The 72,089-nt window shown below is 33.9% G+C and overlaps 4 protein-coding genes across 8 annotated transcripts; 2 read left to right on the top strand and 2 right to left on the bottom strand.

Moving 5' to 3' along the window:
* Nucleotides 1-4,551: 4,551 nt before the first annotated feature.
* LOC111372546 lies at nucleotides 4,552-5,786 on the bottom strand. Its single transcript, XM_022994895.1, has 2 exons — nucleotides 4,724-5,786; nucleotides 4,552-4,658 (listed from the first exon to the last, which is right to left on the bottom strand). The coding sequence occupies exons 1-2, from the start codon at nucleotides 5,784-5,786 to the stop codon at nucleotides 4,552-4,554; spliced, it is 1,170 nt and encodes a 389-aa protein (XP_022850663.1).
* Nucleotides 5,787-26,174: 20,388 nt separating this feature from the next.
* LOC111372560 lies at nucleotides 26,175-30,455 on the top strand. Of its 5 annotated transcripts, none has more exons than XM_022994922.1 (9): nucleotides 26,175-26,304; nucleotides 26,920-27,020; nucleotides 27,140-27,212; nucleotides 27,760-27,876; nucleotides 28,316-28,624; nucleotides 29,089-29,516; nucleotides 29,987-30,086; nucleotides 30,202-30,255; nucleotides 30,339-30,455. In XM_022994922.1, exons 2-9 carry the CDS (start codon nucleotides 26,929-26,931, stop codon nucleotides 30,438-30,440), a joined length of 1,275 nt encoding a protein of 424 aa, XP_022850690.1. In that variant the 5' UTR covers nucleotides 26,175-26,304; nucleotides 26,920-26,928; the 3' UTR covers nucleotides 30,441-30,455. The 5 variants fall into 5 exon arrangements, 4 of the variants coding, with proteins under 4 accessions (XP_022850690.1, XP_022850692.1, XP_022850691.1 ...); XM_022994924.1 differs by having other exon boundaries at nucleotides 26,177-26,304; nucleotides 29,128-29,516; XR_002698794.1 differs by lacking the exon at nucleotides 26,175-26,304 and having other exon boundaries at nucleotides 26,311-27,020; nucleotides 29,979-30,086; nucleotides 30,339-30,425.
* Nucleotides 30,456-36,932: 6,477 nt separating this feature from the next.
* Nucleotides 36,933-43,137, top strand: LOC111372559 (AP-1 complex subunit sigma-1-like). Its single transcript, XM_022994920.1, has 7 exons — nucleotides 36,933-37,167; nucleotides 38,122-38,208; nucleotides 38,403-38,494; nucleotides 38,634-38,742; nucleotides 38,842-38,877; nucleotides 42,696-42,782; nucleotides 42,863-43,137. Exons 1-7 carry the CDS (start codon nucleotides 37,165-37,167, stop codon nucleotides 42,932-42,934), a joined length of 486 nt encoding a protein of 161 aa, XP_022850688.1. The 5' UTR covers nucleotides 36,933-37,164; the 3' UTR covers nucleotides 42,935-43,137.
* A 3,316-nt stretch (nucleotides 43,138-46,453) lies between these two features.
* Nucleotides 46,454-50,642, bottom strand: LOC111372558 (protein LYK5-like). Its single transcript, XM_022994919.1, has 2 exons — nucleotides 48,644-50,642; nucleotides 46,454-46,791 (listed from the first exon to the last, which is right to left on the bottom strand). Exons 1-2 carry the CDS (start codon nucleotides 50,468-50,470, stop codon nucleotides 46,642-46,644), a joined length of 1,977 nt encoding a protein of 658 aa, XP_022850687.1. The 5' UTR covers nucleotides 50,471-50,642; the 3' UTR covers nucleotides 46,454-46,641.
* Nucleotides 50,643-72,089: the final 21,447 nt, after the last annotated feature.

The raw sequence follows: 72,089 nt of genomic DNA, 5'->3' as shown, positions 1-72,089 counted from the left end.
CAGGGCCTAAAGGCCATGCCGTGTGATGAACTATCCAATCGTACAAATTTGTTTTATGCGACCACATAAAAGGTTCTACTAGTCATTGGTGACCGTTTTGTTTAAATTTCTGTTAGCTTTTCGAGGGTTTTTAGCACCACTTCGTATGACAATGTTTGATGGCTATATATATATGGTTGTTAGTCAAGAAAATATATTGAAAATGCATAAAATCATATAGCCACATTTGAGATCATGTTTCTTCATTCTAAAGTGTTGAAAATCCATTTTCTTTTAATATTCAAACCCCACTAGCATCCTCAAGTTTTAGAGGAATTGTGCTAAGTGCTTAAGTATTTTATTCCTTTCAAGGCTTGAATAATCCTACAAACCATTTGTTGATAATCCCTTTAAGCACTCAATTCAATCCAAGAAGAGGCAAATATAGTTTAAGGATAACAAATTACGTGTTTGGGCTTTCATTTTCATATTCTATTCCTGGTTTTAATCGTTGTTTATTCTCCATTCCTTTTTATGCAAACGTTATTTTCTAATAAGAGTTTTCAAGAGAAAGAGAATGAGGTAGTGGCAAAATTCGGGGATGACTAAGAGGAGGAAATAGGCGTAATTTTGACAAATCCGCTATTGAATGCTATAATTGCCATAAGCTGGATACTTTCAATATGAATTTCCAAAGGAGTTTGATGCGATAGCAAACTATGGAATATAGTGAAGAAATGGTGGTGATAGCATGCTTGAATGATAGGAAGACAACAAAAAAGAATTATGATTTTTTGAATATGGATGTAGCAATCATATATGTGGTAAGATGGAGCTGTTTTCAAATTTTGAAGGAGATTTCAGGGAGAAGGTAAAATAGGAAGATAATCAAAGCAAAGATATGATAGTTATTTGAAACTTATCAATGTAATGTTGTAATCTAAAGCATAATAGTCATGATGACCATCATGTATTTTTTGATTGGTTACTTTGATAGAATATGGTAAATTGTGAATTAAGGTTAAAAAAAAACTAGTACATAATAGAGACCAATTAAAAGGATGGTTAGGGGTGATTGATTTGATGTAGGGAGTGTAAGTGTTATGCCCTAAATCCAATCAATTTAGGTTGTAAACACTTTTAATATGTTTAATGCATTTATTTTTAGCTAGATCTATTATTTATTTAAATTAATATTCTAATAAATAATATTAAATAATAGGTCTGAAGGTTCAAGTTTAAGTAATTTGTTAATCACAAAAAGTTGTAATTGTGAGATGCAAAGTACATATGATTGGATCTTGAATAATCTATGGTTGTAAGTAATAACGAAATACAGATATCGTTATTATAGATAGACCATCACATGTGACATTTCTTATGGTCGTAAGTAATAACGAGATACAGATATCGTTATTACGGATAGACCATCAGGTGTGACAATTTTTTACTTGTATAGTAAGTAGCTGATCTCACAAGCTAAAGTATGGTGACACTTAAATGAACGCGTGGATGTCTTGTTATAAAACAAAACATTGGAGACCCGTTAAGATATTTCACATGGATAACTATCTGAGTGTCAGTGGTTAATCTCTAACATTCGATAGTGGAATTGGTCCTTTGACTTGAGATCGTCATAGTACCTTGTACGAGGACAGTCATACTTTGACGGTGTTGGATGTTGCTTTGTCAAAGACCACTAATACGGCATTGTTCAGGTATGTCAAGAACTATAGGAAGGTTTTGAATAATCAAAAGAGGATTCATCACTCTTAAATAGTAAGAGATTGTGATCTGCATTTCGTTCAATTAAGTCGATAACGAAATTCTTGATCAAGGTATACTCATAAGTTGAAAATGAGTTTTCGACTCATATTGATTTAATAGTAGAATGAAAGATATGATCGATAATCGAGATTAACACACTTCCATATCTCGTAATTGATCGAATCATATTGATGAAGGGATTATAGTTTCATGGTAAACGAACAAGTTTGGTTTTGTCATACCACGTGACATTTCCCGTCACATATATTGCCCTGACACATTGTTAGATGTCAATCTGGGATGTCGCGTGTGAATCGATGATAAATTAAAAGGGCATTTTAATTTATCAATTTTAATTAGATCAAAATAATATTTCACGTCGTTGGACATCGTAATCGGAAACTTGATGGGTTGCACATAAAAGAGAATTGAAATATTGTAATTTGTCAATTAATTAATTTAACAATTGTTGGATAAATTAATTAATTTGGTTGATTATTTATAGGCCCTAATTAATTATTTGGATTAATTAATTCACGGACCGAATTTAATTAAATACTGAACCGGGTCAGGCCAAACCCGTTTGGGTTTATATAAATACATGGCTAGGGTTTTCTATTCGTAGAGATTTCTCATAATTCTTGCTAATACAAGAGGAGAAAATTCTGGTAGTTGCAATCTGTTCTCTGTGTGGAATTCATTAGAGACTGGACAATTGGATAACTGTGGGAGGCAAATCCAAGTTGTTGGAATAAAGATAAAGCAAATGAGTTTGCAGATCTAAGAAAAGGTACAACTTTTATCGCAATTCTTATCTAAACACAAAGATAAATCCTAGTGGGAATTGAAATTGCTTTTATTTTCGCTGTGTATGATAAGTAAATTCCCAATAGGGAGCAATTGAGATATGTGTTGATTCAATGCGTATTAGATACTTGCGCGAAGTGTTTTCGACTAACATTTGAAACCTAGGTATTAATCATAAATTAATGATTTGATCCCTAACTATTCTTCTTAATAAAAAAACATTGCACTATTTTGAAAAGATAGAAATAAAAATGTAGGAAGAAGTGGCTTGCATCAGTAATTATAACAAATCTAAAATTGGTGTTGAGCAGTGCTACCTACCTAAGAGTAGATAGAAGAAACAAGCGGTCTGGTGTTGATAACGTCAACTCCTAAGCAAAACAGCTACCTACAGCTGAAATATATATATCTGTGTGTGTGAATGACAGAGAAAATAGTATTGTGAAATCAATCTTAAAATAAGCATTCCAAATGATAGATTGAATAACAAATCATGTTCAACTAATTTGATTGTTGTGAGAAACTATGTGATCTAGTTGTGAACCTTGAATTTCTTTCATGTGTTGATTTTCACATTGATTTAATACTAGTCTATGTTACATGCGATGCACGAGTTGTGCATGAATTATAATTTGGTTAGCGTATGTATTGAATATGTTTGAAAATATATTGGAAGATGGGATTATTGGCAAGGAACTAACCAGTAAATAATTGAAATAATAGTATACATATTGATGTGTTTGATTGTGATTTGTAAATTCATCGTAGTTAATCATGTATTTGTATTACAGTCAATGATAGATAAGAGAGAATAAAAACTAACTTCATTACCATCGTTAATTACAGAGTATAGCCAAGATAAAATAAATAATGACTGGTTTTCGAGATGGATGATGTAGGGATTACATATACATCATTTGTCATCACTTTTTTTGTTTGGCAGTTTTTTATCAGGAAATTATACATACTTAACAAAATATAATTTCAAGATCAAATTTACAATGAAGACAAATTTCACAAAACGAAATAGCAAAAAATTCACAAAACCACACAGCACTCTTGTCAAAAGGTTGGTTTTACAGAAAATATTTCGACTACCATTTACTCCAGTTTTTCTTTGTGAGCAAGTGGGTTTGAGTCTGAACTTATGTTTTCATCACAAGCCACTGCCACGCGTTTTATGCAACGTGATTTTATACCGCAAACGCACGGTGTCAAGTTTTGTAGTATATTTAAGAATTGAAAAGTGTCGAACCCACAGGGATTGATATTCGACTTCCACGGAGTACTATAATTGTGTCCACGTTTACTTTATCTAGACAATTGAGTGTTAAATTAATGTTTGAATACTAAACTAACGTCAATGAATTAAATAGTACAATAAAAGTGAGGCAATATCTAAAAACTAAATCAAACTTACGTAATGTCTAGGGAATGATTTCACCGTATTCTCGACATAATTCTCAATCCCTATGAATATTTCCATCAACTATTTCCCGAATTCATAGGCAAGAATCTTAAATTAATTCCATTTTCCCTTCTCGAGCGTCAAATAGAACCTATCTCTATATTTTAACCCCAATATCTCTATTCCGAATTAAATATATAAAGATTATCACGCACTTGGTTCTTGTTTTACCCTCAAAGATTCGTACTTTCTCTCGAAACCTACAAACCTAGGTTATATTGTTCTTAGATCACGCCTAAATTTCCCTCTCTCGAGCATCAAATTTAGAACATCAATTCATTCAATTGGTGATCAAGCAACTGAAAGCATTAAGCAAGAACAATACAAATCAATTCTGGAAAATTAAATGGAAATACTATAAAGAAATTGAATCATGTCTCAAATAGGTTACATCAAACCCTAGATTTAATAACTTAGTTCATGATTGAGAAGAAAAACATGATAAAATACAAATTAAATCGCATGGAGAAGAGAAAGATAAGAAAAAACTCAGGTTGCTGCTCTATTTCTCAATCTTGTTACTTGATTTCTCAGTTTCTCCCTTCTTCTTCTCCAAAATCGGGTCGATCTTCTCTCAATTGTTGCCTCTCTTTTTCTTGCCTCTTCAGCCGTCTAACCCCTTTCTCTTGTTCTTCATCTAGGTATTTATATTTTCTAAGGGTCCTCAAGGGTTAGGGTATGATTTTTGGGCCGAAAAGATACTTAAAAACTCGAGTTTTAACGTTTTGGGAACAGGCGCCATGGCGCCCAAGTCTGGCGCCGTGGCGCCAAAGTTTCTGCTCGTTGTGGCTCCCATGTTGGACACATGTGTTTCAATATTATCCAACCATAATTCATTTTTGTTGAAGCGTGATCTTGTCTCAGAAATGAACGTCCCAAGGATGTCTTCCAAGGGTGGTTTCCCATCAGAATTATGAGTGTTGAATCCGGGTGGAGGTTGAAGTGTGTTTCTATTGTTGCCATATGACAAGTTCTCGTGATTACTCAGCCCTGGATGACAGTGATTAGTTTGGTAGCTTCCTCTTTGATTGTAGTTTCTACTATCGACATATTGGGACTGTTCGTTTGCAACCTCTGTCTCTTGGTGTGAAGAAGAAGTACTCATGACTGAATCTACCTTCTGTTGATTTTCTTGAGTGGTAAGAAAAACTATCTGATTTGTGAGTGATGCAACCTGAGCTACTAGTGCAGTGATGGGATCCACTTCATGAAGTCCTGCTACTTTCTTTACACCCGATCTCTCACTTGGCCATTGGTAACTGTTAGTGGCTATGTCATCCAATAAAGCATACGCAGCCTCTGCTGTTTTAGCCATTAAAATGCCTCCCGCAGCAGCATCTACCATAGTCCTTGTCTGGCCATTTAGCCCATTATAAAATATCTCAATTTGCACCCATTTCTGGAACCCATGTTGAGGACATCTCCTAAGCAAATCTTTAAATCTTTCCCAGGCTTCATAGAATGGCTCGAAGTCGAGTTGTTTGAATTGGCTAATTTCGCCGTGAAATTGAGCTGATTTAGAAGGTGGAAAGTACTTGGTGAGGAATTTCTGAGCCAAATCATCCCAAGTTGTAATTGAGCCATACGATAGTGATTGGAACCAAGCCTTTGCTTTATCCCTTAAAGAGAATGAGAATAGGCGGAGTCTAATTGCATCTTCAGCAACCCCATTCATCTTCACCATGTCACAAATTTCCAAAAAGGATCCAAGATGAGCATTTGGGTCTTCTACTGCAGCACCTCCAAACTGATTTTGCTGTACCATATGTATCAACCCTGGCTTCAATTCAAAATTATTTGCAGCAATTGCTAGGCGTGCGATGTCGAAATAATTGTCATTGACAACCGGCCTTATGTAGTCCCGAATAGCCCTTTATTGGTTATCCTCATTGGCTGCTCTAGCATCCTGTTCTGCCATTGCTTCCCGTTTGTTTCTTTGTATGCCTCTGAGAATGCGAAATGTGCATTCTGGTTCAGGATCAATAGGTAGTAGATCTAAATTTCTAGCCCTTCGCATAAACAGCTGAAAATAATCAAAAGGAAGCTTTTAAAGATAGACACAAAGGAGTAAAATAAAAATAACGGTAAAAATAAAAATCTAGAGTAAAATGAACGCCGATTGGTAATAATATCAATTGAATTCGAATGAATCAATCCCCGGCAATGATGCTAAAAACTTGCCATGCGTTTTATACAACGTGATTTTATACCGCAAGCGCACGATGTCAAGTTTTGTAGTATATTTAAGAATTAAAAAGTATCAAACCCACAGGGATTGATATTCAACTTCCACGAAGTACTATAATTGTGTCCGCGTTTACTTCATCTAGACAACTGAGTGTTAAATTAATGTTTGAATACTAAACTAACGTCAATGAATTAGATAGTACAATAAAAGTGAGGCAATTTCTAAAGACTAAATCAAACTTACGTAATGTCTAAATAATGATTTCACCGTATTCTCGACATAATTCTCAATCCCTATGGATATTTCCATCAACTATTTCCCGAATTCATAGGCAAGAATCCTAAATTAATTCTATTTTCCCCTCTCGAGCGTCAAATAGAACCTATCTCTATATTTTAACCCCAATATCTCTATTCCGAATTAAATATATAAAGATTATCACGCACTTGGTTCTTGTTTTACCCTCAAAGATTCGAACTTTCTCTCGAAATCTACAAACCTAAGTTATATTGTTTTTAGATCACGCCTAAATTTCCCTCTCTCGAGCATCAAATTTAGAACATCAATTCATTCAATTGGTGACCAGGCAACTAAAAGCATTAAGCAAGAACAATACAAATCAATTCTGGAAAATTAAATGGAAATACTATAAAAAAATTGAATCATGTCTCAAATAGGTTACATCAAATCCTAGATTTAATAACTTAGTTCATGATTGAGAAGAAAAACATGATAAAATACAAATTAAATCGCATGGAGAAGAGAAAGATAAGAAAAAACTCAGGTTGCTGCTCTATTTCTCAATCTTGTTGCTTGATTTCTCAGTTTCTCCCTTCTTCTTCTCCAAAATCGGGTCGATCTTCTCTCAATTGTTGCCTCTCTTTTTCTTGCCTCTTCAGCCGTCTAACCCCTTTGTCTTATTCTTCATCTAGGTATTTATATTTTCTAAGGGTCCTCAAGGGTTAGGGTATGATTTTTGGGCCGAAAAGATACTTAAAAACTCGAGTTTTAACGTTTTGGGAACAGGCACCATGGCGCCCAAGTTTTTGCTCGTTTTTTTCATTCGCCAGAGTTTCTGCTTCAGTTTTATCTATTTGGCGCCCCTTTTTCGACGCCGTGGCGCCAATGCCACTGCTTTGCTTCGCTTCTCTTTGTTTTTCCAAGCCTATTTTTCACTTCAATCTTATTCAATACTTGCTTATTCATACTCCATTTCATTGATCATCATTTTTGCTCATCACCGGCTCCCAATAGTAATATATTCTCGAGAGTTGTCCAAACTGCAAAACAACACTAAAACACACATCAAAACGTTCAAAAATGCTCAAGAACACATCAAAAAACTTGATTTAGAAGCATTAGTTTAATGAGTGAATTACACTCATCAGCCACTTTTGAGCTGGAACTCTCATTGGAAGATTTGAAAAGGGCTTTTTTCGCTGGAGGTGACCAATCTTCTTGATAGTCTGTACTAACGTTTTTCCAACATTTTTCCCAACTGCTGTAGCCACAACTTGACTGTCAACATTTGTTTGAATTTTTGGTTCAAGACTTGCATGATTAACATTTGCTTGGATTTCTTGTCCTGGACTTAGATGGTCTAAGTCTGTTACAGAGATGATATCAAATATGTAACTTGGTGAATTAGGTTCATTTTGCGATGCTTTTAAGTAGAAAGCTCGTTCAATATCCTGCATTTTTTTAATGGTTGCTTCGAAATTTGTCTTTGAACCCTGTGTTAATTTTAAATTGTATTAATATTATTCTACTAAAATATATACTAAATGGCAAAATGTTTGAGACAAGTTGGATTTCTTACAAATTTGGTTTCCTCCATCAAAGACTCTGAAGTTGTAAATAATAGTTTCTCAGCTGGTTCACCAATTGCATTTGCACTGATTGATCCCGTGACATCTGAAAGCCGCACATATGCTCTAGCCCTCAAGTGAAAAAGAAATTAGTATTAATAGATGCAAGAGTAATAAAGAGAAGTAGAAAGGTCATGCATAAGTAAATATTTTACTTTCACAAAATGAAGTAAAAAATGAAAAGTAATTAATTGTTAATGTATTTTACCGTGGAATAGCTTCGAAATTGAGATTCTTGCAAAAAATACAAAGATATGTTTCTCCAAAATCAACATTCGACCGTCTAAAACAGTTGTTGCAAGCCATGTACCAAGATTTGCTATCAATTTTATCTGTTGTTGTTGTGCCGTTTACCCAATAAAACTTTCGCTGTTACCAGTATGGATATACTTAGAGAAATTACAAGGAAAAATAAATAATATGATTGAATATATCTTGTAATATATATCTTTATATTAGGAAATAAATACAGATTGAATAGCATATGTAACCTTAATATTACCGCTAGAAGGCGTCCCTGAAGATTTTGAATGGGAGTGAATTTATTTCGTACAAGTGAAGAAAAATTTGTGGGGCTTTTGTCCATGTATGATTTTTTTCAATACAAAATCATCTATTTTAATGGAATTTGTTCTTACCCTAATCAAAAGACATGAAGATAATTAGTAACTCCAATAGTAATGTGTGGAAAAATAATCGAGAGGGAAAAAAAGAATAATAAAATATAGCACTTTGTACATACCATTCTGTCATTTGTTTTGCTGTGTTGAAAGGTGTATTTATAAAGAAAGTGGAACGGACTTTCACGGACAATTTTAAACCTATATAATATCAAGATGGAGAATGTGTAAATGATGTAATATATACCTTAAAAGGAGTTTAAATAATACAATAGAACGTACCAAAGAATGATGTAACCTTTAGATGGGTTGCGAAGATGACTGGTTTTTTGTCAATAATGTCTACTATCAGTAAGCATTCTCTGTCAACAAATGAATCTCAAAGTGTAAGCACAATTGTTTTGAAATTCATGTCTAGAAGTATGATATCTTGCAACCAAGTTTGGTTGCAATCTTTAGATTGAATCAATCGTTTGGGTATCATATCAACTGCAATTGCAAGTATATCTACAAATTTGAAATGAGCCATCAAATTTTCTTTTTTTGAACATAAGCGAATTTGAAGAAAACTATATTTATGTAGAATCAGTATATGATTATTTAATATCTATGAAATTTTGTCATACTTAAATCAGCATCTGTATCCATGTATTGTTCGAGTTCATGAAACTGTGTTAGTTGATATGTTGAGAATACAAACTCAAAATTATCTTCATTCAATTCTTCAATACGAGTTTCTCCAGCTTTTGTCCATTGTAGAGAGCCAGTCGAATACCTGTAGTTTGTCGTATTGTTCTTCACGCAAGCTTTCGAAATAGTATAAGTTTTTCCCAGAACAAGTTGATCTTCAAAAGCAGTGATATTGGAATCATATAAGCTTGCCTGAATAGTATTACCCTGAAAAATGATGAGGAACCATATAAGTAACTGTAATATATGTGATCTTAGATTAAGAAAAAAACAAAACAAAAAATAAAAAGAAATGAATAAAAAATGTATGAAGAAGAGTTACCTGAGTATCCATTAACATCAAATGTTGGTACCTTCCATTGCCTTGTCTCGAAGGCTTTGGTGATTGTTTTTCAACTACAATCACTTTAACTTTCCACTTTTGATTGTTGAAAATAATTTCTGGTAGAAGTTAGTATTATTCTTCCATCGTGGCAATTTCGTAACAATTTGTAACAGAATAATAGAGGCAAAATACACACAAAAAGAAGATTTTTATGGCAAACGATTTTGAAATATCCAATTGACAAATAAAAGAAGATATATATAGACATGTAAGATTATATCATATTTGATTTCCCGTACTTTATCTTCTATTCTTAATTTTATTTTTTTATAAAAAGTGATACAAGTTTTTACTTAGTAAAATCTTATTATTAGCCATATACTGTCATAACTTGTTGTCTGCATGAGATATGGAAATTACTTGTAATATTCATTTATTGATAGTACATAAATAACGTGGGTTCAAGGATTTACACTTAGAGTAAAATATATAAAACTATATTTTAATCATTCTCCCTATTATAAATATAATAAAAGGACGTCAAAATTTGGATTAAAAAAGGAAAAAGATCAAGATTTACATGATAAAATCTTATAATACCCATCCTCTATTGATTCATAATGACAGAACATAAACATGGGCTGGCAAAGGTTTAAACATGGTACAAGAATGGCTCTGAATTAAATTAAGTTGTATTCACCGGGGAAAAAGTATTCATACTACAAACCTTCATTGTAATGGAAGGAAAATTTGATTCAGTTATTTATTTAGTTTAAATAAATTGAATTGTAATAAATATCTAAATACACGTAAATATGTTGATGTATGATTTTGTGTATGAAATTAAAGAATTCAAACAAAGACGTAGATTTGAGATTCCATAAAAGGTGTGAATAGTTTGTATTTCATAACACAACAAAAAAACTTCATTGATTATTGACCAAATGCATAAAACAATAATAATATACAACTCATATGTGACAGCCTTTTATCTTGTGGTTGGTTTATGCTAATTTATTATACTTTTAGTCCCAGAAATCTCTACATTTTCAAGAGAAACTCCCCGTAGATTTAAACAGGAGAAGCTTTGAAATTGGCCAAAAAATGTAACAATTTTACTTAAAAATTTACAATCGAAGAAACTTACATATATCTGCACAGATCTGTGTATGGACAACAATTTTACCCATAAGAATTTCGTGATTATGGAGACTCAAACCTTAAAGAGTCTCTATTATTACGGAGGCCACAACAAGGCCTCCGTATGATGGAGGCCTGCCTCCGTAATCACGGAGGCCTTGCTGAGGCCTCCATCATACGGAGGCCAAGGCCTCCGTGATTATGGAGGCCAAGTCTCCATAATCACGGAGGCGAGGCATAATTTCATATCATGATTTGTCTAAATTGTCTAGACACAAACATAAGATATTTTATTATCGATTTTAAAATATTTATGCATGTATAGGTTATGAATATATAATGTTTATTTAGAACTCTTAAAAAATGTTTCTCTATTTTAAATTTTTAGATTCATTCATAAATAAGATGTGATTTTTGGAATAATTTAATATCTCTAGAATACATAATTTCTCCGGATCAATGGTTTTCTGTTACAATTGTCTAGTATCCAAATTTCGAATATCTTAGAGACTTTGTACAATTTTTAGATTCGAATGAGCAATTTCGTTGATATGTAGTAATTTTTATGGGTTTCTTTATAGAGCTTTCTACAAAGGAAAAAATATACAATTTAGTAGTAGGTTGGTACATGAATTTATATTGAGGCTTGTGAATTATAGGAAAAATAATGAAATTTGGGTAAGGTTAGACGATCGTGTAGCCAGATTTGGTATGCAAGAATTTTGTCTTATTATTGGATTACCTTGCCATGAACCATCCATGGATATTAATGATATAAATGATCGTCTTAGAAATCAATACTTTAATGATACATGTCGAATCAGTATGAAGATGCTTTATGAAGCATTCCATGCGTGCGAACGTGAAGAAGATAAATTGAAGCTTGGTTTAGTCATATTGGTCAAATGTGTGTTGACACCCACTTCAAGACAAATTGATTATAGAACTCTTGGTATGGTCGAGCATCTGGATGAGTTCCTTGCATATCCATGGGGGTCGCAAAGCATATTTGATCTTGTTATATTTATTGAAAGCATCACAATCTGAAAGAATACAAAGGATACAACGGAATGAACAAACAGAATGCAAGTATGCATTACATGGGTATCCACTTGCATTCCAGGTAATTAGTCCATATTCTTGTATTGACTTATTATGTACAATATATTCCCATAAAAAAAATTTATACATATAATATTTATTTTTATTTATTTTGCAGTATTGAATATATGAAGCATTTCCAAAGATCGGAAAGAAATTTGGACATCGAAGACATAAAAAACCACAGCGTCCAAGAATATACAAGTGGAAACCCAACCAATTTGTAATTGAAAAAGAGATAAAGCTTTTTTTGTCTACTCATAATGTATGTTTTTATGAATGTATAATTTCTCTCACATTCAATTATCTTAAAATAAAATTAAACTCAAAATAAACGATTTTGATATTTCAATTTGATTACGTATTCAAGTGATTGCTGTGCTACAACCTAATGAAGAAGAATTACAAAGTCTTTGATACGGAACTCTTTCATTGCCAGTGGATATTGGACATAGCAGATTAGATGGGATTGTAAATGGAGTATTGGATAATGCAGTAGAACAAATCCCAGACAATATACATGTGCAAGAAATGACGATTCCCACTACTTCTACATCTTCACCTGTATTTGGGTCTAACTCTGTTCCCAGTGGCTCCAACTCCTTAAGTGAAGATAAAATAGAAGAATTGTTGGGTATCTACAAGCAACACATAGCATCAAACGTGTCTGGTGTATATAGCAACTTGAAGGCAGAATTTGCTGATGAATCAAAGCGGTTCTTGAAAACCAAAATCAGTTATTTGAGGAGCAACAAAAATGGCAAGAATATTACATGCAACATCATTATCAGATAATTCTTGACAACCAAAGTCAATTTTTCGAGTAGCAACAGAAGTGGCAGGAAGATAGATATCAAGGTATGCAATCTTATATTGGTACCAGTTTAAGTTTAATGAGATCCTATGTCGATGAACAAAATCAGGAAACACTGAACACATTATCTGAATGGAAATCAAATATGAAAGTCATCATAGGTTCCATGCAACAAGATGTCCCTCTCGATACAAGTGTTGTTCCTTGCGATAAACCAAATGAGATATCAACAGCTAAACAAATTGAGAGCTCTAAAAGGTCGATAAAAGAGAAGAAAAACAAGGGAAAACAAATACAATTTTCATCATCTTCAGATCATCCTCTAGAAGACTATCATATGCAAAGATACATAAAAATTAGAAATTTTATAGCGGAGAATCAATTTGGGTAATAAATCTAATTTTACTTGTATTAGCTCAAATCTTCAAGTTCTCTTTTGATTTATTTGGAATTAATTAAAATTATGTCATACAGTGCATACTTGGATAATGGCGGTAACAATGTCTTTGGAAGAGACATGTTGAAAACTCTAATGGATCAAACACAGGACATAAATATTACTGTAAGTAAAGTCTATGAATTACAATAGATTTTATTTCATAGTCGATATATATAATCTAATTTATATCTATTTATTTCATCAGAACATTGAGCTAGAGTTAAAACTATTGAGGCGGGAAGAGACATGTTGAAAACTCTAATGGATCAAACACAGGACATAAATATTACTGTAAGTAAAGTCTATGAATTACAATAGATTTTATTTCATAGTCGATATATGTAATCTAATTTATATCTATTTATTTCATCAGAACATTGAGCTAGAGTTAAAACTATTGAGGCGGCTCATGAATGATGGTTGTCCGCTTGTTTCAAAAGAATATGCAATTATGGATTTCAAATTTGAAGCAGAATGTGCTCGTCAAATGATATAGCATACTAACACAGGAATGGGAACCACGAGAGGTGAAGCAGATGGAACTCTTATGCAAAGTTATATGAATGGCAAAGCACCTATATTTGGTCGTCCTTGGAGGACATGCAAGTATATATTAATTCCGTGCTCATATCCGGGCAATAGTTGGTACCTTTTTGTTGTCAATATTCTGGAATGGAAATTTCAAATATATGATTGCAGTAATAACGTCCACACACCGGATCAAGTAAAAGTACATGCAAAAGCTTCATTGACTGTGGTAGAAGCACTATTGAAAACAACTTTATCTTCTAGAGGAGATATAAGGAAACATAGGAATAAACAAAAGGAAGAGGAGATTACACCTTACCTAAACTGTGCTAACAATGGGTAAGCATTTAAGTGGCTTGTTTTTTAGCAGAATATTTAATTTTCTAAACTTAGTCATTTATTCTAACACTAAACTATTTCTTCCACGGGCCTATTGTGGAATTTTCGTGCTCAAATATATAGAATGCTTTGTTTTGGGATATCCAATTGAATCAGTTTCGTCGGATAAGATGAGCATATATAGACGAAAGATTGCGGTAGATATCTGTAATAACGAATACTTTATTCATCCTTGTAAGTCCTAATTGTAGTAAATAATCAAAACATACTGATTGAAATATTATGTAATAAACTTATATTTTTTATCCTTTCTTTTCGTATCTTATCACTGACTCAAATAAATAAAGATATGTTGAACATGAAATATTATGAAGGACATGTTTAAAGATAATGACCTGACCCTTTTATATGCACCATGTTTCGTACTAACAAGTAAAGTATAATTGAAACGCATAATAACATGTAAAAATAACTAACTTTGTATAGCTCAATGTTATTCTCCTTGACACAAGATGGATTAGCTGAGAAAATATCCTCTTTTAGGCTAACAATAGATTGGCAATCCAATTAAGCAAAACTTGTAATTATAGACTTCTTAAGTAGTATGTATCAAATTCAAAATTTCAAGGCAAACTACATTTTTTGTGCAACAATTGTGTGATTTTATTTCATCCATTGGCTTTATTAGAACTTTTATGTTTTCTCTTGTTCTTGCTCTAGATAAAGCGACATATAATTGACCATGCGAGAAAACAGGTTCAGGCAAATATAGTCCAACGAAATCTAAAGTTTGACCTTGAGCTTTGTTAATGATCATTGCAAAACAAGGATGAATGGAAAATTGAGTTCTCTTAAATGGTACCGAATACTTATCTCCTTCAAGTGGAATAAATGGAATTCTAGATAAAAATACTTGTTTTCCACGATATTCACCTATTCCAATTTCGGCTAAAATAACATTTCGTTTAAATTCTCGACAAATAAGTCTAGTCCCATTACACAAACCTTCTGAAGGATTAATGTTTCTAAACAACATAACAGGACAGTTTCTTTTTAGTTGTTTAGAAACAGGACAGTTTCTTTTTAGTACAAGTTCATGTGGAGGGATACCATTTGGAGTTAGACTATTCAAAAAGTTCTCATGAATAAATCATTCTGTTTTATCAATTACTTCATCAAAACTAAAATATGTAAATATCTCTCCTGAAATTTCTTTAACTAACATATGATTTATTACATCCACATGTTCATTTTTTGGAGTCAAAATAACTCTATTCATCATAGTATTCAAATTGTCACCATACGTGTGAAAATTAGGAAACACAACAGCAATTAGTTTTTTTAATGATTCAAATTCACTCTCAAAATCTATTATTATATCTGAAGGAAGCTTAATCATGTGACATGTATGTTCTCTTTCTATTCCATTTCCAATTCTAAGTAAATATTCACAGAACAAAAGATTTAATTTAGCTCTCATATTCTCAGTAATGGTAGTTGTATAAAATATTGCCATAAATCTGAAAAAACTAAACTGGCCTTCATGATATCATCTTTTGTTCCTCTTTGTACTACTGGCAACACTTGTCGAAAATATCCTTCGAATACAACAACCTTTCCACCAAATGGCAATTCACATTCAGTAATATCTTTTAACGTTTTATCCAAAGTTTCAAAAGCACATCTATTAATCATCCTACACAATTAGCTTTGTCATTTGTAAAAGTTGACCAAGTAATGATTGTTTACTTACTGAACATCACATATCAAAACTTGCTTGAAGTGGGATTTTAAAATGTGATGACCAGTTCTCCCAGTCGGCAATAAAGAAGCAGCCACTCCCGATGACGCTGTTGCTAATGCAATAAGTTGTCAAGATCGTACTGCAGCAAGTAATGCCTTGTACAGAAAAATTTTTCCAGTACCTCTTGGACCATCAATAAAAAAACTCCAATTTTATTATTTACAACACAGTCTAAAATAACATCATAGGCAGATTGTTGTTCCTTATTTAAATTCTCTGTAAAATGCATGTCACACTGAACATTAATAGTTGTAGTCTCTTCTAAAATCATGTTTCCTAACACATCGGCATCATTCACAATTACGTCAAAATCTACCAGACCAAAATCATTTATGCTTGTACCAAAAACTTTCAAGAATGAATTTATGCATCTCAAAGCCCTAATCTCGGCATCACATACTGTCATGCTTGCATGTAAAAAATCTTCTATCATATACACTTTAAATTTTACCCATAAATTCCTAGGATTTGCAGGGCTGCAAAAAATTAACACATTAGCAAAGAGGCGACGCAATGATATAGGCATTTCATAGGTGATCGTCTCATTTAAACACATTTTACAATAATTATTCTCACCTATTAGACCATGTAAGAATGCAGCTTCGCGATAAATAGGCACAACAATATTATTAACTGTTCTTAATTATTGAAAAGACTTAGGTCCTTTAACATAATTCAATAAAACTCTTAGAAAGTATCTCTCGCCCTCAGATGGATTAGCAGCAACTATTCTACCAATAACATTTTACTTCTTTCTAGGACTTCAAACTCAAAAATATGTATTCCATACAAAGTATGTAAGAAAATTCTTATAAAGTAAAGTTCGTGCCTTTTTATTTGAAATATTCATTCTAAAAAATTCAGTTAACATTGTTCGTTGAATGGAATCTTTATTTATAACTTCTGATAGATCATCTGTTTCATTATATGTAACCAACTGAGCATCTTCAATATGTAACTGTAAAGAAATTACAGAAGGAGATATGTCGAATAAATCAAAACTAAAAATTCTCCATATAGCTTCCGGTGCAGATATCCATCTAGTGGTTTGATAATTCGAAATCTCATCAACATAATGCTCATTAGTTTTTTTATTCACCGTAAAATTAACACGATCATGTCCTTTGTATACCTATTTGTATAAATATTTAACTGCTTTAACAGAAAAACGTATTTCAATATTAATGTGACAATCATACTTAGCTAAAATATAAGGATTATATTGTACAACCCATCTATTGTCTAGTACAGCCCTCTGACCTTAACAGTAACACCATCGTCACGTCGCCTATAAAGTGAATATGAATCACTACCTAATGAAGTATGCAAAATGTATTTTCTTGGATACTTGTTTTTACAAGTATGGTTATTTTCCATGCTACATTTGTAGGATTTAATTGTCCACAAGGACATGCATCATATGTTTAACCACAATAGCATGCAGGTGAGGGTTTCTTTTTGGATCTGGTATTTCAGAAGAAACAATTTCGTCAACTTGCATAGAATTAGTAATCTTAAAATTCGTTTTAAATATCAGGAGAAAATGAATATGAGGTAGACCTCTTTTTTGAAATTTAATTACATACACATAGGCAGTTATAGGCCCTAGAATTTCTTTCTTTATTAAATCTGTTTTTAGTTCTTCAAGTTTTGCTTGAAATATTCAGGCTAACAAATCTGGCTTATTTTGTATACTATCATTGTGCCTCAATTCTTGTTTAATTTCAGGCCAATTTGGATTGTATGTCATTGTTAAAAATACATCAGGTTTTTCATATCTTTGAACTAAACACATTGCATCCATATATCTTTTAGTTAAATTTCTAGGACCCCCAATAAACCCTATAGGCAACACAATTGATTTGTCAATTTTATAGCCTCTATTCTCACCATTTTGTATACTATCTAAAATTCCTTGGTAAAGTTCACCTCGTATAGTCTTTCGATTATTACGAAAATAATCTAATCTCGCAATTTCAATCTTAACATACATATCCACTATATATTGTTATAGAAGTATGCCTGTATGAAGGAGTACTGACTTATCTGAAAGTCTGATTTGAAGTTTGTAGCAATAATATTCATGACATGACACAATAATTCGTTTCTTACCTCTCTTCATAGCTGAAAGGAAAAAAATTAAAGTCACAAAGATAGATCTAGAAATGACAATAAATTTATGCACTCTAAAAATATTTAAAAACTTCAATGGTAATAAAACTTACCGCGATCTTCCATCTCTATAAGTTGTTCGGCCGAATCAATGTAATTGATTTGTATGAAATCTTCATGGACTATTGAAGTATTCAAATTTACCTTTTCGATACCTTCATGCCATCCAGGTTCTCCATAAGTAAATATTAATGGATATTGAAGTGGATCATAACAGCCATAATAGTAATTTACTCTATGTGCAGTATTGGAATGTCCATAAATTAATATATCACGAGTCTTTATGCTTGCAGATGGATCATCATCAACCCACACTGCAGTCACCTGTTCACATGATGGCATCTTATATACTCTCTGGTCGAGATCCGGATCAAACATCAGTACGATACAGCATAAATCAAAATCAGAAACTTCATTTAATGATCGAAAGAAACGACAATATGGATTTATCTTTAAGATATCTATTAACTTCTTCAAAGTTGATTCACTTAACCTATCTGAAATTTGTAGTCTATTACTAATTTCATTATAAGTATCGTAAAAGTATAACTGCAAATATGTAGGATTTCCATCAATTGGTAGAAGTGGTTTATAAAATTGTATACTTGTCCCTGAACTTTGAACGTATATACACCTCTATTATTTTTGCACAAATTTTTATCATATTTAACACCAAATGAAGTGAATGCAAAATGGTTGTTGTAAGTACGAGCAACTTTTTTAAAAGCAATCGCTTCACATGAAGTAGAAGTAAATAACTCATACAATTCAGGGAGAATACTGTTCAGCTGTAATTTAACTTTTCCATCACAGCAAGAAAAACTCTTACTTTCTTTGTAAAATTTTTTTGCACTACAATGATTACAAATTGTACAAGACAGAAGAATATAAGGTTCAACTGAAATATTTCGTATATCAATTCTCTTAGAACGATCTAAAACGATAGGAACATGTGAACCACATTGAGATTGCATATTGTCATCTTCAAATTGCTTTTCCACGACAATGTTTTCATCAATATGAAGATCCTTCTGTAATTCGACATACTGATCAATAGAATCTACAATCATAAAATTAGTATAAGATCGTCGAAAGACAACAGAAGTGCAAAAATTGGATTAAAAAATAATTTCACAAAAATAAGATGAAAGGAAGTGTACTACAGCATGACCAAATAAATAGCCGGATGCAAAAAAAAATTATAAAAAAATATATTCAATCTACGAAACCTGCCGTGAATTTAGGACAACATCTCATCCTTCTTCCTAGCATATGTGTAGAACTTGTAGATACTTCTATAATACCAAATATTTATGTTAAAATTACGTAAAAAATATTAAACCAACAAGAAATCACATTTAAACAACAAATCATACCTATATGTCTCTTACGCAATTTGTCTTTTTGTAACCTTGGCTGAATTACAAGTTCAGAATTGTGTGCTTGTGTGGATAAGTCCAGCCTTCTTAAACGAGCACGTCTACTCTTAAACCAATTATAAACATTCATATCAGAGATTTGCCCATGCAACGATAGTTCGGAGACTATCTGCATGATTCTTGACTTATTTGGGGTTTTATTCTCTTGATTAAATATAGATTCAAGAACTTAAAGTTGTGCAGATATAGGTGTTCAATATTGCTTACTCATTGTATTGCTAAAAGAAAGAAACCACAAAAATCAACTCAATAAAATTGAAAACATAACTAAAAGTATGCACATTGAAAACAATATCCTCATATAAAAGAAGCCAAAAAAATGCATACACTTCCATAACCCGAACAATAGGAAATATATCGGAAAAAAAAAACCACCAACAACAGGTCTATCGTTGAACAAAATATACACACAATTGAAGATGGGGAGAAAATAAAAGGATTGGAGGGATGGGAAAGATACGATGAAAATAAGGACTGATTAAAATAAGGATAAAGACAAGGTGTTTGCACGAACGAAAGGAAAACAATGACGTTTTCGTTCAAAAGGTAAAATGAAAATGATATAGATAGGGAAATGAATAAATTATACTCACTTAAGTACTATAGTTGGAAGAAAAAAAAAGAACTAAATATACTTATTCATTTTTCTATTTCTATATTATATATTATAAATTTTTATCATCACATAAATAGAAATTACAAAATTTTAAAAATAACGTTAAGAAAGTCCGACTATTAGTTAAATTTCATAAAAATAAGAAACTCATGTTTAAACTAAAATATATAACTTCATATAAAATTATAAAATTATGTTCAACAAAATAAAAAAAAAATACTGAACTATTTGTTGTAATAACAGCTAAGAGAAAAAGAGAGAGAAAAATAATGCCTCCATAATTACAGAGACTCAAAGGGCAAGGCCTCCATAATTACGGAGGCATCAAAGTGCCTCTATAATTACGGAGGCACAAACTGCCTCCGTAGTAATTACAGAGGCTAACAAATTTCATTTTTTTCCCCTTTCTTTTTTCCTTTACGAACTCTCAGCATCAAAATTTAATTTCATTTAATCAACTTAGTTTTTTTAATAAATGTGATTCCTAAAATAAACACATAAAATTTAAATCTTTTTTTATATATATACAAATATTATATAAATCCTTCAAATGAGTAGAAATATAGATAAATAATAAACATATTACATATTAATTACATTTCCAATTGTAACCTTTTGATTGCAATCAAATAATGTGTGAAACGTGTTAAGATAAAATAGTCACTCACGTGATACTTCAATAATTTTTTCTCCTCACTTTTATTTTTGGAAAGAGTAAGATCAGGCTTTTTTGGTAACACATTGTCCATTTCTACAACCCGTGAACCTCTTGTCAAATCTGGAGAAAAGGAAATAATAGAGGAAGTACATATCCTCTAATTTAAATAACTCCTCATATTTTCAAAATTTACCTTAAATCACTCCTCACATAAAATATTTACATATCTTTGCTTGCAGGTGCTCAACAAAAAGAAAATCAGGTGTCTATCTACTCTTTCCTGATTACCATAGCTATTTTTTCAACACTAAATCTTACATTTTAAACTTACATCTTGTTTATTGAGATGAACTAAATGTCAATCTTCAATTCTTCTATTAAAAATCGAACACAAATCATGAATTTCTTACCAGACTTCATGATATTGTTTTACAACGACATGTAGAATTTATTTTTTTAAATCACATACAAAGTTTATCTTACAGACATGGATCTTCCATTAACAAACTTTCTAACTCGCCTTCACTGCAAAATCTACCTTAAAATCTATATTAGGGCCTCCACAACGTAAATAATAGAGTAATTCTAACAAAATTTTCATTGTACTATATTGAAACAGAATGGAGGTGCCACATCGTTTCTTCAGAATCATTACTCCTCCACAAAATCATAATACCCGTCTGGTTAGTCACACAACAGTTTCTCCTCTCACATTTGAATGGATGCATTCTTAATATCTCTCTTATACTTTTTAATGTATATAATAGATGCTTCCCAAATCCTTTGTCAACAATTGGAGACACCAACTTGGTGACACAGATGGTATAATTGTCACAATACGATTGGAAAGATATAATGGAAGAATATATTTTGTCGATGGATGGGAACAATTTGTTGACCATTATAACTTACAGGATGCTCATGTTTTGGTATTTGAATATAACGAAAACTCCACATTCAATATGACCATATTTGACCATTCTGGATTAGAGGTCACATATGACTTCGATGTTCCCAAAGAGTACAACGCTTCACATACAGATAACCCTGCATTTGAAATAACACTAACACCTCATCACAATAGCCATCGGGAAATTGTAAGTGTCATCTTTAATATCTCATTCTACATTCATCTATTCCACATAAATTTGATTCAAAGATCAATAATTTATTCATTCATAGTTTTCCAGGGTATACCAGAACAGTTTTTTAGATATCACCTACCAAGAGGTCTGCGAAGTGTTCAAATCCATGATTCTTTACATCACGATTGGGAGCTCGCCACAAATTTGTGACCAAATTGTCTAATAAGACGTATGACTGTAGGCTGGGCAGATTTTTTTAGAGAGAAGAACTACAAATGGGCAATACAAGTGTTTTCAAACTTTTGAACAGTGAACCTCCGACGTTCATCGTCTACAAAAAAGACCATGTTGGTGGAAGCTTGACACGTCTATGAGACCTCTTTACTTTTTTCTAAATGAATTTGTATATACGAAAAATATTTTATTTTCATGTATTTCTATCCTGTTATTTCCACGCCCAATTCTATTTACTCTCTTATTTTCCAGTTTACTCTAGAGTTTGTGTACAACAAATCAACATCAACATCGAAGTTCAACACTATACAAGAAAAATAAAAAATAAATCATATGAAAGTAGATTTCTCCCTCATTAATCATCGCAAGAAAAACCTCTAGATATTACTGCTACCACAAACTCTAGATATTACTGCTACCATGAACTAAAGAGAAGTTGAAAACATTCTCCACCACTACCTGCAAACTAAAATAAGGCCAAAAGAACATGCGTCAACGATCGAACAAACAAAGAGAACAAATACAATATAAGCGCAATGATTGAAGCACAAAATACAAATATCCCAAATATAATAGAAAGAGAAATATTATACATACATGGCGAAAAGAAAGGAACCAATGAAGCTCAAAGAGAAAAAGGAGTCAGGCAGTAGCGTGTGAAAATTAAGAAGAATAAAGAAAAATCTACCTAAAGTGGGTGCATCACTGTAGCTTATATATATATATATCTGCAAACGGCCTCGTCTTGGCTCCAGAGATGGAAAAAATTAAAAATAAAAAAATTGCTACTGGAAGAGCAGATGGCGTCGTTTTTGCTCCAGGAAAAAAAAGGTTGCTACAGTGTGTAAAAATGGAAAAATCTACTATTCTTTCTACAGTAGCAACACATTGTCCTTTTTATATAGTAGTGATAGTCTTTGAAATAATTGGCCACTATTTCATCAAGTTTTAAATTTGAGAGGTAATTCATGGATTTAGCCCACGTAGTAAAATTCGCAATTAGGATAAAAGGTAGATATACACTTTTATAATTGTTGCAATCATTAGTTGAACTTTTTATGATTTAATGCATTTAATTGAGATTTATTTGGACTTATATAGAGATATAAAGAGTTGATTTGGCTAGATATGATTAATTTTAATTCGAGAGTGGTAAATTAATTCAATTAACAAATTTGACCGAATACAACATTAGGAATGAAATTTGAGAGGCAAAACTAAAGGGCATTATTATGGTGGAATCGCAAGTTCTAATACTTCTCACATATATGTTAAAAACCTTAATTCTTAATTGTGCATTTTTAACAGCTTTCTTGGATTTGTAGTACTACTCTTCCTGAGAACTTGAAGCCCCCTTTCTCTAAATAAGAAAAAAAAATGCAAAGGCCTAGAATGAAGCAATCTGGATCAACAGATTTTCCCCTCGAGGCCTGCTTATAGGCCTAGGCAAAAAATAATAATAATAATGAAAAATCGACCAAATCGATCAATCCGACCCGGTCCGGATTAGTTTGACATATGTAATTGGTTAGGTTTGGTTTAGTTTTTTCATTTTTTTTTTTTAAACAAAACCATGGTGAATCAGTTCAGTCATGATTTGAAAGCCTTAAACCGTAGGTTAACTGAACCAACCCAACCCAATCCACTCACATGTTTACATTTTTTATTTTTTATTTTAAATAAAAATCAAAAGATAAGCTCTAGTCCCATAACTATATCTCGATTTCCTCTAATCTATGATATTGCCAGTACGTAATTGCACTGAAATTTTCTTTTCATAAGCTCATTGTGTTATACTTAGCCATTTTTCCTACTCAAATAGTCAAGCAAAATAATGCATAAAAAAACAATAAAATTCTTGAGTCTTCTGTTGATCTGTCTTTATTAATCTGATTTTATTTGCTAGTCATTCGTTATTGTAATATAAAGTTATTTAGTCATTTTAATTTTTGTAATCTAAGTGGGTCTAAAAATCAGACAATTTTATTTTTAAAAAATAAAATAAAATCAATTTGGACTAAAGGTTCAAACCAACTAATCGAACGAAACGGAACCAACCCAAACTGATTCGGTTTGGTTCAGTTCGATTTAAGAGTTAGAGTGGGTTAGTTTGGATTGGAATTTACCCAAACTGACTAATTTGGCTTGGGTCTTGTGTTGGATTCAAAATCAATCCAAATCAAACAATGTCCAAGCCTACTGATGTAGAATAAGTCCTCTTCGATTATCCTTGGAAGTGAGGTTGTATACATGTCAGGCGGTTTGGTTTCGCCTCTAAAAACTCATAAGGATTTTTCCTTGGAGTCTAGTTCAATTCAAAGATGCATCGTTTAGGTTTTGGGGTTGACAAGGCAGATCTTTGTCTTCGTGGCAAGGTTTCAAGCAATTCAATTCATGTATGCTTTTTTCACTATCAAAATACAATTTGTTTTTAATACTTAGGTTATAATTATAATCATTAATTGTTTTTACCTGAAATTTAAGTCGGTAATAGTTAAATCGTATATAATTAGATAAATAGTACATGTACAAATGACAATTCAGACTCTTAAATCCATTTTATTATTTGTTAACAATATCATATACTTGAGACTCAAAATATTAACAACATTAATATCACAAATCAAAGAAAAGAAAACGTGGTTTTCATATATTCAAAACGTGAAGATATTTGACTTTTTACTGGAATTCACATCATAATTCCGAATTCTCCAATTCGACAACCCAAAAGGACAAAAACAGCTCAATAAGATGCATGGATAATTCATTTCATCTATTCAAGTTTCATCAAATGGGTCCAATCAATTCTACTCCAAGAAGCACTTCCATTAACACTTTTTTATTCATAAGTGGTAATATTCTTTTCACTATAGTCTCTTCATTATATAGTTTTCTTTATTTTACAGCAAGAATTTTCCTATTATTTTCTTTAATTTAAGCCACAATGTAACCGTTGCCAACTAAATTATTGACAATAATCATTACTTTTACCCACAATTTATGCTCGAAGGTGTTTTTTGCTTTTTTCTTTCCCTTCCAATTTCTCTTTTGACCCACATTTTCCTTTCTAAAAGCCCAAAAGTGGCCACTATACTCATTGCATATTTCTTGTCAAAATTGAGAGTTCATTATGTCTACTATAATTAATCACATTTTGATGAGTGGAGAGATTTGAGTAGTAGAGTAATTAAAATTGATTGTTTCCTATAATCATAATATACACACTTATCTCCCAACTTTAATTTCCCAACTCGAGTAATGTGAGACGGGATATCCTATCATTTCTCTTACCACTTGTAGACTCATATAGACGAGGTTAATAGCATATCCAGTATATTGAAATGAATATTCATAACTCAAATTGAAGAAGACTGAGAACCCTCAACTTGTACGAGATTACACATTATGTAGAGATTAGTAGTGATATTGTAAATTATAATTAAAACAATAAAAAATCAGCAAATTGATCTTGTAGAAAATGTAAGAGGTTTGATTTTGAATCTTTCAAGAACATGGCAATTAATGTTCATATATTTTACACGTTCGTGAGAAACTAGGATAGTAACAATATGAAGAACAATTTAGCTATCATCAAACATGGTGGTAACCTAATTGACCTTATTATTTCATAATACATCGCATGTCATAAAGACAAAAATAATTATTCAGTATAAATAGATAACCCCTGTTTGTAGGGATTAAAATAAGATTTTTAATAGATTTTAGTAAAACGTATGATTAAAAAAATTTCTGTCTCATGGAATATATGATTAAAATTAATTATTAATTTTAATTTTAATCCTTGCCAAATGTGAGCATAATAAGGCCCTGTTTGATCTCCATTATTTTCTCATTAAAATGAAAAATATGATCGTTATCCATCATATTAAATCACCATATTTGACTTTTTATCTCTTACGTGAAACTATAACGACTATATTTTTCATTCTCATTTTTACAATAATGTGGCTCAAACGGGAACTAAATTGACCGTCGATCCGATCAAATATCTTGATTTCGTGTAGAAAATATATTTATATATGTAATCGTTTACTAAACATTAAAATAATAACTTAAATAGTTGATTTAGAGGAGTTGGCGTAACGAAAAATACCCGTTCCTTCTTGTCGGTTCCGTTGTACATGGATGATGACACACGCGTGTTGTATATGTAATCTATATATTGGGCGTGGAGGAAGACGGGAACGACCCCTCGCCCGCAGGTCATAATCATGTTTTCCGATAACTGCTCTTTCCCTTTCCACCCTCACCTAACCAATCTTTTTTGGGTTTTTTGTAGTTAGTTTACTTGCTTCTTCCACGGTGTATCTATTATATTCCTTCTAGACAAAAACAAATAATAAACAATAGAATCCCTATTCCCCACCATGAGTTTTAATAATTACTAAAAATTATTGTTCTTATTTTTACAGTTCAATGCTATTGAGTGTGTTGAGTCTGACCCATTTCGTTTTTCAATGGATGCCATCGTTCTTTAATGAACCTTTAATTATTTATGCTTATGGGTAGAGCTTTACTTAATGAATCTGTGTATCATTTATTGTTTATCTGGTCACCCACTCCATTTCTTGTAGTGGGTTATCTGCATTTAATTGCATTTGCCCCTTTAGAGATTTTGTTGCTGCAGATTTCAGACAAACTGCCTCCACCTTGAGTTTTGTTGGCTGATTTTTTGATCTTAGTAATATAAATCTCTTCTTTACTTCATTGTTGAAATGGGATCATAGTGCAATGCGATTTGCTCAATTATAGTACGAATACCAGTGTACAAATACAGTGTCGGTGTTGCTGGTGCTTGATTTGTTTTTGTCTTTTAGGGTGTGATAATGGGTGGTTTGTGTGAAAATAGTACAACAGCACTGCAAATGGAGTGGCCCTCTCCTCTGCCTCCACTTCCTCTTGACTACAGTTTACAGAGGTGAGATAGTTTGTTATCATTGATCAAACTACAGTTTATTTTCATTCAATTTCTGTCTTTATTAACTAATCTATGATCCGAGTGACGAAAAGGATTTATGTAACTATACACTTTTGCAGGGCTTATAACAGTCAGCTGCTGAAGGATGATGTGCTTAATGTATCGCCTAGACCTTCCCACCATCTAAATCCAGTGAGTATTTTGTCCCTATTAGCTCACTCTTTGATTTGATTTTTACTTAATTTGTTTCTTATTTAAACGGCCAATAGGTCACTTAGTTCTTAATATTCTTTGCCAGGAAATCAGGATTTTCCCATGTTCTCTTGCATGTTGCTTGTATTGAAAAACGGAACAAAGAAATATGTTTGCTAAAATTTTTGCACCTTGTGGAGATTCTTTAAATAGATTAAGCAGCACTTAAGGTTTAGCATTTTGAAAGTCAAGGATTATAATTTACATTTAAAATCATGTATCTTTATAGTGCACATATCAAATAATTAAACTGTTCCTTGGTGCAAAAACAGAATGTAGAGAGTTTTGATTGCTGCTGCTTTTTGAAAATCAGGTGGGAATTTCATAAATTTTGTTCCTGTGCCCAATAGTCTACCACTTTTCTTAAGAAAATGTCAGAATTTAGCTGTTGTAAGAATTTGTTAACTTGCAATTAGAAAATTAATTTCTGTTCTGCTAATATGATTGCTTGTGTATTAATTCAATATTATGTTCATTTCTGACATAGACTACACACATGGGGAGGACATTCGTTGATAAGTCATCCATTTGCTGGGACTCGCGGAAGGAACAGTGCTTTGAATCAGTTGCTGCTAGTCTTTCAGATAGCATGCCAACTTCTAAGGTTATGGAATTGTTTATCTTTTATCATTCATAAATTTCATGTATGAATTTGGTATTTTGGGACATCATAATGTAGAAGTACATGGTGTATGGTGATCAAATTAGTTCATGAATCATGTATTTTCAATTGATTTCTTAAATTTTCATATGGTACTTCACTATTTCTATAAGCCACTTTTGCATTTGGAATTGGTAAGAATCTTTCCGTTCTTTATTTCCCAAGTCAAAAAATGGTTATTCTTTTGTAGTGAATTATGTTAGTTTAAATAACTGTTAGAACATGAACGTAAGTATTGGTACGATCAATATCTAAAGGATATTAACTGATATGTGAATATGATAATTAAGATAATATTGCAGATAGCATCACTTCTTTTTATTTTATTTTGATTTATCACACTTTAGCTGACCTAATTTAGTTACTTGGATGTCCACTGCAGTCCTCAGCAGAACTGGTGAATGAAATTGCCACACTTGAATTTGAAATCGTGCAATTGGAACGCTATCTGCTTTCTCTTTATCGGACAGTTTTTCAGCAGCAATTCCCGTGTACATTGGGAAAACAGGGAACAAGTTTACAGAAAATGAGTGAAACTCCACAGGTTAAGGCTGAAAAATCATCTCCAATAATGGAACTCAACATGTTAAAAGACTATAATGATAATCAAAGTCAAAGTTCCCCTTCCAGTGCTTTTACTCGCTCGAATGATCTGATGACAGTGGCAACTCCAAAGTCATCATCTAGAAGGGTTAATTTACAACATCCCTTATGTGTTTAAATACGCTTTGCTTGTTCAAATACTCTTAAGTTTTCCCTTTAAAATTGGGTTTAAAGCACTGTTACGCAGTCAACTGATAGCGCAGTTTCATGTTAGTCATGGAGGCTTATTTTATTCCAAACAGATTACTGAAGTTTGTTTTCGGTTTCAGGATGGTCAATCATCTAAAATTCGTTAGTTTTCTGATGAAATGTCTGACATGGAATACTGCAGTAGATGTGGCATCTACGTGGAGGTCTTCCACAAGGAAAATTATGTTAGAAAAACTAACAAATTCTAACCGAGTGACCAAATTGAAACAAAACACAAACTTCAACAAGAAAAAGCATGAAAGTTGTGCTATAATTTGAGTTGTTAACAGTGTTTTTAACCCTATAAAATCACATATTTTCCTGCAATAACACGTGTGTTTATGTTTTTTCTTTTTCCGAAGGCATTCTTTGACTGACGATGTCTGTGATGAAAAATTGCAGGAGAAGAATAATGTTTACTCTCCACACCGTAGCCTTGCACATCATCTTGGAAATTCTCGCATAGATGATGCCCTCAATTATCCTGATAGACTATCTGTGGAAATTATAAGATGCATATCTTCAATTTACTGTAAATTGGCAAACCCCACACCAACTCAGAAAGGCTATTCAGTTTCTTCGACTTCTTCATTCTGCTCCTCTAGCACATTTTCTCCAAGAGATCTTTCTGGCAGTTGGAGTCCTCAATGTAATGATGTAGTTATAGAACATTATGATTTTGAAGGCCTAAAACAAGAGAATGGACCATATGCTGCAATGATAGAAGTCCGAAAGTTATGTTTAGATGATGAAAGTTATAATTATGCTGCTAAAATGCTACAAAAATTCAGGTGTCAACATTTACCCGTATATTATAATTCAGACTTTATTCAAGCATTCCAAAATGTTTATTCTATTGGAAATATTGTTCTTTCGACCATTTGCTAATGGTCATCCATTAACATATAGCAGCTGTATAGAAAAGCCAATGTAAGTTTCTTGTTTGACTGAATCTTTTTCTCTTCATCCTCTAATGCTCAGTCCAAATTAGTTGGCGACAATACAGTGAGTATTAGTCTTTAATGCTTTTATTTGAAAGAGCTGGGGCTTACCTCTCTCTAAGTCTCTCTCCCTCTCTTCCCACAATATTATTCTTATTGAGTAGTGTTATACAGTCAATTAGATCAGTTGATCTTCTCTATGAACTGATGGCCATATGTAATTAGGAAAATGGTTAAATGGTCAGTCAAAACATTTTCTAGTAATAAATCCTCTTTATCATTCTGTAAGTTCCCATTTGTTTTTAATTAAAGCTGTGCAGGTCTCTAGTTAAGGGTCTTGAGAAGGTCGACCCAAAGAAGATGAGACGGGAAGAGAAGCTTGCCTTTTGGATCAATATTCACAATGCCTTGGTGATGCATGTATGGCTTGCAGGCTTGCAGTACTTCTATCTAGTTACTATGAAAGCCTACTGGATATGAGCCTATAAACTCAAAACCTAAATTTATCCTGTGCAATATTTTGTCTTTCTTGCAGGCTTATTTGGCATATGGAACTCAAAACTACATAAAAAGTACTTCCATCATGAAGGTAACAACGAGTCTTATTTCTTCAATCTCTTTGTAGAGGATTTATTACATAATTCTGATTGTTCCAAGTGAAAGTTCTCTCAGGCAGCTTATAATGTGGGTGGACATTGCATAAATGCTTATGACATACAAAGCTCCATTTTGGGAATCCGGCCACACTATTCTGCACCGGTATATACCTGTTGATTAATATGCCTTCACATAAATAATTGCACATGCATAAAATATGCATATAAATTTAATATGGACTCTTCGACCTTACATCAGTTGTTTGAGCTACATGCTTATATTCAATTCTCCTAAGGAGGTAAGAATGATGCTAAGTCACATGAATATTATGGTGAATCTATCTCGTAAGAAATCCGATGTAAAATTCGAATGAATAGTGTTTGTGGTGAATTCTCAAGCCTAAGTATTATTTAGGGTTTGACTGCATCTCCATAGTGACTAAACAGTTTTTGGTAAAAATGGTTGTAGAGCCAGAGTGTGAAAAAGTGAAGTCCAAGTTGACAATATTATGTGTCAATCAAATGATTATGCTATATGGATTTGACTCGATGAAATAACCTAAGATGTATTTATGAAAAATTTGGTGAGTTACGAATAATTAATATATGGACCTGATCAACTTTAATTAGGCCTAGTTGCTTGAATAAGAAATCCGTAGATTAGTTCATTGCATTAGATTAATGGCATTTCTACATGCCCAGTCATAAAATTAATGCATGCATTTGATTTTTTTTTTTTTTTTTTCCTTTTGTGTGTGTACGGTTGTCGTCACTAGCATTTATGAAATGCTAGCAACTCTAATAAACTATGATCTTACAACTGTTAAGACTCCCCGTATAACTGACCTAGTGGTTCCAAAATTTTTCTCCAAAGAAAAAGTGAATTGATAAACCAAACTGCAAAACCAATAAAAAGTTATGAACTTTAGACCATGATTACAAAATTATTGTTTTTTTTTTCTATTGATTATATTTGTTCTCTTTTCCTTTTTTTTATTCTCTATTTTTATAATCTCTCCATTTTCTTAAAAAAAATCTAATAACAAATTTTCCCCTTTTTTTTATCTATCCTCTCTTATCAAAATTTATTTAAAATTTAATGTTTAACTACATCAAAGGAGGCTAAAATATCTTTTCCTTTTTTTTATTCTCTATTTTTATAATCTCTCCATTTTCTTAAAAAAAATCTAATAACAAATTTTCCCCTTTTTTTTATCTATCCTCTCTTATCAAAATTTATTTAAAATTTAATGTTTAACTACATCAAAGGAGGCTAAAATATGCTTAAATTTTTTAAATTTTCGAAAGTTTTAAAAGCCGCGATTGGAAACTGAAGACTTAAGGCCTGTCTGATTCCCATTTTTATTAAAATATGTTTATTTTCTTTTCATTTTAACTACACATTCTTCATTAAAATAATATTACACGTAAATAAAAAAAATTCCTTATTCTTCATTCACACATTCTCCATCAATTTGCTATTCTAAAATTCATTTTTTCATAAAAATGGGTATAAAACACGGGAGATTCACTTAAGAAGCCCAGTCAAACAAAAGTTTTATTTAAAAAGACTATGAACTATCTTTTTTATTTAGATAGTATTAGGATACAAAGAAAAGGAAAATACAATTTTTAAATTACTAAAATATCCTTGTATGTAAAAGACATAATGCCCCAATTCCCCTTTCAATTTTCATTTAGCCCTATGTCAATTTTGGCTTCCTTTCTTCCACAGTTTGATCAGTCATTCTCTGTTATTCTTCTTCTTTTTTGTCATCTTCTTCTTTATGAAACCCCAAAATACACTATTGTCATTCTCTTAAACACTCACTTGGTTGAAGTAAGTAATCAAAGCTTATAATATTCTTGAGGGGTATTTGAAGAAGAAGAGAATGTAATGTTAAATTTCAATACTTTGACTACTTTCTACTTCAATATTTCTAAATCACATATTGTGATTCGTGTTTATGGTGTTCGTTTGTTAATAATGGCTTTGATTTTATTTTTTTTTATCATCGAATTATAACTTTAATATGGGTTGCTTTCCCACTTTCTCATTAGCTCTTATTTTTTAAGTGAATATGTTGGTAAAGCTATTCTATTTGTTGTTCTACTATGAAATATATATTTCATTTTTTCCTTCCAGATCGACTTACATACCGTTTTCTACAAACCATAACGACATATATCTCTTTATCAATAATGTACGAAGTTTGATATTTGATAAAAAAAAATTTACAAATTTTACGTTAATTGCAGTTATGGTCATCGTGGATATGTTATGGATTCAATTTGTTATCTAACTGAATATGAGCAGTCAGTTGAAAACGCTTGAAAATGAAAAATACAATGAATGGCAGAGGGAAAATATCGATCATTCTTGTTTGAAAAACGATTTCTTGTGTAAGCCTGTATAAAGTTAGAGAGATGTTGAAGGTCAATACAATGTTATATCAAATGGAGATGTCAACTTTTGTCTCTATAATGTCCAAGGCTCCAACTGTAAAAAAACTAGTCATGTTCGCTCCACTTGTAAATGTCAAATAGCTAGTAGTGAAACTTAAAGTTATGCTATTGTCGTGATTTGTAATTTTATTATTTTGTACTTATTGGAAGCACAAAATGATTTATTAGATTTTGTAGTCATTATGCTATTCTCGCTTTTATGATATTAAAACGAAGTTAAAGTCTTTGTACGTTGTTGTATTTTTTTTCACATTATTGACAAACGACTTTTATATCGTTATAGTGAACGCATGTGTCGTTCCAATATGAAAAATACATAGATTCATATAACGATGTTGAAATTGTTTCTAAAACATAAAAAGATATTGATGTCGTTTCAATACGAAAATTGTACTAATTACATAAAAGTATTGAAATCTTTCCTAAGACACAAAATGAAATTGATGTTGTTCCAGTATATAAATATACCACTTTATTGATTTTCATAATGACATTGAAGTTATTATGGACCAATAATATAACATGAATGTCGTTATATAAAATACTTACACAACGCACCCGACATAAGTAGCCGTTGCGCTCGCTTCCAATGGACCATTTGCTCTCGAGTGGTAATGATATTGATATCATTATATATCTATGTTGTTGTAGTTATTATTCGAATTTAAACGATTTCAAAAATATCAAATTTGTACTAAAACAATATGGACATCGTTATGTTATTTCGTTGTTTGCTACATAACGATATAATTATTATTTCAACACAATTTTAACAACATTGATATCGTTTCATTTTAAATCATAAATAAAACAACATATATATCATTTAAGTTTATATAAAAAGATATGTATATCGTTTCTGCTAAAAACAATGATTCGACGGTCCACGACCACCCGACATGTATTCGAAATATATGGGACGATTGAAATAGGTCATCAAGTAATGAATGGCATCAAGTATTCCTACAGAAACAAGTATCTTCGTTCGTTATTTCTAAATCATTTGAATGGAATCAACCCACTTGATGACATCTTTCGATCATCCTAAATTTGTTAAAGATGTGTTGAGTGGTTGTGAACGATCGAATCATTATTTTTAGTCAAAAACGATATAATTAACGTTTTATATGAAAATAAACGATATATGTCGTTATAGTTATTATTTGAATTGGAACGATTTTAAACTCGTCAAATTTGTACTAAAATGATATGAATGTTGTTACTTTATTTTTGAGTTTGATATATAACGACGTCATTATCGTTTCAATACAAGTTTGACGACGTTGATATGTTTTTAGCTTAAATCATAACTGAAACTACAAACATATTGTTGCAGTTAAAATAAAATGAAAATTATATCATTTTTGCTAAATACAATGATTCGATCGTCTACAACCCCAGGCATACATTTGACATATAAAGGATGCTCAAAATAGGTAATCAAGTTGGTTCGATCTCACTTAAAAGAAATTATGTGAATATTTCTGTTCCCATGATCGTATACAACATTCGAACTATTCCGATAAAAAGAAATATCTTCATTCGTTCTTTCTAAACCATTTGAATGGTATCAACCTACTTGATGACCTCTTTCGATCGTCCTAGGTATGTTAAAGACGTGTCAAGTGGTTGCGGACGATCGAATCGTTATTTTTAGACAAAGTGATATAATTAACATTTAATATGAAAAGAAACGATATCTATGTCGTTATAGTCATTATTTGACCAGAACGATTTCAAACTCGTCGAATTTGTACTAAAACAATATGAATGTCATTACTTTATTTGTGATTTTAATACATAACGATATCATTATCGTTTCAATACAAGTTTGACGATGTTGATATCGTTTTAACTTAAATCATACCTAAAACTACATATATATCGTTTCAGTTAAAATAAAATGACAATTATAACGTTTCTGTTAAATATAACGATTTGACCATCCATGACCACAAACTTGCATCTGACATATGAAGGATAATCAAAATAGGTAATCAAGTGGGTTCGATCTTTTCAAAAGAAACTATGAGAATATTTTTATTCTAATGATTGTATACTACCTTCGAACTATTTCGACAGAAATATCTTTATTCGCTATTTTTAAGTCATTCGAGTGGTATCAACCCACTTGATGGCCTCTTTCGATCGTTCTACGTATGTTGAAGGCATGATGAGTAGATGATCAAATCGTTATTTTTAGTCAGATCGATATAATTATCGTTTTATACGAAAAGAAATGATATTTATGTCGTTATACATGTGATTTGAATTAGAACGATTTCAAACTTGTCAAATTTGTATTAAAATGGTATGAATGTCGTTACTTTATTTGGGATTTTGATACATAACAACATCAATATCCTTTAAATACAAGTTTGACGATAATTATAAAAACGATGATTCGATCATCTACGGTCACCTGACATATATTTATCGTATGTAGGATGATAAAATAAGTCATTAAGTGAGTTCGATCTTATTCAATAGAAAGAAACATAGTATCTTCATTCGCTTTTTTTAGTCATTCGAGTGCTATCAATTCATTTGATGCCTTCTTTTGGTCATCATATGTCGTTCTAATTCTTATAAATTTTTGAAATGTAATATATATATTTTGCTCACAAAAAACAAAGGATCATGATTTGAAATAATGGTTTTAGAGTTAAAATATTTTCTTGCCATCCAAGGTTTACAAGTTCAGGGTAAATAAGTTTTTGACACTTTAAAATAATTAAAACTCCTTTTATTTTTATAAGTTCGGTGAAAGACCAATTGAACAAAGCTCCTGTTTGTCATTCATTCTCTCTCATTCTTTTTTCTATAGTACTCATTTTTAATCACATTCTTCATTAAATTAATATTATACGTAAATGAATAAATTTCCTTCTTTTTTAACCACACATTTCAATATCAATCACCAATTCCATAATACATTTTTTCAAATAACAATAAAACTATTTGTACATCTCGAATGACACTCCCCTCACAAGCGAAGAGGTCCACACGTAATAAAATAACTGTAAACCCTTTTTTGTGAGAAGAGCGTTATCCGAATTGTCCACTCCAAATGTACAAATAACAAAGTCACCCAAATAATGGGTGACAAACGAGTAAATTTAACCAATAATCACTGAACTTTACACTTGATTACTACTTGCTCACTCATCTTTCACATATTACTGAATGCTCACTCATCTTTTCATATAATTACTCATTCATCACTCGTCTCTTCAAATAATTGGGCGACTTTTACGGTAAATTTTCGACAACTTCCGACCACAAAAAATGTCGAATTTTGATACCGTTGGAAAGCCCACGATGTCCTCTTCAATTACCACCCAAAATCTCATTATAATTCCAAGGGATTCGATCGAAAAATTGCCTTAAAAGTTGCCCAAAATTTTTGAAAATCTGCCCAGATTTTCAAATTTTTTGACGACTTTTAAGGCAATTTTTCGGCAACTTTCGACCATCAACACTATCGAATTTTGATACCATTGGAAAGCCCATAATGTCCTCTTCAATTACCATCCAAAATTTCCCTGAAAATGTTGTGTGTGTTAGAATATGAATGTATAGTTATTAAAACCAACCCGATGATTGACTAAAAAAAATCACTGGGTCAATGCTTCAACCGGTGGGTTATTGTTAAATTTTATTTATGAAGTGAAAGGGACATAATTTTTTGAAGGCGAAAATCTGGACAAAGTTCGGGATGCTGACTTTGTGAGTTTATTCCGATCGAATCCTTTGGAGTTATCGGGAAATTTTGGGTGGTAATTGAAGAGGACATTTTATCTCAGGGTAAATAAGTTTTTGACACTTTAAAATAATTAAAACTCCTTTTATTTTTATAAGTTCGGTGAAAGACCAATTGAACAAAGCTCCTGTTTGTCATTCATTCTCTCTCATTCTTTTTTCTACAGTACTCATTTTTAATCACATTCTTCATTAAATTAATATTATACGTAAATAAATAAATTTCCTTCTTTTTTAACCACACATTTCAATATCAATCACCAATTCCATAATACATTTTTTCAAATAACAATAAAACTATTTGTACATCTCGAATGACACTCCCCTCACAAGCGAAGAGGTCCACACGTAATAAAATAACTGTAAACCCTTTTTTGTGAGAAGAGTGTTATCCGAATTGTCCACTCCAAATGTACAAATAACAAAGTCACCCAAATAATGGGTGACAAACACACCCAAAATGTGTTTTAGCGCTCGCTTGCCAACTCATTTCCCCATAAAACACCAAGGGTAAGAAAAAGAAATTATTTCTATTTTGTACAGCAGTATATACGTCTTTCTCCTTTTGAGAGGCTGTACCGTAAACAGCCTGGTATAAAGAGAACAAGCACAAGAACAGGACTTTTTTGTGTCAATTGTTAAAGCACACCGGTGTATTCGGATCAGTTGAGGACATGGTAACTTTGTTTTTATAATTTTTCTTTTCCAATTTATTTCATTTTCTGACTGATTTCTGTTTAAATTTCTGCACGAAAACTTTGTTATCGATTTGGGATTTCTAGTGAAGATTTCATAATTTTGTTTAATCTATTCGTTCAACACTTTGGATATACAAGTTTGTGAATCTGACGGATTAGCGTCCTTGAGATCGTTCTGGATCTACATATTCTTTAGTCATGTAACTCATGTTTGAGATTGGACCTTAAAGGAAATTTGTATGACCTAGAAAACACATTTGTACGTTGAACTTTCTCTAGGTAGTTCACACAGAATTTCAAAATTTACTTTAAAATAAGCAACTTTTCTCTAAATTAAATATTTTACCTTAAAGGATTAGAATTTACAAATAAAAATATACTTAAAAATTAACTTTCTAATTACATCTCTTCTTAATTAAACTGAAACATACCCCAAATCCTTTTATTTTGCAAAAATTAACTTTCTAATTACATCTCTTCTTAATCAAGCTGAAACACACTCCAAATCCTTTTATTTTCCCCCCCCAAAAAAAAAAAAAAAAAAAAAAAAATAGAGTGAGAGAGAACCATGGGAAAGTCAGGATGCTTTCAATAATCGGTTGAGTTAGTGAGCAGTTTCAACCAGGTTCATTCATGTCTAAACTAATGAAAGCATCTAAAGTATTTACATGATGATTTTACTTATTATGTTGCTTTTGTTTAGCACATCATTTCCACTTCATAACAAATACTGATACCATAGCTATTCTACTAGATAATACCTGGTAGATAAAATCTAGATTAACATTACTAGAAGTACTCAAAATAAATTGTCCTTGATAAGATAATTTAGTGTCTCTTTTGTAAAAGTTAATTCCGAAGCAAAATCTTCAGTTTTTCATTCCTTCGTTTATTACAGTTGAAGAGTGACTAAAGCTTCTAGTTTTATTTCAGATTCACTTTGTTCTTCTTATTAGCCGGCAGGGGAAAGTGAGGTTAACAAAATGGTATTCACCTTATTCTCAAAAGGAAAGAACCAAGGTATTAACCTTTTTCTTGTGAAATTTGAAAATGATACTTCTATTGTAGTAAGATATTCTTTCAAACTAGATCTAAACTGATGCAAGGTTCTGCACTTCTTGCTATACTTACTTTTATTAGAAAATAAATTTTCTGTGTTAATTTGCATTTCTCAATGATTGACAATATTGCATATTATCTTTTATTTACTAAAGGTTATTCGGGAGCTTAGTGGCACAATTCTCTCTCGAGGTCCTAAACTCTGTAATTTTGTGGAGTGGAGGGGGTATAAAGTTGTCTATAAAAGGTGTTGTGTCATCTACATTTAGTTTAGAGTTTGTTTCTGCTATTATAATTTTTCAACAACTTGTATTTTCTTTTCCTGCTTTCCTCTTATTATTGGCATAATCGAATAATCATTCTTTTCCTTTCCTGTACTTGTACAGATATGCCAGCCTTTATTTCTGCATGTGTATTGACCAGGATGATAATGAGTTGGAGGTCCTTGAAATTATCCACCATTTTGTTGAGATACTTGACCGATATTTTGGGAGTGTGAGTCCTGAGATACTTTGAAGCATTACAAGAGTAGGAATTGGTTTAAATCGTGTTTGTATACTAAATACTTCTTCTTCTTCTTCTTTGTTCCATTAGGTGTGTGAGCTGGACTTGATCTTTAATTTCCATAAGGTACAATTCTTTGTTCTGAGTTGAACTTTATACAATGAGGAATCTCAATAGTCTGTCACTGGATTAAAAAAAAAAATCTTGAGTCCATGTATTCGAGGAGTAGAATTGGACTGACATTGCATAGAAAGGAAAGATGATGGAATTATTTGGGCCTGTTTCTTTCTAAGTGTTATGGAATTGAACAGTGTGTTTCCATACTTGCTCTGGGTAATGGAATGGCAATAGTGTGTCACTGGTGACTTCCATAATCCTTTTTTGGGCCGTAGATTACAGTAGCTAGATTTCTTTGTTTGATGAATATGAACTGGCAGCTGGCTTGGTCAGAGTCTCAGGGTAATGCATCACCTAGCCAGCGTTACCTATCTTATTCTAACAAAGGTTTTAGTGCCATGTATAAAATGGCTCAGCTTGATTGAGTGTCAATGCTGTTTACCTTCATGAGGCTAGGTGTTTTGCCAATTAATAAAATTATTCAAAAGAATATAAAAATACAAGATTATGCTCATAAGAAACCATAAACCATCTTGAAAGTCTATAATTAAACAAATTAACAAAATAAAATATAACTTCCAAACGAACATAAAATAAATCAATAACTTAGCAAATAATAAGTTCTCAAATTGGTAATCACATAACAAAACTGTAATCTACTGCTAGATATAAAAATGACCTAGATGTGTCCCATATCATTTCTTAATTGGATGCTTAAAAGAAATGTCAAACATATTTGATTTTCCTATCATTCTTCTCATTACCATCATTGTCTTTCCATTCCTTGTCATCTGCCTTCACTTGCAATGGTGTTTTCTCTTCCCTTTACCTTTCCACATAGAGGCACAAAAAAAGGGTAGAACATTCTATTTTATAAGAAAATAGTCCCAATAATTGAATCTAGTAATAAAAAGTCTAGGAAAAGCAAGACAAATAAGTGTACACCTTTTTTTTTTTTTTTTTTGATAGGTACAAATAAGTGTACACCTTGGCACCCCTAAGGCTAAACTTTGAGGCAGATGCACTCAAGGTATAAGCTTCGAGGCATATAATGCTAGCCTCACTTGCAGCACACCTTAAGGTTTAAGCCTTAGACAACTTTTTTCTTAACAATGATTTAGTGTTATTTTCAGGCTAAGATAGTGGTGGGATCTCTAATAAGACATGTGCAACATCTACGTCATAGTACAAATCTCATAAATTTTCTTGCCATATCTATGTACTAAGTTGTGTGCCTGTGCGTCTCCTTTAAAATATCCTTATGTTTTTTTGCTTATAATTAGATAATGAACATCATTTTTGTCTTTATCATTTGATAATGCTTAACGTAATGTTAAATGTTTTAATTTATCATACGCTTCCATTCTGTTAACCAATTATGATATGTTCATTAGGTTTTGAGATTTAATTGGAATATGATTTGTCGGTTCAAACTCTCTTTAAAATTAACTAACATTCTCATAATTTTTTAATTGAAAATTTGTAGGAATGTCACTCAGTTCATTCTTACATTAATTATATAGTTGGCCTTAATAAAGATTGAAAACATGAACTGATGAGCAATAACTGAAACGTCTTATGAAATGCAGTGACAATCACTTTACTATAATTAGGAGAATAATTATTGATTAGTTATATATTTTGCGGATGTACTTGTGCAGTTGTATAACGTGTTACAATATCTGCTAGTTGTACAATGACTAGTTGTTACGTTTTCTTGACATCTTTAGCCGTGGTTGAGATTACAAGCATATGGTAGAAGAGTAAACATGATCTTATTCATTTATCCGCACTTAAAATCTCCTATGTCGAAATCTTATTCATTTATCTGTGCTTAAAATCTCCTATGTCGAAAGTTATGCCTTAAAATATGGTATAAAGCTGCTGGGGAAACACTAAACCCTTTCCCACAATCATTGTTTTGGAAGCAATGGGATAAGGCAAAGCAATTTTACCTCCTCTGGGTGGAGAGTATGGTTTCACGAGCTCTCAATTTAAATGTTATACAGAATTCAAATAAAAAATATACAATAATACAAATGAAGTGAAGGAAAGATTGTGGAAATTCCTAGTCAGAAAATATCTTAGTGAGGATATGCAATGCTTACCTATAAAAACAGTTCTAACTTCTAACTAGACATTAGAGATAAAATCAATTCCTAACTGCAAGCATGTTACACCAAAGTTGATAACAGGCTAGTTTAACTTGGTTGCTATATAAAAACAGAATGGTCTGAACTCTGAAATACTTCATCATCAAATTCTTACTCCAAATTCTCTTTTTCCTTGAAGTATCTAAAACCGGTATTTTATATTCATAGACAACCTCAAAGTCCACTTCATATAATTCCTCTTGTTTGCAACATTAGGTTAGAGTTTGGAATTGTGAACATAAGCTAATGTTATTAACCGTTTGATAAGATTATTTTCATTTAGCTGGAAATTAGTGGACTCACATCTTAATCATAAATAATCTGACAGAGTAACAGTGAAGGTACCGATACTGTCATACTCTTTTGCGTTTGATAGGAAATTGGAGTGCGCTTATTTTACTTTAATTTAATACTACCTTAAGAGATGAAACACTAGTTTTATTATCCCTAATAACCCAAAACCCCCTTAAAGAAGTAAATCCTGTTGGGCCTTTTGTCTCAATATTGTGGCATAGAAGGCGTGTCTCAACATTTTGTGATGCTACAAAGCAAAAACTTAAGAGATGAAACACTAGTTTTATTATCCCTAATAACCCAAAACCCCCTTAAAGAAGTAAATCCTGTTGGGCCTTTTGTCTCAATATTGTGGCATAGAAGGCGTGTCTCAACATTTTGTGATGCTACAAAGCAAAAACTGTGCACCTCATAGGAAATATTTCGTCCTCAAATGTCCCGAGGCAATCTTATGTGACTCAGCCAAGGTGTGCCTCATAAATGCCTTTGGAACCCTTCTCACAAGGGATTAATGTGTTCTTTCATAAAAGTGCTGCAGTGTTTTGCCTGGGTTAGGTTATATAGCTGCTCACGGAATATTTACATGTAGCTCGCCCTTATAGCTTATGGGGCACTTCACTGGCTAGGGAAAGAAGAAGGATAGAGAAATAGGAAAGGAGTGGACCATCGTTGGAAAAATATGGGAAAGATGAGGATATAATGGTCGAAGGATATTCAACGGACCTCTTCATAGTCCATTCATTAGGGTTGGGGATGAATGAAACCAATCATAAGTGCAAATCACGACAGCGAAGCTGGGAACCTAGCAATAGTAACTTTGTTGGAGTAAGATTTTTTTCTTTGAGATGGAGAATGCCAAGATGAGTATGATGCGTCAAGTAGTGTTAATATTTGACCCTACATATCTATTCTGAGGATTAAATATTGCAGAAATTTTGTTTTTCTTTGTTAGGCTTTAGGTTTAGGAGTTTCAAAATTACCACTCGTTTGTAGCCAGATTAAAATCATTTTTTATTTTCTTTCCTTTGACACCTCATTTCCATGCGTGCTAAACTGTGATTAAGTCACTTGGGAAAGAAACATAATCACTATTATTTTTATTTGAGTATGTCTAGTAATCAAATGAAACCCTGCAATTTCTTCTTGATAATGAAATTTGATAAGATATTATTTTGTTCGCCACTTGTTTTTCTTTCTATGAAGCAATTCTATCATTGTTTCAGTTTTGTAATTCAATTACTTGCAAGTAGCTCTGAAATTCTTGGGTCGCTAGTGATCTGAGAACAAAGTTTTGTACATGCTGTAGCCCATATTAGTTGTTTACCCACTTGTTGCTCTTTGTTTTGCCATTTGTGTTATTTCTGACAAGTGGAGTCACAGGCTTATTACATACTGGATGAAATTCTAATAGCTGGTGAACTTCAAGAATCAAGCAAGAAAACAGTTGCACGTTTAATAGCTGCTCAGGTATGGCTGTTTTACAGTTTTATAATGCAATACAGCTTCATAGGAATTTATAGCTGAATTTCTATACTATTTGTTTGTAGGATTCTTTGGTGGAGCAGGCCAAGGAACAAGCTGGTACTATAAGTAATATGATTGCTCAGGCAACAAAGTGAGATGTTTCATGGATTTGGTTCAATTTAATCACTCTTGTACTAATTATAGCTCAAAGGTTGATATTTACCTTTATTAAACCTTCGTACAAGTGAAATTTTATGTTTCATACCTGTGTTTTTTCTTCTGTTAAACACTTTTAAGGAAAGTTTTTGACTCCATATAAATGGCTCCTGGATGGGACTATTTAAGTGTCTTTTTCGTATTTGTGCCTTCTACTATAGGGCTCACATAGATCTATGGTAATAACTGGAAAAGCATATTGTACATATTTGGAATTGAGAAAGTTTTGACTGTTTTGGACTCCCTATAAATGGCTCCTGGATGGGACTATTTAAGGGACTGTGTTATTTTCATATCTGTGACTGCTGCCATGGTGCTCGCATAGTTCTAGTAAGAAAAATGAAACACATAAGTTACTTATTTGGGATTGAGAAAGTTTAGACTGTTTTGGAGTCCTTATAAATGGCTCCTGGATGGGACTAGTGATATCTTCATATTTGTGCCTGCTGCTATAGTGCTCATTTAGTTCTATGGTAAGAACTCAAAATGCATACTTCTCTTATTCGGGGTTGAGAAAGTTGACTGTTTTGGACTCCCTATAAATGGCTCCTGGATGGGACTATTTAAGGGACTTTATTTTCATATTTGTGCTGCTGTAGTGCTCGCATAGTTCCATGGTAAGAACTTAAAATACACATGTTTTTTATTTGGGGTTGAAGAAATTTGACTGTTTTGGACTCCCTATAAATGGCTCCTGGATGGGACTATTTAAGGGACTTTATTTTCATATTTGTGCTGCTGTAGTGCTCGCATAGTTCCATGGTAAGAACTTAAAATACACATGTTTTTTATTTGGGGTTGAGAAAGTTTTGACTGTTTTCGATTTCTATAAATGGCTCCTGGATTGAATTTTAAGGGAAAGTGTCATTTTCATATTTGTGTCTGCTGTCGTAATTCTCTTGGATGGGACTATATGGTTACATCATTTACATGTGGAACCTCTGCTTCAGCAACTTGAATTCATTAGTGGTTAACCAGATTTTACATTGGATTTTGGTATGATGCTTCTAATATTGATTTATAAGTTGATAAGAATTATGGACTGTAGAAAGAATTTTCAGTGACTGACCAAGAAGAATTTCAAGCAGATTAAGAATATCAAGTTGAAGTGTGTAGTCTATATACAGGGTCTGAGAAAGATTGATGATGCAAAATTGCCTGTAATATCGAATATGAATTTCAGCTGGCATTTTTGTATATGAATCTCTCAATTGGATAGCAGGTCATTCTCTTGGAAGTGGATCTTAGACTGACTTCGTTTAAGTATTTCGAAAGTTGGAATTGCCATACTATGAGTGCCATGAATGTGAACAGGTTCCTTTGTCTCGTGGTCTAGAAGGGTTGTCTTGCACCCTTTGATCTTCACGATTGCGATGAGGGGATGACCATTTGGGTTGTGTGGGTAATGAAAGAGTTTGGAGTTGCGGAAACATGGCCAAAGGAGTATAAAATGTGTAAACTAATGATAAAGAAATCTGGTCGATAGGCTTTACCAAGAACAATGAGATTATGATTATAGAGTGAGGACCAAAAATTGTATATAACTTTGAGAAAAAGTGAAGTAGATATCTAGAATTTGATATTGAAGCTGACGTGAATTCTTTAGTTAGTTATGTTGAAAGTTTGGTGTTGCTTGTCGGAAAAAAATGAATTATAGGAAAAATGAAGATCATTGGAATGACATCTTCACGAAATTCTTTGTGCATGGACTAAGGAGAAAACAAGTGGCTAATCTTCTTATTTTTTACATTTTCTAGTTGATAATCTTCTACTCTGTACATAATTTTGATGAATCTTTGGCTTCTGTCTTCTTATCGTTTAACGACTTGAGAAAACTAATCATCAATCTAAGCCCTTGTTTGAGCCCCATTTTAGGGGAGGAATGAATTTTTGAATAGTGTATTGATGGGAAATGTGTGGTTATAAAATATGGAAAAGTTTTGAATTTGCGTGTAATATTATTTTATTGAAAAATGTGTGGTAGAAATGATGTTAAAATACTGTTAAATAATGCATTTTTTTCAAAAGAATGGGGCTCAAATGAACTATTTGTACCAGTGGATTGATATAGCAGATTACAGTTATATTATCTTAGTATACTAATTGCATTTTTCACGAGCCTCAACAGTTATATACTATTTACAAGCCTTTACAGAGATTTCAACAAGTTTACTATTTGAGAGAGATGTTTTTGTTTATCTAACTTTAATCTTCAACGCCCTCTCACTGCAGCGAGATTCATTTTTCATCATAATTCTTACATGAAAACTATCTTCATAGATGACCTGTGATTTTTACTTGCGTGATATCATGTCCATTTTTGTCTTCCCAACTGTGTTTCAAGTTCAACTGTCTTTGAGTTTCTAGGGGTGCTGGGCGAGGGTGATTAGTACTGAAAATTTTGTAAAATAAATGAGTGGAGCCTCAAATGCTACAAATATTGCAATTTGGTGATCCAATTACAAGAAAATAAATCTCTCTCCCCAATGCACTTGTAGAAAAAGTTATCAACAACGCTTTTGATGTTCAACACATTTTTGTCCTCGATCAAACAACTGATGCTAGCCCTTATTGTGTCAATAATTTACTTTATTCAACTCAATGCCAAGCCTGGAGTCGTTCCTCCATCTCCTTCACTTGCGAGGACATGTTAGGTGTGTTAATACAAATTCCCTATTGGAGAAATGCTATTTGGCCAGGGTTTGTGCAAATGACCTTGGCCAAATAGCATTTCTCTTCCTATTGAGATTAGGAAAGTGTTGGTTTTTCAGGTAGAGAGGTGTTGAGAATTGTTACACGGACAGATTATTCCCAGTCAATAATGATGGAAATTTTGTAAACAATTTGATGGAGACATTCATTGAAGAATCAGAAGATTTTACTCTCGTGTATTAATACCCATTCTCATGGAAAATTGATCATTAAACTATTACTAGTTAAAGTTGAGGCTAGATTACCAACAATTCCTTGAACGAAATCAGTGAACTTTGTGGGTCCACTCATTCTCCATGTAGACCATCATGGAAAATGCATGCCCTTTACATAAAGGACGGGCTGTTCACTTTTGAATATTTAGCTACTTAAGTACTACTCATAACGTAAAGGCTCCAAGCCGGGATGTCTAGCGGAATGCTTGGCCTCTTGTGCTGGAAGCAACACCCGAAGGGTGAGCTTACTGTTATACTGATTGAGAGTAGAATCATACATAGATGACTATTGACTCATCTGTTGTGCATTCATTCTTACAAGAGCAAAACTAGGTTTTTAAAGCGTGCATTTTGCTTCCCCTCGCTGGTGCTAGGTTCTTTAATTTTTTGTTATTTTACGAACAAGAATACCTACTGGTTGAATATGCTCTTAAGAAGTTGAAACCTAGAAAAAATAAAAAATAAAATTGGGCTTGTCATATAAATCGGGTTGTATCACTGCGTCCTGTTCATTGCTTTATCAACACAGAATGATGGGAAGTAACTCTGTTTGTGTAAGGAAAAATCAAGAATTTAAATATTTTTACCAAATCATTGGTGCATAGTACAAAATTTACTGACTATATTTTACTATTTACTTCTATGGATAACACAAATTTATTGATCAGACAAAAGAATTTGGGACAATGCTTGTAGGCATGATGAGCTGGTGAATCTTATCATCTGCCATCCCCGAATGATATGGAGTTTTGAAGATCATCTGAAGGAACCCAATCCAAGGAGGATGAAAGAATCTTTGAAAGAACCATGAAAACATCAGCTACCGTGAGACGTGAATTGAGATCATGAGCTACGCAATTCTTAGCAAGTTCGGCCATGGAGTATGCCAGCTCTGTTGGATACCCTTTCCCGAGTCGAGGATCCATGAACTGTCGTAGTTTCCCTGCAACATTCTCCCCTTCGAGTACCTCATTTATGTATGCAGACAATAATTCTCCTTCTTTGTTGCTGTCTTTAGCAGCAATGGCTTCCTTTCCAGACATGAGCTCCAAAAGCACCACCCCAAATGAAAAGACGTCGAGTTTTGGAGTGATCAATCCATTCTCAATGTATTCGGGAGCCATATACCCGTAAGTGCCCACGACATGCCGGGTCATTACAGGTACGCTATGATCATGGTCCGAACTCCTGGCCAAACCGAAATTGGCAACTTTCACCCTCATGTTACTGTCCAAAAGGACGTTGCTGCTCTTCAAGTTCTTGTGGATATACGGTGGATTGGTGAAGTTGTGCAGGTAATTCAAGGCATTAACAATGTCGTATGCAATTTGAACTCTGTGTTTCCAATCAAGAATCCCAGTTGAATTATTGGAATCTTCGTGCTGCATCTTATTGTTTTGTAGCCAATCACTGAGGGAACCATTCTCGGCGTACTCATACACAAGGTAGGTAATTCCTTGGTGCAAGCAGAAACCAGAAAGCCTAATGATGTGGGAATGATTAATTTGCCGGAGCACGTCTATTTCGTGCGATACATCTCCCTTCATTACCTTAACTGCAGCGTCGTCGCCCTTGAATGAACCCCGGTACACCGATCCATTGATTCTGTTGGCTTCTGCGAATGATCCGGTGGCCGTTTGCAGGTCCCCGAATTTGTACACTGTTAGAGTTTCGATTGCATTTCGTATCCCTTCAGATGAGACCGACCAGGAAGCAGGTTGCGCCTCTACAGATTCATTGTTAAGTTTCTTAATCATGGATGGTGGCGTTGAGGAAGATTGGTGCCTACGGGCACGGCGGTGGCGGAAGAACAAAGCCACGGAGATTAAGACTAGGAGTAAAACAGCAGCACCAATTCCAACGCCGATGAAAACCCACTTGCGGGAAGAGCCACCACTTTGGTCAGAGGGGGTGGTGGGTGGCGGCGGTGGAGGCGGCGGCGGTGGAGGCAGGATATTGATATTTTCCTTGGTGGGTTCTTCTGTAAGCGGTACTAAAATCGGTGTAAAGAAAAAGATACGGTCGTTTTCTGATAGGTTATTGGCATTGAGGATCCCCGGGACATCAGCACCGGCGCCGGAAAATGCATCGGCTATATAACGGTATGAATCCCCCAGCCGAATTAGGTAAGTGAGCAGATAATTGAAGCCGGCGGCCGTCTGGTTCGCAGTGGGACAAGCGCACCAAAGCGGAACATTGAGTCTCATATTCACCACCAAATCACGAAAACCGTCAGGATTATTAGCTTCCATGGCCTGGCAGCTGGTTAAAGCCTGGTAAGTATCATTCGCAATAATGAAATACGTCTCGCCCTGGATCTGGATAGTGTACGACGTGTTGTGCTGGTACCTCGAATCGGAGCCGGAGCAGGAACAATTGACGGGAACGACAACGAGTGTGTCAACAGGGAGCACACCAACATCGGTAATATTATTGATTTGCGCAATTTCAGATGCGTCGGCGGCGAGGAGGTTGGCGATGGTGATGGCGCTGTTGTAGGTAAGAGTAGATCGGAAAGTGAGGTAAGAGCGGCAGGAAGTGGCGACGCCATTGCAAACATAACCAAGAGTTGTGGTGTCGTTCTGCTGGCAGTTAAGCTGTCTGTTGTTGACATAGCTCTGTTGGCCCTGCAATTCAGGGAACTGAACAAGAAGAAGAAGCAACAAGAGTACAAATGACCACCAATAATCCGCCATTTTTTGCTACGCAATTCTTAGCAAGTTCGGCCATGGAGTATGCCAGCTCTGTTGGATACCCTTTCCCGAGTCGAGGATCCATGAACTGTCGTAGTTTCCCTGCAACATTCTCCCCTTCGAGTACCTCATTTATGTATGCAGACAATAATTCTCCTTCTTTGTTGCTGTCTTTAGCAGCAATGGCTTCCTTTCCAGACATGAGCTCCAAAAGCACCACCCCAAATGAAAAGACGTCGAGTTTTGGAGTGATCAATCCATTCTCAATGTATTCGGGAGCCATATACCCGTAAGTGCCCACGACATGCCGGGTCATTACAGGTACGCTATGATCATGGTCCGAACTCCTGGCCAAACCGAAATTGGCAACTTTCACCCTCATGTTACTGTCCAAAAGGACGTTGCTGCTCTTCAAGTTCTTGTGGATATACGGTGGATTGGTGAAGTTGTGCAGGTAATTCAAGGCATTAACAATGTCGTATGCAATTTGAACTCTGTGTTTCCAATCAAGAATCCCAGTTGAATTATTGGAATCTTCGTGCTGCATCTTATTGTTTTGTAGCCAATCACTGAGGGAACCATTCTCGGCGTACTCATACACAAGGTAGGTAATTCCTTGGTGCAAGCAGAAACCAGAAAGCCTAATGATGTGGGAATGATTAATTTGCCGGAGCACGTCTATTTCGTGCGATACATCTCCCTTCATTACCTTAACTGCAGCGTCGTCGCCCTTGAATGAACCCCGGTACACCGATCCATTGATTCTGTTCGCTTCTGCGAATGATCCGGTGGCCGTTTGCAGGTCCCCGAATTTGTACACTGTTAGAGTTTCGATTGCATTTCGTATCCCTTCAGATGAGACCGACCAGGAAGCAGGTTGCGCCTCTACAGATTCATTGTTAAGTTTCTTAATCATGGATGGTGGCGTTGAGGAAGATTGGTGCCTACGGGCACGGCGGTGGCGGAAGAACAAAGCCACGGAGATTAAGACTAGGAGTAAAACAGCAGCACCAATTCCAACGCCGATGAAAACCCACTTGCGGGAAGAGCCACCACTTTGGTCAGAGGGGGTGGTGGGCGGCGGCGGTGGAGGCGGCGGCGGTGGAGGCAGGATATTGATATTTTCCTTGGTGGGTTCTTCTGTAAGCGGTACTAAAATCGGTGTAAAGAAAAAGATACGGTCGTTTTCTGATAGGTTATTGGCATTGAGGATCCCCGGGACATCAGCACCGGCGCCGGAAAATGCATCGGCTATATAACGGTATGAATCCCCCAGCCGAATTAGGTAAGTGAGCAGATAATTGAAGCCGGCGGCCGTCTGGTTCGCAGTGGGACAAGCGCACCAAAGCGGAACATTGAGTCTCATATTCACCACCAAATCACGAAAACCGTCAGGATTATTAGCTTCCATGGCCTGGCAGCTGGTTAAAGCCTGGTAAGTATCATTCGCAATAATGAAATACGTCTCGCCCTGGATCTGGATAGTGTACGACGTGTTGTGCTGGTACCTCGAATCGGAGCCGGAGCAGGAACAATTGACGGGAACGACAACGAGTGTGTCAACAGGGAGCACACCAACATCGGTAATATTATTGATTTGCGCAATTTCAGATGCGTCGGCGGCGAGGAGGTTGGCGATGGTGATGGCGCTGTTGTAGGTAAGAGTAGATCGGAAAGTGAGGTAAGAGCGGCAGGAAGTGGCGACGCCATTGCAAACATAACCAAGAGTTGTGGTGTCGTTCTGCTGGCAGTTAAGCTGTCTGTTGTTGACATAGCTCTGTTGGCCCTGCAATTCAGGGAACTGAACAAGAAGAAGAAGCAACAAGAGTACAAATGACCACCAATAATCCGCCATTTTTTAAGAATAAGCACTGCAATTTTTCAAACTTATATAAACACACAATCAGACAGAAAAGATTGGGTTTTGATGTGATGGGGCTAAGAATTATTCAAATTTATAACAAAATCAAATGTAAACTACGTAGAAACCCATGAAATTTGAATGTGATTGGTCAAGAAATTCTGTTAGGAAGGTAACGACATTGTCAAGATTAGTTGCGGTCGAATTTTCAAACAGGTTGTCTTCGTTGACTCGTATCTTTAATTATCTGATTTATATATTTTCCCATCGAAACTCCAATTTAAAAATTATAATTGTTTTGTAATGGTTGAGGAGTCTTTGTTTTATATTGTTCAGCTTATGTTTTTCGGGTTTTTAACGTTAATTATTGGTTATATACTCTAATATTTTTGAGTAAGAGTAAGTTTACATTTTAAGGATTGAAGCTCGTTTTGTGGACATTTTGTCTAAAATTTAAAATTTTGAAGTTCTTGTATGTTAATACGAGTTCCTATGTACATGATTTGTAAGTTCACATTTGATGATCGAATGTGCTAGCAACGTTGGAATTCAAGCTCGAGACTTTATATGATTAATTGCACGAATGGCTATTGAAGTTAGCACTTAATGTTACTTTAGTCATTGAACTAAAATTTATTTCAAAAAGGTCTAAATTTATTTTTAAAATGTCACTATAGATGATCGCTGATGTATCGTTGTTACATTGTTCAATAAACAAAATTTGCATTTCAATTTTATAATATTGTGCCTGCTACAATATAAATTAGACGAATATTATTACTATTATGAAATGTTTCATTAGACCACTGATTGAGTTTGACATTCGTATTTTAACTGATTATTTTTTACATTTGTGCTTCAAGTCAATAAAATTGTTAATATTTTCAATTAAATCTTTTGACTTGGCATATAGGATATTAAAATGTTGAGTTATAAAATAAACGTCAAACTAAATCAGTGTTTATAAATTAAAGTTTAATGACCAATTTAACATGAAGTTCAAAGTTCGATGACTGTTACTGAAGTTAGCCCAACATCATACAGTCCCATGCCCCCATTATCATGTGTATGTTTTGTTGAGAAAAAAAATTAATAAAATAATCAGCAACAAGAATCTACTAAAATGGAAGGCTTGAATAAGATTATAAATCACTGTCCTCAAACGATATTTGTTGCCACAGAGCTAAATGGTTGAAGGTTTTAAAAGGCAAATAGTTTGTAGGAATAATCAAACATTAATCCAAAGTTTGAATAAAGCAAAACAAACTTGAAAAGGGAACTTTAAAAAACAATATATAAAACTTGGTTTAATCTTTGATTTTGGATATAAGCGGATCAATTTGATATTTAATGATATGTTTTCCAACATGAAAACTATCCTATTTATAAATCATCAATCATCATGTATGAAAAGGTGTCAAAATCAAGCCAAAAATGTGTAAAGATCGATGAAAAAACACCAGAATTCAAAATCCCAATGGAAATATTTTTGTCCTAGCGGCTGCCCAGTCGAAAACCAAGCGCCCGCCTAGTTTATTAAATTTGCATCTTTAATTGCAATGCAAGGCTAGGCGATCTCCCAGGCCATTTTTCGGCCTTCAACATTTTTTGTTCTCGTTTTGTTTCCTTGTTTTTCTCATGGTTGATTGCTTTTATCATTTTCAAAATGACTCTTCATTGTTAATTTGAATAATATCCAATAATCCCCCATTTCTTCAAATATAAAACCATTTCTTCAAATATAAAACAAGTGCAAACTCAAGATCAGCGACACCTATGCATAGAATATGTATATCTTTCGATTTAAATCCAACCTTAGCATAAATCTCACAAAAGATATCATCGAAATATTAGGTAACATGAAATCTTTGAACCGATTATTTCTTGTAAGGATACCGGTGAAGTCACACGCAAGCATCAAGTTTTTCAAGTTTCACACAATCTCGTTTAGCTGGCAATTAAGCTGTCTGTTGTTGGCATAGCTCTGTTGGCCCTGCAATTCAGGGAACTGAACAAGAAGAAGAAGCAACAAGAGTACAAATGAACGCCAATAGTCCGCCATTTTCGAAGAATAAGCTCTGCAATTTTTCAAACTTATGTAAACAAACAATCAGACAGAAAAGATTGGGTTTTGATGTGATGGGGCTAAGAAATATTCAAATTTATAACCAAATCAAATGGCAAACTACATAAACACGTGAAATTTGAATGTGATTGGTCTGGAAATTGTGAAAGGAACGTAACGACATTTTCAAGATTAGTTGCGGTCAAATTTTTAAACAGGTTGTCTTCATTGGCTTGCATCATCTTTAATTATCTGATTTGTATATTTTCCTGTTGAAAATCCAATTTTTTGAAGTGGGATTTTGATCTTTTGAATGTTCTTGATCGAGATTTTTTAATTGATCGTCGGTTAAAAATTATAATTGTTCTGTAATGATTGACGAGTTTTTGTTTCATATTGTTGAGCTTATGTTTTTGGGTTTTTAACATTATTTATTGATTATAAGAAAAATCTACTTGTAGAGAATTTTTGAACGTAGGAGTGTCCACACCCCTCACATGAAGTGGGGCCCACCTCGCGCAAACCCTATCCCATATGAGGTGTGTGGATACCCTTATGTACTAAAATTATATACCTTTAACATAGTCATTTTGTCTAAAATTTAAAATTTTGAAGTTCTTGTATGTTAATACAAGTTCCTATATACATGATTTGTAAGTTCTCTACGTTATTTGGTTCTTGATGATCAAATGTGCTAGCAACCTTGGAATTCAAGCTTGAGAGGTGATAGGATTAATTGTACGAATGGCTATTGAAGTTAGCACTTAATGTTACTTTAGTCATTGAACTTAAATTCATTTCAAAAAGGTCACTACAGATGGTCACTGGTCTATCGTTGTTACATTGTTCAATAAACAAAATTTGCATTTCAATTTTATAATATCGTGCCCGCTACAATATAAATTAGACGAATATTATTGCTCTTACAAAATGTTTCATTAGACCACCGATTGAGTTTGACATTCCTTTTTTAACTGATTATTTTGTACGTTTGTACGTCAAGTCAATAAAATTGTTAATATTTTCAATTAAATATTTCGACTTGGCACATAGGATATGCAAGTGAAACCGAAGAAGATAAGTTGGATGAGTATAGGACAAAACAGTCGTCAAACTCTATGGGCATGTGTAGAGCCTTTTTGCGAGCTTGAAGTTTCTTGCGCTCATCAACTAAGTGGCCTTCCTCCTTACAAAATTTGCGCACACATTTCGAGAGGAAGAAGATTGCGGATATGTGTACTGTGCAGTGTAGTGGTGGATTGAGTATTCTAGATGTTGGGTTTTTTTCTATAAATTAGGTTGAATTTTTAAGAAAATATTTTTTTCTTTTATTCCACATGATTTTTTATTTTGTTTCCATATTTGTGGTAATTCTTGAGTTTGGCATACGTCCCTATATATACTAGAATTTTTTCATAAGTTTTGTATTATTAAAATAAAGAATAATTGTGTATGCATAATGATTGTGTTTGTTTTCTCCATATTAGTTAATTGAATAAAATATTTTGTTTCTCTGCCAATTAATTTTTACTTTTTATCTTATAGTTTGTTTACGATCGGACTATTGGTGTGAGCTGTTGGAATCAAAATAGGAAATACAACCAATCAATGTAAATCCCCATCATCAAGGGGTCAACCATGATTCTTGGCACCAATTTTGTATAGCCTAAATAGGACACATATTTTTCCTATATATATGTACACCATTCAATGGAATAAAATATAAGAGAGAAAATTGCTTACCGTTTTATCATGGTAGCAGAGCAAAATACCAATCCAGAGCACATCCTCTATCAAACATTCATACCCCTCTTCTTGTAAACCTTTCTTCGAACACATGGTTGAGACTGAAATTATCACCAACATAGGTGATTCCCCACCTAATCCAGAAACTTTATCCAAAACTCAACATTCAAACCCAAACACTGAAAACTGAATACCAATTGGCATCAAACTAGACGGTACTAACTATGCCTTGTGATCCCAAATTATGGAGATGTACATCTCCGGAAAAGACAAGATTGGCTACGTGAATGGTGATTTTCCACCGCCTCCACAAACTGATCCCAACTTTCGAAAGTGGCGAACGAACAGCGCCATTGTCAAGAGTTGGTTAATTAACTTCATGGACCCAACCCTTATTGGAAACTTTATTCGATTCCCCACAATGAAGGAGGTATGGGATGCTATTGACACCACGTATTTCAACGGTAGAGATGCGTCTCAGGTTTATGAATTTCGACGACAAGTTATTCGACTGAGACAATCGGGAGGCCCGTTGGAAAAATACTATACGGATTTTTAGGGGCTATGGCGTGAGATAGACTTTCACCGCCCCAATCCAATGGAATGCACCACCGATATTCAACACTATGAAAAGATGGTCCATAAAGATAGAGTTTACACCTTCTTGGATGGACTTGATGATCACCTGGGCAGCATTCGCAGTAGTGTGCTATAGATGAAGTCGTTCCCTCCACAGAACAAGCCTACGCACATGTTCATAGAGAGGTGCTTAGGTAGGCGGTCATGGGCCCCATCGATGCCGACAGCACCCCTGACGCGATTTTTGCCGCCAAGGGAATTAAGCTAGGTCCAATTACCGCCTCTTCTAATAGGTCGAAGTCTATAGGTCTCAACAAAACACATGGCACCAACAGTGGAAAATTAAAGGCTAAAGGGGCCAAATGCTCACACTGTGGGAATATAAGGCACACACGTGACAATCGCTTTAAACTTAACGTGTATCCAGACTGATGGCACGAACTACAGGAAAAAAAAAGAAAAGGGACGTGGGAGGCACAGATGGACGTAAGGATAAGGTGGCCATGGTGATCGCTGAACCCCAATTGTCTTTACTACCCAAAATTGAGTCTTCTCAAAGTGCGGGTCCTACATCAGATATAGGTAATTTTGGTTCCGCATTAACTACCACTTCTAGGGACGAGAATAGAGGTGCTTGGTTACTCAACTCTGGAGCCACTGACCACATGACATATGACGTGAAAGATTTTACTCAGAATTCCATACCTCGACGCACTAGTGTTGCAAATGCCAATGGGGTCATTTCCCCGAGTCACAGGAGCCAGCTCCGTGACTTTGTTCCTTTCATTACATTTATCTCATACATTACTTGTGTCGTCACTTTCACATAAATTACTTTCTGTTAATCAGGTCACTACTGAATTAAATTGTACGATACTCATTTATTCTACATTTTGTCTTCTTTAGGATATTCTCATGAAGGAGATAATTGGGCATGGTACTAAAAGAGGGGGACTATACTACATGGATGATTTCAGTGTGGGACGCGCACATCATATACGGAGTAATGAAAATGAATGACAGATTTGGCTTTGGCATCACCGCTTAGGACATCCTTCATTTAGCTATTTGAAACATTTATTACCTAGTCTTTTTTCAAATGTGGTACTTTCTAACTTCAAATGTAATACTTGCATTTTGGCCAAAAGTCACCGCGCTTCTTATTCGCAAAGTATGAATAAAAGGAGTATTCCATTTGCTTTAATTCATTATGATATGTGGGGTCGATCACCTACCTCTGTAGGATCTAAGGTTCGTTGGTTTGTCATCTTTGTCGATGATTGTACTCGCATGATATGGCTATATCCGATGAAGCACAAGGATGAAGTCTACAAGTGTTCCAATCATTCCATGCCATGATTCAAACTCAGTTCTCAGCCAAGCTCCAAGTTATACGATCAGACAATGGTGGCGAATATGATAATCAACGTTTCCGCACCTACTTTGAACACCATGGTCTAATTCATGAGACAACATGCCCCCTGACTCCTCAACAAAATGGTATTGCTCAGCGCAAAAATTGACCTATTCTTGAGACTGCTCGTGCTTTACTCCATGGAGCACATGTCCCAAACTGCTACTGGCCTAACGCAGTGTCCACTACAGTGCATCTACTTAATCGAATGTCGAAAGTACTAAATTTTAAATCTCCATTACAAATCTTGGCATCCCACATCACCATACACACTATATTAATGCTCACTCCTCAAGTATTTGGTTGCGTGGCTTATGTGCATATCCATAAAAGTCAATGAACAGAACTTGATTCCTGCATCGTTCGCTGTCTCTTCTTGGGCTATGATGTACATCAAAAGGGTTACCGATGCTATGATCCCTCTACCAATCACACTTACATAACTATGGATGTCACATTTGTGGAAACTGACACTTTATTCCTGCCTACTACCAATTATCCTCTTCAGGGGGAGACCGATAATAAAAAGTAAAATTGTGTACACTTTGACTGGTCAAACATTGAAATAGGTTTGGAGCAAAATTCACAGCAGATTGATAACTCTAAAGAGCCAATTGACGAACTGAGGGCTCATCCCGAAGGTGCTAAACCAAATTCCCTCTTTCCATCAATACCTAAAGTCCCGTCTCCTGAGAATATCCCCGAGGTAAGCACTTGTAACACACCTTCAAATATAAATGACTCAGATAATACTACTGGATACACATTACCTTTCAGGCAAAATCGTGGCAAGCCACCAAACAGGTATTCTCCAAAAATTGAAGAACGAAGATCGAAGTACCCAATCACTAATTACGTATCCACTAGGAGATTATCAGAACCGTTAAGGGCCTTTGTGCATGTACTCTCCTTAAGTCACATTCCAATGAGAGTTGAGGAATCTTTGTCAAACCCAAATTGGACTCAGGTAATATAAGATGAGATGGAGGCATTACTACAGAGTATCATATGGACGCTAGTTCTGTTACTTGAGGAGAAGAAACAGTAGGATGCAAATGGGTATTCTCCATCAAAGATAAGGCAGATGGATCTATCAAGAGATAGAAAGGAAGACTGGTGGCTAAAAGGTATACGCAGACATATGAGGTAGACTACCAAGAAACATTTTCACCAGTTGCTAAATTGAACACTGTCAGGGTATTATTATCTCTTGCAGCTAATATCGACTAGCCATTACTTCAGCTGGATGTTAAGAACACCTTTCTCCAAGACGACTTCGAAGAAGAAGTATACGTGGACCTTTCCCCAGGTTACACAACATCCTCAGGTACCAAAGTGGTGTGCAAGCTGCAACGAGCACTGTATGGACTGAAATAATCACCTTGAGCGTAGTTTGGGAGGTTCAGCTTAGTAATGAAGAAATATGGATCTAAACAGAATAACTCAGATCATACATTACTCTTGAAGCACAAATCAGGCAAAGTAACTACACTGATAGTCTATGTAGATATGTGATTATCATAGGGGATGATAAAGAAGAAATATCTAGACTTCAGCAACAGTTAGGAACTGAGTTTGAAATGAAGAACTTAGGAGGACTCAAATATTTTTGGAAATTGAAGTGGCCAGGTCGAAAAAAGGGTATATTTCTCTCCCAAAGAAAGTACGTGTTGGACCTACTATCTGAAGTAGGAATGTTGGAGTACAAGCCGATGGACACTCCAATCACACAAAACCATCAACTTACTGAACATCCAAACCAAGTTCCAACGGACAAAGGGAGGTACCAAAGGTTGGGCGGTGAGCTATTTTACCTCTCTCATACACGTTTAGATATTGCATATACCGTAAGTGTGGTTAGTCAATTCATGCGCAATCCAAGTGAAGATCACATAAAAGCTGTGACCCGAATACTCCAATACATAAAGTCTTCGCCAGGAAAAGGACTCATGTTCTCAAAGAATACAAATGCAGAACAGGGAATCCGATTATAAGTAAAAGGCTATACAGATGCAGACTGGGCTGGAAACTTATCAGACAGGAAATCCACCTTAGGTTATTTCACCTTTGTTGGCGGAATCTTGTTACACAGAGGAGTAAGCAACAAAAAGTGGTGACACTATCAAGCGCGGAAGCTGAATTCCGTAGAATGGCAAAAGGAGTTTGTGAACTCCTTTGGATTAAGAGGTTGCTTATAGAAATTGGCTTTGGCCCTACATTTGAGATTGATTTATTTTGTGACAACAAAGCCGCTATTGCCATAGCTCACAACCCGGTCCAACATGATCGGACAAAACATGTGAAACTGGATCGACATTTTGTTAATGAAAACCTAGATGCACAAATAATTAGACTCTCATTTGTAAAGTCTGAAAACCAACTAGCAGACATACTCACAAAGGCAGTATCAAGTAAAGATTTCCATAGCTCCCAAGATCAATATGAATCAACTTTAGGGGAGTGTTGGCATGAGCTGTTAGAATCAAAATAGGAAATACAAACAATCAATGTAAATCCCCATCATCAAGGGGTCAACCATGATTATTGGCACCAATTATGTATAGCCTAAATAGGACACATCTTTTTTCCTATATATATGTACACCATTCAATGGAATAAAATATAAGAGAGAAAAGTGCTTACCGTTTTATCACGTACACTTCATACTGTATCATATATATTACATCGATCCATTTTATTTCCTAACAAGTAGTATCAAAGCTATTAGTTGTGATTTGTTCGAGATTTTCGTTATTGATAGCAGCCATGAAGTATACAATTTCACTCTTGGATCGTAAATGCGAGTTGTATTTATGCAAATGAATTTAGATGATGCATTGTTGGGTTTTGACCAAATGTCCACAACTTGGACAACGGAGGAGAAAAAACGGAATGGTCCATTTTCATCTCCAAGCATGGATAGGACCTAGTGTTAAATGTACTAAGCACGGAAGTGTCTCCATTTCGTATAAGACCTAGTGTTATTTATTACAATGTGCTCATTTGTACCAACCAACAAAAAAAATATAAATCAAAAACTTATTTCATGGTCTTCAAGCATTAGAACGTAATAAAGAATTAATAAACAATCAACAGTCACCGGAATTCAAACTAAAAATAAGAAATTAATTAATCAAAGAATTAACAATATTTCGTCTCAACCCTAGCCAACAAGGATTGAGCCATCATGTTTGATCATAAAAATACAAAATGAAAAGTGAATACATTACTCGGATAATTTATTAAAAAAAGAAAAGAAAAGAAAAAAGATGGGTGCAACCTTTTATATTGAATCACTTCAATGATTGTAGATGACCCATTCTTCCTCTTCAAAAGTCACCCATGCTTCGGTGAATTTCTTATAGTTTTGCTCCCAAGAATTTTATGTATTATTACATAAAATTCTTCTAAAATAATTTCTCTTGTGGTCTAGAATCCCCTTTATTTTTTTACTTAAATTTGCTTTTTTTATATAGTCATCAATAGAATAATACTATTTATAGTTGTTCACTACGACAGTAACAATAAAAAAATTTGTCAAAATAATGCGTCAAATAATCACCTGTCATGTGCATGTCATGTAGGATGACTGCCGTAGTGAGTGACTATAAATAACATTATTCTCGTCGATATGCATTGGAAATCATGTCATTTAATTTTCCAAAGTGCCCTTGAATTTAGACTCAAAAATTGCAATCTCAATTTGTCACGAAGCCGTCTATGGCTACAGAAGCATGCTTAGCTGCAGCCTCATCCCCCTATCTTTGTCAGAATGTGCGTTCAGTACCAGTCGTCTAAAATTTATAGTATTGATCTTGAACTTCAAACTTGCTTAACTTTTGATGAACAACTTTGAAACATAATCCAATATTTATGTTAAACTTTGAATTCAATTTATATTTCCAATTATATATTGAGGCATTTGCAAAAATGTCCAATTTCATATATCTCAATTAAAAAATGTCCAAGTTTGATAATCTTTACAAAAATGGTCAAATTTGATATCAAATTCTCTATTTTACCTTTGATGAAAGAATAAATAATTCTCAACTTTTCTTTTGCAAGTTGACACTGATCTCAAGAAGAGCAATGACTTCCATGAGAAGCCACAATAATTGTTGCTATTACCTATGCTCGGCCACTTGCCTGCACTTTTCTTTAGATATTAACAAATTATTTTAGGAAAATTGTAAAACGTGAAATAGCAAGCATTAACAACTAGAAAGAAATCTATGGTTTGTACTCCAAAAGAAGAAATAATTTGTTTATGGCGATAAATTTAATGTCATAGAAATTTGAAGTCGACTAGGCTCTCCTCATTTCTGGGCAAAAGGTATTTTCCTTTGTTATTTGATATTTATTGAGAAGTGGTTTGGAGTAGTTGTCGTTATATATTTGATTTCAATGTGGTAAATTGTCAAAATAAGTAGTACATATTTGTCATAACCTTCTTACATTACTTAGTTACATAATAATTGAAGGTACTCCTGTAGTTAAAATGGCATATATTGTAGCATAAATTCTTTGCAAAAATGGTGGTTGAAAATGATAAATGCATATGGTGAAGTGAAATCTGTCATGTCACTCTCGACATTTTATAGATGTTGAAAATGGTACTGAAATGTTGTTCTCTACAATTACAAACGTCGAGAATGTTAATTTTAACGCCATTCTCGACATTTAACAATGTCGAGAGTAACATTATAAATACTATGACGAAATTAGGGAACATTTTTTGTGTATTGCTTACGGATAATTAGCATATTCGTTTGAGGTATTCGTTATTAGTTGATACTATTTGTTGTTTATGGTATGCAGATAAGGTTGATGTTATGAGATTCATCATCTCGTACAGTGGTACATTCGTTAACATTGATGATGAGTGGAAGTGGTTAGGTAACCGAACAACATCAATTATTGTCCAATGTGATTTTGAATATGAAGAGCTTGTACATAAATTATTTGAGAAGCTCAATATTGACAAGCTGTAGTTTCAGATTCAACTAAAATTTAAAGTTCCAAACACGAACGTACCCCCTACTGATGTAGCTGACAATGAGGCTTTGCAATGGTACATTTCTGTTCACACACAAGCAGCTTTGTATATAATTGCATATGAATATAATGCTGGAGAGCTACTACACATCAGGGATGATATGTCTTTACCAATAGAAGATGCACGCGACGCAGTCAGTGTGTGCGAACTATAAGAGCCAGAAATGATTCATAACACGGGTATAGATTTAGGTGAAGGGAATTTATATATTGAAAATACAATTCAATCGATCGATCAAGAGGAAATTCACGAGAATCAGATATTCTTTACCAAGAAACAGCTGCACATAAGGCTTTGACGAAATGCTTTGACAGAGAAGTTTCATTTCAAGATTAAAAAGTCTAATCCCAGATCTCTTACTATGTGCTGCGTCGACACTATGTGCCATTGTCTTCTGTGAACCTCCAAGATAAAAAGTACAAAGTTCTTTAAGATTCGAAGGTACATACCTGAGCACACATGTTCTTTGGACGTTCGACAGAATGCGCGAATTCATGCAACGAGTGCACTGATTGGGCATCATATTACTAGACGATTGGCCGATGAAAACAAACCGTACGTTCCTGCGGGCACTGTGGGGGATATAGAATGTGAGTTCAGTGTACGAATTAGCTACAGTAAAGCGTGGCGGGATAAAGAGAAGGGACTTCAAATTCTTCACAGTTCACCTTAAGAGAGTTATCAGAAATTTCCTTCATACTGTCACATGTTAACTGAGACAAACCTAGTAATCGTCGCACACATTGAGCTCGACCCCAATAACAGGTTCTTGTACTTTTTCTTAGCATTCGAGCAGAGCATACGTGGTTTTCGAGAGCACATGAGGTCGGTAATTTACATTGACGGGAGTCGTTTGAAGGGTCGATATAAGGGAATACTACTAGTAGCTACAGCACAAGGTGCCAACATGCAAATATATTTTATTACTTGGGGTGTTGTCGATGGGGAAACAAATGTATCATGGTATTGGTTTTTCATGAAATTGAAAGATATTGTCGATGATTCAAATCAGCTAGTGTTTGTATTCGATAGGAAGAACAACATTAAGCGAGCAATTATGATGCTCTTCCCGCTTTCGTACCACGGTGCCTACATATGACATATTGAGAAAAATCTCATTGCTAGGTATAGCAATTGAAACGTCATATTCATTTTCAAAAGTGCAGCACTCGCATACTGTGTATCGAAATTCTAGCAAATGATGAGACAGATTTGGACCATTCGGCCAGCAGTAGCATCTTATTTGGAACGTGCTCGTCCATTCACCTGGTCACGGGCAAATTTTATTGGTAATCGATACAACGTCATGACTAATAACATTACAGAGTCATTGAATTCAGTCCTCAGGCGACAATGAAGTTTTCATATAACCTCATTTGTCAAACACATTATGACATTGATACAACAATGGTTTTTCAAGCGGAGAAACGCATCTACCAACTATCATACTGCCCTGACATAAAAAATGGAGGGAAAATTAAGACAATCTTTTGACACCGGTGCAACCTTGGAAGTACGAAATTTGGATGAACTCGATTTCGAGGTTAGCACAGGTGCAAAAATGTGTACTGTCAACCTTGTAGGTAAGACGTGTTCATGGCGAGAGTTTTAGATACGACAAATTCCATGTGTACTTGCATCCCGCATTGCGTGCTCAAAAGATTTATCACTATAAGACTTGTGCTCCTGTTACTATACCACGGAGCGTTGGCAAGCTTCATATACCGAACTTCTTTACCCAGCTGGAATGGAATTAGATTGGGTTGTTCCCAATGCTATTAGTTCCATCAACATTTTGCCTCAAAATATACATATAGCACCAGGTCATCCTCTTACCCAACGTAGAAGATCAAGAACTGAACAATTTACCAGCACTCGAAAATGTAGCCAATGTTGTGGTTTCGGACACAACAGGCAAACATGTAGGAACCCGATACGGAGAAGTAACACGTGCACTTGAATTACAGAGTATTTTGTGTATAAAATCATTTGCTAACATGGATTATCTATGTGTTCAATAAATTTTTGTACATTTCATGTTTTCTATTATTTTCTTTCCAAATGTAATTGGTAAGGTTCAATTTTGTGTATGAAATGATTCGCTAATATGTATTATCTATGTATTCAATAGATTTATGAGCATTACATGCTTTCTATCATTTCGTTTCCAAACGTCATCGGTAGGCTTCGATTTTATTACCACATCATTTCATGAAGACAAAAGTCAATAACTGTTTCAATACTGTAATTTTCTTCGTTAATATATCCACAACTTCGTAATGGATACAAAAGGAAGTCATGCATAACTCATTTTCTTAGGTCACTGACCATTCAAAATAGTCGTCACAACAAAAGCAGAAAATCACTATATGCATGTTCGAGGTCACTGCACATACAAATTGGTCGTCACCACAAAAATTATCCATTATCCATATACCTATACATATATCATGGGATATGCTTAGACATTTTAGATATAAGATCGAATTTTCTACATGTCTTCCAAAGAGGACATAACACTATCATTGTCATCGTCGTCGTCCGAGCTTATCACTATCACGTCATCATTTATGGCTGGAACCGTCCTGAAATCGTCATCCATCAAGGCTTGGTCTACTTCCTGTAGGACCTCCATTGGTTCGTTCTCACGATCGATGTTATGATCACCACCTCCAACTTCCAGCAGCTCAATATCGTCAATTAGATTAGGGATGGAATGGGGTGAAGGCAAATCCTATGACGATGGTTCGTTTCTTGAGGAATATATAGAATAACGACATAAATTTCTTCATCGTTTTTCGAGTCAATGATGATGGGGTTGGCCACTGAAGAGACGGGTAAGGATACGTTCATGACAACATCAATATATGGAGTCCGTTCAGTTGATGAAGACATATTCACCGGAAGAACTTGTTCACGTTAATATTTTGTTCAAAGAACCATGCTTGCACATTGAAGCCAATTCCATTATTTTATAGTGGACACTGAGGTGTGCATTACTGCATTAAAAGCCATCACACCAATTTCACCTACTTGTATTTACATTTGATTGGCATGTTGTGTCCCTATAATATCTCTCGCTTATCCTATCAGTCAATCTTAGCCTTTTTTTGGCCCATTTTCATTCCATTGTTAATACTTCGAATAGTATTCATTGGAAAATGTGTAGTCCAAAAGGTAGGAAAATGTTAAATGAAAAAGGAAAATCGATGCAATTCATGACATTTCATGTCATTCCAACACTTCGAAAGTTGTTGTCGACATTCGTAATCCGATCATTGGACACTTGAACTTACACTAGATACTGCATTAACATTTGTACCGAAACAGGAAACGGGACATTTCTTAACATTTGTCGTGTAGTTCTCGACATTACATGCCTGCATATCTTGACACTTGACATGACATTTGTCTAGAATGATAGTATGAGCATAAGAAACACATAAATATGACAACGAACAACTGTTCATGGACATCGGTGGTGAAATATAATCAACGGTCAGATAATCAAAGTACAGCTAGCCACTACGACTTTTTCACTATCGGGGATGAAGAAAGTATTCGTTATGACAAAGATCTACCGCAATTTTTCATCTGTATAGTGACATCCTGTCTGCTGAAACTGATTCTATTGGATACCCTAAAACAAAGAATTTCATATATTTGAGTACAAACATTACGCAATTTGGCCTATACAAGAAATGGTTTTACATTAGCATAAATTAGTATATATGAGAAATTAACTACAATAGTAAATAACAAGAGTTGAAATGCTCACCCATTGTTCGCACATGGTAGAAAAGTATAATCTCCTGCTTCATTCATACATTTCTATGTTTATTTATATCTTGTCTGGTGAAAAGGGGTGAACACTGCAATAATCCTTGAACCATAGTGCATGTTGCTTCTGTGTCTGCCTTGATTACATCTGGTGTCTGAGCATTATTGCTACAATCTATATATGGAATTTTCATTTAGGAATATTGACCGAAAAAGATAACATTCATTGTCCGGATATGAGTTTGAAATTAATAAATACTTGCACCACATCCATGGACGACCAACTACAGGTAATATACCATTGACATAGTCTTGTAGATGAGATCCATCTGGTTCAGCTCTCTGGTTTTCCATTCGAAAGTCCAATTGCTACCTCATTTGATGATAACACTCCTCTTCAAATTGAAAGTCCAAAATTGCGTATTGTTTATTGACGAGAGTAAAACCTTCATTCATACGCTCCCTCAATAACTTCAGCTCCAACTCAATATACTAACGAAATGAATACATGTAACATATATTAGACATATTAACTATGAAATCAAATTGATTGTGATTGCTAACCTTCATTTACTACAATATTCAAATCTTTCGTCGGATCCATTAAAGTTCTCAGCATGTCTCTTCCATAGACATTATCACTGCCATTGTCTAAATATGCACTATATAACATAATTTAAATTACTATCAAATAAATCAACAGAGAATTTTTTATATTGATATAATAATGTTTAGCATTGAGACTAGTAAGAATGAGTTAAATTTATTACCCGGATTGATTTGTCGATATCCAATCTCTAATTCTTTTGTACTTTTATATGTTGTAGTCTTCTAAGGGACGATCTGTGGATGACGAAGACTGTGTGTATTTCATCTTCTTTTTCCTTTTTCTTTTCCACCTTTCAACACTTTCGATTTGTTGAGGCGTTGACGCCTCCTGTGGTTGATCAGTAGGATTTGGACTTGCATGGGAAGAAATATTTTGCTACATGGAACCTATAATAGCTTCCATGTTGGATTTCCAGTTAGATAATCTGTTTAGCATATTCTCATTCTTTTCGTCAATGTAAGGTCTCACAGAACATAAATAGGTATCAACATAAGATTGCATGTACTCTTGTTGCTGTTGAAATAATTTTTCTTGCCTTTGGAGAATTGCCTAATAATGAGCTTCTTGTTTTTTCGATTCCTGGGCAATATGAGTGTTGAACAAACTTGATAGAGAATTATCCATATAAGAATTCATACCAGATTGCATGTAATATTGCAACGATTTGTTATGTTGTTCGAACGACTGCTTTTGATTTTCAAGGATCGCATGGTTTAGGACTCTTGATTTTCCAACAAATTCTGCGTTCAAGTTGCCACATAGACCGGACACATCTGATATCGTATGTTGTCTGTACATACCCAACATTTCTTTCATTTGGTCTTCAATTATATATCTGGAGGCACCAGAAGCAGAACTAGGCCCAACTCCAGTTGAAGTTTTCGATGTACCACGACTAGTCATTTATGGCACACAGATGTTATCCGGTATTGGTTGTGCTAATTATCTAATTCTCCATTGACAATGGCATCTAATATACTATGTTCATTGTTAGCTTGCAGTGAAAGAGTTGTATACCACGGTGCTTGTAATTCTTCTTTCGTAGTCTGCAGCACTGCAATGACTTTGATCTATAATCATAATAAACTATCGAAATCAATTTGTTGAATTTAACTTTTTAATAATTAAATGCGAATGTCATTCTACATAGAAAAGAAAAAAATTCATACCTCTTCAGTATCCGAAAATTCCTTAACATTCGATTCATTGAGTATTGTATTAGGCCTCCACTTGTACACTCATGGACTCTACGCTGTTTTGTATCTACGGCGTTCAAACTTTTGTCCTATCTGTGGAAATGCTTCATATATCCAATATTGCAATATAATTAAAGATAAATGTCGATGTATATAATTTATTTTTTGTACAAAAAAATTATACATAATACGTCAATAATTAGAATAGGAACAAAATACCTGAAATGCAAGTGGATAGCTTTGTACTGCATACTAACATTCTGTTTGTTGGTTCTATTGCATCCTTAGTATTCTTTCCGATTGTGACTCTTTCAATAAATTTAACAAAATGAAATATGCTTTACGGCCCCATGATGTTCAACCATGCCCAGAGTTTTATAATCAATTTGTCTTGCAGTTAGTATCAACACACACTCCACCAACACAACTAATACCAGCTTAAATTTATCTTCTTCGTTTTCACACATGTGGAAAGTTTCAAAAAGCATTCTATTGCTAATTCTTTTTGCGCTATTGAAGTATTGATTTCTAAGATGATCAATATCTATGGATGGTTCATGGCATGGTGGTCCAGTAATGAGGCAAAATTCTTGCATGCCAAACCTAACAACATGGTCATCTAACCGTACTCAAAGTTCATTATTTTTGTCACAATGTACAAGTCCCATTATAAATTTGTGTACCAACTTACTACTAAATTGTTCTTCTTCTCTCCTGAAAATAACTTCATAAATAAATCTATAAAAATTACTACACATCAAAGAACATTGTTGATTTGTATTTATGAATTTTACAAAATTTTTAAGATATTCATGATTTGGATACTGTATGATGGTAGCAGGAAATTATTGGTCTGGAAAGAAAACGTATTCTAAAGACATCTGTTTAAATTATACAAAAATTAATATTTTCAAACAAATCTAATAATTTTTTTTATACATCTTGTATACTAAACATACTGAAAGTAAATGTAAAATTATTCAAGAACTAATATTTTCAAGCACATAAAGAGATTTTTTTTTACACCTACTATATTAAAACAAATTACTATTAAGTGTAAAATTATTCAAGAATTAACTTTTCAAGTAAATATAATATTTTTTTTTACACATCTAGTATACTAAAATAAACTAAAATTAAGTGTAAAATTGTTCAAGAATTAATATTTTCAAATAAATCTAATATTTTTGTTTACACATATACTAAAACATACTAATAGTAGGGGTGGGTTTAAAAAACAAAAACAAAAAAGTGTACACAAACACAGAACAAGTTACCATCTCCGTGACAGTGTCACGAAGCGTGACACTGTCACGAAGTCATGGGTCTTGTGTCACAGAGACGCACTTCTTTGTGACACGGAGATCGATTTTTCCAACTAAATTGTATTCTCGTGTCACGAAGACATGTTTTTTCGACGATATTCAACTTACTACTAATTAGCACAAACCTTGAAACAAATTTTGAATCGCTTACCTTTTCCAATCAAATGAGTACCTTTTTTTAGTGAATGTGTGAAAAGGTTTCCAGCTAAATGTGTTTCAGAGTGAATGTGAGAATGAGACTTTAGTTAAAACGTGTGGAGAGCGAGTGAACGTGACAATGAACTCTAGCTAAATGTGTGAATGAGGGAGTGAATGTGAGAATGAGACTCTAACTAAAAGTGTACAAGTGACTGCATGTGAGAAGTCCTATCTAATTGTGTGAAGAGTGAATGTCAGAAAGAATTTTGTTGTGTTATGATAATTGAATGTTTTTTATAGATTTTGCATATAGTGAATATATTCGCTTGTTTTGTTGTGATAATTGAATCTTCTTCATGCATTATAGATATATATCAATGGCTTTTTTACACATTAATATTGTCACTTGTTGTATTGCAATAATTGAAATTTTTTGACAAATTATAAATTTCTTTAATTTATTAAAGTTAACCAAGTTAATCAAAGTTTCCTTATATATAGAGGGAGGTGTAAAGCATAGTTAGATATGTAATTGTATTACAAGAACTCAAACCAACTACCACATTTTAACCGTGTTTATGATGTGTCCCCATGTGTGTCTTGACATTTCATCGTGCTCTCGACATTTGAAATGTCGTTATCGATGTTTGTAAACCAAATAACTCAACAGTTGACGTGCATATATCAATTCTCAAGATTGCATTTCGTGTCCTAGAATTCTATACATTTCAGATATTTCTCGATATAAAAAAATAATAAAAACAAAACGAGTTAAACAAAAGAAAGTTACAAAATTAAATAAAGAGTATATAAATATTATTTAATTAAAAATTGAAATAATTAACTTTTATCATAAAGAGAAAAAATTTAAAAAGAATTTTGACTCGGGAAATTTTTTTAATATGAAAAAAATAAATTAAAAAAATAAAATAAATGGAGAAGAAAAAATATTCTCCATAACAGTCTCCAATGTGGAGAGAGTTTTCATGTTATGGAGAAGCACAGAGAGAATCATCTCCGTGTTATGGAGAGGTTTCTCTCATCACTTTGTTCCTTTTTTATTTATTTATTTTTGTTTATGTGAAAAATATTTTTTTTCCGATTTATAATCTTTGTATTTATTTTCTCTTTATGCTAAATTTTTTTTTTCAATTTTAGTTAAATATCATGTATATGTTCTTTATTTAATATTTAATATTCGTAACTTTTTTGTTTAATTTATGTAATTATTTTTGAAATTTGTTATATCACCCATTTTTCCTTCATATTGTAAATAATTTTTTGCTCGCTTAAAAATTATTTTCGCCTTGTATTAGTTTAAGTTTTATCAATATTCTCTATTTATCTTATCCAGTAATTTCTATTGAAATTTTTATGTATAAAATTTTATATTTACCCAAAAAAAGGTTTGATAAATTTCTTCAATTTATTAAAGCTAACCGAGTCAATTAAATTTTATTTGCATCTCCTTTTTTTAAGCTCGAGTAGGCTAACGAAAGAAAGAATTTTTCTTTTGTGTCATAGGTAAGAGTTTCAAAATACATAATTTATATTTTCTTTTAATTTTTAAATTTAATTTCACATACATAATCACACACATGTTCACATATTATTGAAGTTAATTGAATGAATGAGCACTGAATTTTTATGCTGTACAAAAATACGTGTAACGTTAACATTTATATTGAAACACTATATTTCTTGACATTTCATTCTTTTCTTGACATTGATGTGTAGTTCTCGACATTAAATGCCTGACAATCTAGACACTTGACATTACATTTGTATAGAATGACATCTCAATTGAAATATATTATTTCTCCACATTACATTGACATTTGACATGTAGTTCGGGATATGAAATGCCCGCATTTCTCGACACTTGATATTTCATTTGCGTAGAATGAAAATTCGTCTATGAGACGAACAAAATACAGCAATGAACACGGTACATGGCAACCGTTTGTAAAATCTAATCAACTGTTACCTAATCATAAGAATACATGCCAGTAACACATTTACACTCTATACCAACATATGAATCTCCATCAAGAATATTTACAAGCCATAGACAACCATGTGGAAAACGGTTACTACATCACAGTAGGTAAGACAACACAATAAAAACTAAGATGCGAAGACATAAAATAACAATCGAAGTCATTATAACCAAATGCAATCTATAATGTTTTCCGACTGAAAAAATAGATGTTCTAGACAACGCCGAATAGTCTGAATATTTACTAGTGCATAATGCAAGTCCACTATAGGAAATAATAAAGTTATAAACTGTTTTTAGCATACAACCTTTCAAACACACCACTAACATATAAACCACAAGTTTGCAGCCACAAAACGTCGGACAGCCAGTCCATACTATGAACAAAAATAAGAGAATTGCAGTGTACACATACTACACACCCTTCTTACCTCTCTTACGATCAGATCGTGTGAATGGTGTCTTAGTGTTTATACTAGGCATCTTCAGTCTCAACGATCAAGGTCTACGTGGGGGGATCAGCAATCTTCAACGATTCAGCAAAGATGGCATCATCAATTGGCGAAATATCGATGGAGACAGCAACTGTAGGTACAGTGTTTGTAGCTTCTGTTACACTATCTGGAGCAACATCAACTGACCTCTCGAATCTAACCCAAGTCGCAACATTCTGAACAAATCATCGATCTGGCAGCTAACCGCTTCGGTTGTACCTTTTGGATGTCGTGTGTCCACTTTTGTATGTGGCGTCAAATTGTGATCGTAACCATCATGGTAGGGCACATCTCCATCGCAATAGTTCGAAAATCTACCGTACTCGCCGGTGGCATTGTGTCCCCTAATATCAATAGCCACTTCATCAGTCACATGCTATCTCAAAGCATGCATATGGGCCCCATATCATTTTCCAAACTAGTAAATCGCACATTCATTTCCTCCCTCAACTCCCTAACATGTACTCACTCTCTTTGTTCATTCAAGAGAGATCTGATCTCATCCGAAGACATGGACCTCACGGGTACTCGATGGTATGAGGTAGAAAAAGATGGACAGTCGATGACGGGTCGCCATGGTCTTCATCTCCACCTTCAGTTGGATGCAAATTTTGGAGACGAACTCCACTTGTGTTGCCTCTTCGAGACTTTTGTCGTTGATTGTTGTTTACATTGTGCATAACTTCACCTTCTGATGGGCAATCGTGCATTTATGTTGACTGAGCAACGAGACTGTCCAGAGATTGGTTTGCTTTGTCTGGGAAAGCAACCAAACCAGCAATATATGGCTGCAATTCTTCTTCGACAGTAGCGCATAGCGTTGCCCACAAGTGCACCTATAAGGAAAAGACAAAATCATCAAAATGAAATATTAGTCATTCTGAAATTTGTAACAGGAATTTTATATACAAGATGCTCACATGTGTCTTCTCGAGGAAGTCTGAATATGTTCTGGACTGAGATTGTCTTGTGACAGTCCATCGCAACATCCTCTGAACATTGTCACCTGTCTTTGTCGCGAATCGAGCTCCTAGCTCCGGGATAGTTTCATACACCCGCAACTTCATGATGAACAAAATGAAAGTTACTATATACAAAGGGACATAACGTGGGATGGGAATAAATGAAATGTGTGTACCTAAACAGCAAGAGGGAAATCGTACAACGTGTAAGACATTCGGTCATAATCGTGGACCTTTGCTAATTCTATC

This window comes from Olea europaea, unplaced genomic scaffold (assembly GCF_002742605.1).
Source record: "Olea europaea var. sylvestris unplaced genomic scaffold, O_europaea_v1 scaffold101, whole genome shotgun sequence".
Taxonomy (NCBI): Eukaryota; Viridiplantae; Streptophyta; class Magnoliopsida; order Lamiales; family Oleaceae; genus Olea; species Olea europaea.
The sequence above is the reverse complement of the archived record's forward strand: the minus strand, read 5'-3'. Positions and strand labels throughout refer to the sequence as shown.

Excerpts from the sequence above, each read along its gene's own strand:
- LOC111372546 (XM_022994895.1), bottom strand. The coding sequence starts at position 5,786 with ATGGTACAGCAAAATCAGTTTGGAGGTGCTGCAGTAGAAGACCCAAAT. Across the intron at positions 4,659-4,723 it reads GTTAAAACTCGAGTTTTTAA|ATGAAGAACAAGAGAAAGGG; the intron begins GTATCTTTTCGG and ends ATAAATACCTAG.
- LOC111372560 (XM_022994922.1), top strand. The coding sequence starts at position 26,929 with ATGGGTGGTTTGTGTGAAAATAGTACAACAGCACTGCAAATGGAGTGG. Across the intron at positions 27,877-28,315 it reads ATAGCATGCCAACTTCTAAG|TCCTCAGCAGAACTGGTGAA; the intron begins GTTATGGAATTG and ends TGTCCACTGCAG. Across the intron at positions 30,256-30,338 it reads AAAGTACTTCCATCATGAAG|GCAGCTTATAATGTGGGTGG; the intron begins GTAACAACGAGT and ends AAGTTCTCTCAG.
- LOC111372559 (XM_022994920.1), top strand. Across the intron at positions 38,209-38,402 it reads CTCAAAAGGAAAGAACCAAG|GTTATTCGGGAGCTTAGTGG; the intron begins GTATTAACCTTT and ends TATTTACTAAAG. Across the intron at positions 38,878-42,695 it reads TGATCTTTAATTTCCATAAG|GCTTATTACATACTGGATGA; the intron begins GTACAATTCTTT and ends GTGGAGTCACAG.
- LOC111372558 (XM_022994919.1), bottom strand. The coding sequence starts at position 50,470 with ATGGCGGATTATTGGTGGTCATTTGTACTCTTGTTGCTTCTTCTTCTT. Across the intron at positions 46,792-48,643 it reads TGGCATACTCCATGGCCGAA|CTTGCTAAGAATTGCGTAGC; the intron begins CTTGCTAAGAAT and ends TCCATGGCCGAA.